The sequence below is a fragment of the Panthera uncia genome, chromosome C2 (assembly GCF_023721935.1).
Source record: "Panthera uncia isolate 11264 chromosome C2, Puncia_PCG_1.0, whole genome shotgun sequence".
In the NCBI taxonomy this organism is placed as follows: Eukaryota; Metazoa; Chordata; class Mammalia; order Carnivora; family Felidae; genus Panthera; species Panthera uncia.
The window spans coordinates 131,940,976-132,013,064 of record NC_064810.1 but is presented as its reverse complement, the minus strand read 5'-3'; positions in this window follow the sequence as shown (position 1 = coordinate 132,013,064).

Sequence of the window (72,089 nt, the reverse complement as noted above, 5' to 3'; positions counted from 1 at the left end):
AAAATAAGATTCCATTTTATACATGAGAAAACCATGGCTCAGAATTTATATAACATAATCCAAGGTCACATCACTAGTAAGTGGCTGAGTGGAAATAAAGCAAATCCGCTTCCCTGGATTATCCCATTATATGCCCTGCCACTGCTCATAAGTGCTCAGAGTGGACAAAGGATTTTTAGAAAGTTGTCTATTATGTCTCCATGTGGGTTATACATCCCTGCTGCATCATACCAGTAAGCACCATGCTTGGGAGCTTAGGCTGCAGAGTGGACCAGTGTTGAATGGAATGCAAGAGAAACTCACTCAGAAGCCTCTAAATGAACCAGAGTCAAAGAGCAATGAAACAAGGAGAGAACAGCTATAGAACAGCTAAGGCAGCCAGTGCAATCCTAAAATCTACTTGGAATTTTCATATTGTCACAAAGAACTTTTTTTTTTATCATGACGATGTTTTTAGCTCCACTTAACAAAACACTCAGCTTTAAATGGTTTAAGCAACGAAGACATTTTACTATTTCACATAACACAAGTGCCAAAGGAAGATGGCTCCAGTGATGGTCCATTCAGAGACTCAGTGAAACTATCAAGGACCAACTTTTTTCTGCCCTACCACCCTTAGCTTATTTCTTTTCCTCAATGGGCTTCCACAAGAAAGTTGGTCATAAGAAAGCTACCACAATTTAGGTTCTGCTTGCACACTGGACAATAACCAGCCAGAAAAGGCCATTTCTTCCTGATGTTTCCTTTTTCAGAGTGAGGAAACATTTTCCCAAATGTCTCTGCACCAAAAGACTTCTCCTCAGATATCAGTAGAGAAAACTGGGTCACCTGCCCACTGCACACCATTAACTGTCTAGGGCAAAGAGAAGACCACACATGGCTTAGAATAATCAGGATTACCCCCCAAGGTGGGGATAATGTCACCTGAAAGGCAATTATATGAACAAAGTTGGAGTTCTGTTAACAAAACAGTAGGGGGGCTTATTTGAGGTAATCAATAGTATTGTTTCCAAGTTACTTGACTTGTTCAGAAAAAGTCTCACCTTTGGGAAAGCAGGAATTCAGTGACATCAGGTTCACTGATGGTGTTCCCAATCAGTTCAATGTGGTAAAAATAAAACAATAAACAGGGGTGCCTGGGTGACTCAGTCAGTTAAGCGTCCAACTTTGGCTCAGAACATGATCTTATGGTTCGTGAGTTGGAGCCCTGCATCAGGCTCTGTGCTGACAGTTCAGAGCCTGGAGCCTGCTTTGGATCCTGTGTCACCCTCTCTATCTGTTCCTCCCCCACTCGCACTCTGTCTCTCTCTCTCAAAATAAATAAAGATTAAAAAATAATAGTAATAAAAAATGGGTAGGAAGAAGACAGTCTAACTTTGCATCCTAGATCTCTTCATGCGAGGGCAAAAGAACAAGACCAAATCCTAGGCGGGGGGCCGGGGCCATCCGTGACAACTGTGAAGAAGTCATCAAACCTGCAATTGTATCCGGTGCCCAAGTTAACCCACCACACATGAGGGTCAACCACACATTCAGGCCAAGGATGGGGTTTAGATGATCCCAAGAGTCCATTATCAATCAGTGGGAAGAAAATCACAGTGCAATTGGCAAGTCTTTCTGCTCCCTTCTCAGGGTACCAGGGAGAGTTATAAACATTAATTAGGAAAAACCTGTGACCTTCCTGAGATGATAGCGGGTCTGGAATCACAACGGCCCATTACAATTAGCCCAGAGGACGAACAGGCAGGCCACCTAGCACCTTTCCTGAGATTCAATGGCAAATGACATTGAAGTTCAACAAACTAGTGGGTAACTCACAAACCACTTTCAGACATTAAAAAAAAAAGTCATATGCATCTGAATTGCAAACAGAACCCCCAGCAAACTTGTAGTCAGGGCTCTTGTGTAATGTCACACCCCCTGTCCTCTGCAGACAACATCTCCACTCAGACTCACTTGATAATTCCTATAGGGTAACTCTGGAGTTTCTGGTAACTATTTATTTTTTTTAGAAAAGCTACTCATCTATAGTATAACATGAAGTAAAAGTAAAAGCAAGGGTTTAGGAGTTAGATATTGGGTAGAATATTGCCTCTACTATTTACTGGCTGTGTGACCTACTCCTCTCCAAGCCTCAATTTCCTCCTCTATACTATGGGAAATCTTTGGATGAGATCGTGAGGACTGAATGAGAGAATAACAATTCAGTGCTGTAGACAGTGTCTGACACGCAGTAAGTATTCAATAACTGCAAGGCCATATAATAGGGGAGGAGTCATGCCATAGATATCATAACAAGGAGCAGGATCAGACAGACACACACATGTGGAAAGAAACAAATTCTCAGAAAATGAGGATCCTAGGATCAGCAGATGACAGAGGTGAAAGAGGCCTCAAGATGACACAGAACTACTTTCTCATACTATGCTCAAAGTATAGTGAAGTCTTCTCATCCCCCAGAAATTAAGAGAGGTTGACATCCCTAGAAAACTTCTATAGGTTCATTCTATGGTTGCAATATTGTAAACAAGCCCTTGAATCCCACGATGTGACATGTCTCACCATTAATCACTCTTTAAGTCTCCATTCATGCACCCATCACACATTTTCTGGATATGTACTATGGGTCAGTAGCCATAGAGGAGATTTTAAGGCCCCATGCTTGGCATTTTAAATACTTAATGGTGACCCTAAAGATTAACTACTACTAACTCCATTTAAATGTGAGACCATCAGAAAGGCTGGTTATATCTCAAAACCACAGCTTATGAGTTTTAGAGATCAGATTTGAACCCCTGTCTATGTATGGCCACAAAAATGTTGCCAACAAACCACCCCAAATATCAGTAGCTTAAATTTACATTCATTTATTCTCAGTGAGTGATCTGTAGGTCAGCTTGGTCTTGATTTGGTCCAGGTTGGGCTTGATTCAGAGTGCCTCTGCTCCCAGTATCTGTCATCTTTCTGGGAACATCAGGCTACCTTGGGTATATTGTTCTTATGAGCATGGCATATACCCAGAAGGGCAACTCCGGGTGTGCAAGCACCTTTCAAACTTGGTTGAATCATCTATGCTAGACTCCACTGGCCAAAGAAAGCTATATGGACAAACACAGGGAAGTCAGAGGAATATACTCTAGCTTTGAGTGAACTGCCAAGTCATATGGCGAAAGGGTGAAGAATTGGGGCCATTCAGGTAATCTACCAGAGCCTGAGTCTGACCTCAAAGCCTGCACACTTTCCTCCATCCTGCCAGCCTCCCAACATAAGTGAATAAATACAATGCCCTGTAAATCTCCAACAGAAATACATCTAAGATGCTGGGAAAGTATGGTGGAAGGGACGTATCACTCAGCTGAGGGAGACAGAGAGGAGGTAAAACAATGACCGCTAAGAGCATGTAATTAGATGTCAATGTCTCCTGGCTAAGACAAGGTGCGGGACAGGCATGAAAATGCCAAGCTCTGGCTTCAGCAAGCCCATCACAAGGGGGGAAACTTGGGAAGTGGAAGAGGCTTTTGATGATTCAGATTAAACCAGGACACAAGCAACAATGGGAACTGAAACTCTCTGTGGTTTGCCTAAGCCCAGGCATCAGTGCCCTGGAGAGATGGACGTTACGATCAGTTACACAATTTCATCAAACTCCACACTGTAACCTTTAGGTAAAACCAGAAATAATAATTCACTGGTAGAAGTTTCACAGCTAGAGGTGGGCCCAAAACTCTGACAGAAGAGTGGCATCCAGTGGCCAAGGGTTAATTTGCAATAAGCCACAGCTGCAACAGACAGATACGGCAGTTGCTGGCTAACCACACCCCCTTGGAGGTTCAGCAGACCACAGCCTGGGGCCTGCAAAGGAGAAGGCTCAGCCAACGACAAAGACAGATAGGGTCACCCTCCTCCTGGAAGATCAGAGGAAAACTTCTGAGTTTCCTTCACTCCTGGTGTTTCAGTTTTTGGTTAGGGAGTTGCATCTAAAGCTTGTGACATAATTAGAGAACAGCAAGACCATTGAGCATTGAATTATGTGACACCGATGCCAGTTGCTGTGATGCATCAGAGCAGTGGTTCTCAGGGTGGACCGGCAGCGTCAGCATCCCCTGGGAACTCATTAGAAATACACACCCTCAGCTCCTACCCCAGGTCTCCTGAATCAGAAGTTCTGAGGGTGGAACCCAACCATCCGTGTTTACACAAGCGTTCCAGGTGATTCTTAGAACCACTGCGTCAGAGCAGTGAGGGGGAGGTTCCCTAGAGGAAGTACAGCTTCTGGTGAATCTTGAAGAAACTGGATAATGGGAAAGATTTTGTGTAAATCAATCCTCTCCTGAGGCAGAGCAGCCACCATGAGAGTGACCCACTTAAGGACCACTTAGCTGACTACCTGAACAAAGGACAGGGTGTTCCGGGTGGTGGAAACAAGATTAACTAGATCGAGTGCAGTGTGGTTTTAGAAAATCTTGAAAACCGGGCACAAAAATGTTTAGACTTCCTGCAATGCAACATTAGAGTAAAAATCCTGGAGTGTGGAAAGGGCAAGAGGATAGGAGAAACAGAGAACAACAACTCAATTGAGCATATCCTCCAAAAGTAGTACCATCTTTTGAACAACATTAAAGGACACAGTATGAAAGCAAGAGCCAGCTGTCCAATAAGCAACTATCTATCAGTGGTTAGACAAGGAAACCCAAAAAGAAGTCAAAGAATGTCACCTTTGTTTAGTGCCCTTCCCCATCTCCTGTCCTACAACACCTCCTCCCCACCATGGTGACAACTGTGAGCAAAAGGATTTAAAGAAAGGTAAGTGAGGCAGCAATACAAAGACCAGACTGAAAGTGTGAGAGGCATTCTGGTTCTGGAAGCAGCTTCTAAACTCCCTTTTTAGAAACTACTGATAATTTTATGGGGATTAGAAATTGAATTTTCTATTTTAATTAATTTAATTATAAATGTAAGTAGACACATGTGGCTAGTGGCTACCATATTGGACAGTATAGTTCTAGATTACTGAAAAATTTTGAAAGCTTCCAAATTCTTTTTTTTTAAGATTAGCCTAGCCTTGGTCCCAAAACCCAACAACGTGAGCACAAAAAACACACATCTCGACCAACTTAAAATTACTTCAGTATTTGCAGAAAAGCTTATTAATGTGATTCATTGCATTAACAGGTTAAAAAGAAAAGATGACCGGGGGGGGGGGGGGGGAAAAAAAAAAAAAGAAAAGATGATCTTGATAAACACCAATAAGATGTCTGATAAAACTCAAAATAAAGTCCTGATTTTTTTAAAGAAAAATCTCTTACTAAATCAGAAATAAAAGGCTATTTCTTTAATACTACAACAAGTAGCTATCAAAAATAAACTATAAGCAACTATAAGCAATTCCTATTGATGAAATACTAGAAGCAGTCCATTAAAGAACAAGAAAAATACATTCCCAATGATTGTCATTGTTTTGACAGTGTTTGCCAATCTTATACAAGAGAAAAATGAAATCATACAAATACATGGAAGAAAGAAATGAAATGATCATTATTTGCAGATGATTTTATTGCTACTCCAAAAACCAAAGAAAATGAACAATTAAAACAAATATGAAATATCAGCAGGTTGTCAAACAGGACACGTTTAATAATATCCCCACTCCCTACCCCCAGTCTTTAGAACCCTGATAACAGAGACCTGTCTACTCTCATTCATCACTTTATTTTTAGCACCTACTAGAGTCTCTAGAATATGGAAGATACAATAAATATTTGTTGAATTGACTGACCGATTGACTAAAAAGTCTGGAAATTCTGAACGTGGGATGTTATTGTTTACCCACAGAACTAGTTTTTGAACTATATTTGGTAGAATCCTAGTAATCTGGACTGTTATGACAGCAATTACAGATGAGGGCCAGTAGAAAAGGCACGAAGGGAGATCTGGATGAAGCCAGCCCCTCTGCTCTCGCCTAATTTTTTTATGTTACGGTACTATGTAAAAATCTATTTGCAAACACTGAGGTTATTATTCTATTTTCTAAAAAATAATTTTAATTACCACAGTATATATAGGACTTTGAATATGATTACAAACAAGTAGTATCTTATATAATAAAATGTAAATTTAGTTACCTCACAATTTGCACCTCTACTCCCGGACCCATTAAATTTCTTAGGTTGCTAATGTGGATTTTATCTCTGATTTCTCAGAATAGTTTGGTCCGTTTTTCCTGTCATTGCTGTAAAACAAAACATACCACCCATACATTAAACCCATAAAAAAAGGACTATTTTGCAAGTGACCAACCATCTCACCCTTCACCATGAGATTTGACTCTGGAAAGGTACAAAGACGGACTTTCTTATCGCTAGGAACCACATCTTGGGTCACAAATCAAACTTCAACTAACTTAAAAGAATTTTTTGAAGTTCATTCATTTCCAGAAAGAGAGAGCATGAACAAGTAGGAGAGGGGCAGAGAAAAAGAGTGAGAGAGAGAGAGAGAGAGAGAGAGAGAGAGAGAGAGAGAAACTCCCAAGTAAGCTCTGACTCAGATCCTGAACTCACAAACCGCAAAATCATGACCTAAGCCGAAGTCGGACACTACTGAGTCACCCAGGCGCTCCTAACTTAAAAGAATTTAAATCATTTTTCTGTGTCTTCTTCAATTTCGTTCATTAGCTTCCTATGGTTTTCAGTGTACAGATTTTTCACCTCTTTGGTTAGATTTATTCCTAGCTATTTTATGGGTTTTGGTGCAATTGTAAATGGGATCGATTCCTTGATTTCTCTTTATGTTGCTTCATTATTGGTGTATAGAAATGCAACCAATTTCTGTGCATTGATTTTTTATCTTGCAACTTTGCTGAATTCATGAATCAATTCTAGCAGTTTTTTGGTGGAATCCTTTGGGTTTTCCATATAGAGTATCATGTCATCTGCAAAGAGTGAAAGTTTGACCTCCTCCTGGCCGATTTGGATGCCTTTTATTTCTTTGTGTTGTCTGATTGCAGAGGCTAAGACTTCCAATACTATGTTGAATAACAGTGCTGAGAGTGGACATCCCTGTCTTATTCCTGACCTTAGGGGGAAAGCTCTCAGTTTTTCCCCATTGAGGATGATATTAGCGGTGGGTCTCTCTTATATGGCTTCTATCATCTTGGCTAAAATTAACAATTCAAGCAACAACAGATGTTGGCAAGGATGCGGAGAAAGGGGAATGCTTTTGCACTGCTGGTGGTAATGCAAACTGGTGCGGCCACTCTGGAAAACAGTATGCAGATTCCTCAAAAAATTAAAAATAAAACTACTCCACAACCCATCAATTGTACTACTACGTATATATTCAAGGGATCTAGGGATATAGGTGTGCTGTTTCAAAGGAGCACATGCACCCCAATGTTTACAGCAGCACTATCAACAATAGCCAAACTATGGAAAGAGCCCAAGTGTCCATCAACAGATGAATGGAAAAAGAAGATGTGGTATATATATACAATGGGGTACTACTCGGCAATCAAAAAGAATGAAATCTTGCCATTTGCAACAATGTGAATAGAACTAGAGGGTATTAAGTGAAATTAGTCAGAGAAAGACAAATATCATATGACTTCACTCATATGTGAAATTTAAGATACAAAATAGATGAACATAGGGGAAGGGAAGCAAAAATTATATAAAAACCGGGAGGGGGACAAAACATAAGAGACTCTTAAATACAGAGAACAAACTAAGTGTTGCTATTGGGGTTGTGCGTGGGGGGATGGGCTAAAAGGGCAAGAGGCATTAAGGAAGACACTTGTTTGGATGAATACTGTGTGTTATACATAGGGGATGAATCACTGAATTCTACTCCTGAAATCGTTATTGCACTATATGCTAACTAACCTGGATATAAATAAAAAAATAAAATTTTTTAATTTAAAAAAAGAATTTAAATCATGCAAAATATATTCTCTGACCGTCATAGAATTAAACTACAAATTAATAACAGAAGAATAATAGGAAAATTTCCAAACACTTAGAAAATGAACACATACTTCTAATCCAAGGGGAAAAGGAAAAGAAATTCCCAATTATAAAATATTTTAAATGTAATAAGATTTTCAGAGAGAAATTCATAGTATTAAATTCTTGTGTCAAAAAAAAAGGAGCATTCTTAGGGGTGCCTGTGTGACTTAGTCGTTAGGCATCTGAATTCAGTTCAGGTCATGCTCTCACACTTCGTGACTTCCAGTCCCACATCCGTGAGCTCGAGCCCCGCTTCATGTGAGCACGAGCCCTGGGTGAGCTACACTTCTATCTCTTTCTCTCTCCCTTTCTCTCTCTCTCTGCCCCTGATGGGATTCTCTCTCTCTCTCTCTCTCTCTCTCTCTCTCTCTCTCTCTCTCTACCCCTCGCTCACTTGTGCCCTCTCTAAAAAAAAAAGAAAAAAAGAAAAGATTCTCAAGTCTCCAAGAAACTAGAAAAGAGCACAATAAGCCTCATTTAAGTTAAAAAAATGAAATAACAAAGATAAGAGCAGAAATCAACAAAATTGAAAGCAGAAAAACAATAGAGAAAATGGATGAAACAAACTAAGATGAAATTAACCACTCTTTGAAAATTGTAAACTACCAAAACTCATGCAAAACAAAATAGATAATCCAAAGAGCCCTAAAAGTATTAAAGAGATTGAATTTGTAGAAAAGAAAAGAAATCTCCAGGCCTACATGGTTTCACTGGCAAATTCCACAAAGGAGAAATGACACCAATCCTACCCATTCTCTTCCAGAAAATAGAAATGGAGAGAACCTGCCCCAACTAATTTTACAAGCCCAGTATTACTCTTATACCAAAACCAGGTGAAGATATTTCAAAAAATAAAATCACACCCCAGTAACTCTCATGAAAATAGGCATAAAATTCCTTAACAAAATATTAGGAAATCCAACAATTTACAAAAAGAATAATACAACACAACCAAGGGGATTTATCCTGGGAAAGTAAGACTGATCTAGTATTCACAAATCAGTATAATTCACTATATTCACAGCCTAAAAAAAAACAAACAACAACAACAACAAAAAAAAAACCCACATGTGGTCATACAATAGATTCAGAAAAAATTTTTCACAAAATATAACATATGTTCATGATATCTTAAAATCTCCCAGTAAACTAGGAATAAGGGAAGTTCCTCAAAATTATTATAAAGGACATACACACACAAAAAAATCTTCAGCTAACATCAAACAATAATGCAAAACTGCATGTTTTCTACCTATAATCAGAGACAAGACAAGGATGTCAGTTCTCACCACTCCTACTCAACATTGTCCCAGAAGTCATAGCCAGTGTAATAAGGGTCAGAAAAAGAAAGAAAAGACATATAGATTGGGAAAGGGGAGATAAAACTGACCCATTCACTAACAACATGATTGTGTATGTAAAAAATTCCAAGGAACCTATTAAGAAAGAGGGCAAGGGAGGGAGGGAAGAAAGGAGGGAGGGAGGCAGGGAGGGAGGAAGAAGGAAAGATAAGTTTCTAGAATTAATGAACTTAGCAGGACTGCACTACAAGATTAACATATAAAAATCTATTGCATTTTTTCTCCCTAAGTCGTAGCTTCCTCATCTGTAAATTGGGAAAACAATAGAATTTGCCTATAAGTTTGTTGTGAGAATTAAACAATTAATATATGCAAGCCATATAACCTTGTACAGTGAAAGCACTTGACAAAAGTTAGCTGTCACTTACTATTATTAGGCATACAAAGGAGAGGCAGATGCATGTGAAGTTGATGTGAAAAGACCTATGGATTTTACAGGCTAAAATCTCAGTAAGGTCAGCAGATCTAGGTGCTAAAAACCACCAAAGCAATCTTGAGACTTTATTCTGAGTTCTGCAAAGTAAGAATATATTAAGCATATATCAGGCCCCAAATTTGAGTTCTCTGTTCAAGTTTTGGGTGCCACATCTTAACAAGTACATTGAAAAAACCCTGTAGCTTTTTAAGGGAGTATGGGCAGAAAGATGAAGATTTGGAAAACTATGCCATGATTGTAGTGGAGGTGGGGAGGTGGTGCGGATGGGGGGGGAAGGCCGGGGGGGGCTCTTACAATGAAAATACAATGGCTTCACAACTGCAAGATAGCTGATCACAAATATGTTATATGGAATGGTAGTAAACATTGTCCAGAGAATAAACCTATGACCAGAAAGTAGACAGTATATACTTATTAAATTTAATATTAGATATAACAATTAAAACTCCTTTTGACTGTAACCAGTTACCTTGCAGAGTACATGGGGATTATAATTTGACCCCATAATATAGATGAAGGAAATTAAGGCTAAAACTAAAGTATTTGAGCAACACCTGGGTGGCTCAGTTGGTTAAGCATCCAACTCATGATTTCAGCTCATGCTGTGATCTCATGGTCATGAGACCGAGCCCCGGCTCAGGCTCCATGCCAGGCATGGAGCCTGCTTGAGATTCCCTCTCTCTCTCCCTCTGTTCCTCCCCTCCTCATGTTCTCTCTCTCTCTCTCTCTCTCAAAAAAAAAAAAAAAATTAAAGTATTTGATCAAAATCTCAAAGCTAGCCAATACAGAGTCATGATTTAAATCTTGGCCTTTTGACTCTACACAGTGATTGTCATGGTCCTTCAGTAAGTTCAGGGATAGGCTAGGACTAGAGCCCACAGTCTTTGGGTCTGCTGTTTGGTCCAGTGGTCTGGGCCTCATGGATATGCCTGGAGTCAAAATGCAACTGTTTTGAAGCAACTTTCTAACTATGTTGGAGTTAGTCCACAGTATAAATCCTGAGCTTAAATTCATAGAGGTGCAGAATCTAACATCCAGCTAACTAGAGCTATCCACCAAATGAATGTGGGGTAGGGTGATGGGGTGTGAGCAGATGCTATTGATGTTTTTTGCAAAGTGTTTGAAAACCCACTGTGAATATTGATGCCAAGAGCTTGTTGCTGGCTCTTAGAAACAAACAGAAGATGTAACAGCCATTTTTTTCCCTCAATACAGGATACTGTTAGCCAAATGCAGAATTTCAGTTTGATTAAGAAACACAAGTCCATCATACATTTGCTCCTATTGTTAAAATGTGGTTGTTGATGCCTTGGGAGTGGACTCTCCTGAAAGGTTATACTAACCCCAGCATACAGAGGCCCAGGCAGCCAAGCCAGATGAGTGACAATGCCGTGTCCTGACAGCCGGATCAGCCAATGAATGGATTTTTAAATGATTATTCAATCCCTTCCAACAGAACCTCATTAGCTGTGACCATTGTCACCCTCTATCCTGCCAGTGAGTTGGGTTTTCAGTTCAGTGGAAGCTTAGAATTTTCTTACTCATGCAGGCAGATTAAAGCTCTCAACTAACTCAGGTGTAACTTATTTAATTCACCACCCAACTAATTACTGCAGATGCAGATAAGCCAGGCTAAGAGGAAAGAATCCACTTTCTAACACAAAACAAAGAGCAAGTAAGCATGTTTCTAAATACCCAGCAAAGGATGTGTCAGATGGCAGACATTTTTAAAAAACAACCAAATGCTCCAAATAACTTCAAAAATCAATGAATTCTAAGAGGTCAAAAATTACAGCATGTTCTCTGTACATTTGGGGTCTACCTGGTTCAACTTTGAATGCCATTTAATAACAAAAGTAGATCAACTGTTTCAATCAAGTAAAATTCAAATTCAACCTGTTCTCACACAATTCCATTCTAAACCAGGTATTTTTTTTCTCCCCAAAATTGGGCTTGATTAGCAGTGAATAAAGTATGGAGACTAGAATCAAGGACATTTTTTAAATGTGAACTCTGTCGTTCAAAGAGGTTAACTTTGAAATATGAACTTATTTGAATGTCCTTTGCTCCAACAAATATTAACTGGATGTATCTTATTGTGGTAAAAAAAAAATTGTTCCAAAGGGAGATAATTTTAAAAATCAGATTTTTTTTTTGGACTGGTTATTTTCTCAAGAGGCATATTCAGGAATAAGTTATTTGAGCATATATTTTGAAAAAATATAAAACCAATCTCAAATACTATTAAAATAATTCATTTTTGGGGGCACCTGGGTGGCTCAGTCGGTTAAGCGGCCGACTTCAGCTCAGGTCATGATTTCGCGCTCCGTGAGTTCGACCCCCGCGTCGGGCTCTGTGTTGACAGCTCAGAGCCTGGAGCCTGTTTCAGATTCTGTGTCTCCCTCTCTCTCTGACCCTCCCCCATTCATGCTCTGTCTCTCTCTGTCTCAAAAATAAATAAACGTTAAAAAAAATTTTTTTTAATAATTCATTTTTTTCATTTTCAAAGGTTATGGACTGAATAAAAGTTTTAATCTTGGCAGAAAATGGTATTCTTACTTAGGGAAGGAAATCTCTCACACAATTTTTTTCTGTTTCATAAGTGACAACTACATGGTAACATTATAGTCATCATATTCCTACAAATTCTCCACTGTGAAATGTTTGGGGAAATATTTCATGGCCCCATTGTACAAGACTACAACCGATCCTGAGAAGTATGGCCAAGGGGAGTAACCCTGACCATTAGAAAAATTACCAGCTCCACCATTCACTGAGTGTGTGACCTTAACAAATCTCTCAGTCTCTGAGCCGCAGTTTCTTCATCTGTAGCATATTATAGCCCTTTCATAACATGTAGCGCAACTAAACAGAGATAAGCCTTAATAAGCCAAAATTCCATTAAAATGACCAGGTCATAGGAAGCTAATCACTAGAATCTTAACTCATAATCACATTATAGAAACCCATTGAGTCTGGATTTCTATGTACTATATGACAGAACACAAGAGATGCTTGAAATTAGTATTTGCAATATCCACAAAGGAATGTGTTCCAAATAACTGAGTTTTGTTTCTGTAGAAAGAACTATAGATGACTTAACACACTCATAATGAACCAGATGCCAGCCTCAGATTCTCCCTCCTCTTTCTCTCTCCCTCCCTTCCTCTCTCCTTCCCCCACCCCTCCCATCTCACCTGAGGGCTCAGTGACTCTGCATTTTCTTGGGGGTGTAAAAGCAGCAGGCTACCCAACCATGGGACAACAGGAGAGGTGTTTTTAAGCTCTCTTTGGTATAAATCTACGTCCAGCTTGGAGAAAGAAACCACCAACAACCCATTGCTCTGAAACATGGGTGCTGTGACCCTTTCTGGAGAACATCATTAAAAATTTCCTCAGCAATCATTACTCAAAATATTTCCCCAAATTTATTCTCCAGAGTCAAATCAAAAAAAAAAAAAATATTACGGGCACCTGAGTGGCTCAGTTGGTTGAGTGGCCGACTTCGGCTCAGGTCATGATCTTGCTGTTTGTGGGTTCGGGTCCCACGTGGGGCTCTATGCTGACGGCTCGGAGCCTAGAGCCTGCTTCGGATTCTGTGTCTGCCTCTCTCTCTGCTCCTCCCCCACTAATGCTCTGTCTCTGTCTCTCAAAAATAAGTAAACATAAAAAAAAATTTTTTTTAATTCATCGAGAAAAAACCAGGTAAGGGAGCTTAGTGACTAAACGCTTGGGAAACCTTACACACTTTACTCCCTTCTTAGAAATTCTTAATTTCTCTTAGTTTAAAGGAACTAATATTTGCAGGAAATAAATCTGTTTGACTTTGCTCAACCAGGTACTTCCCAAACACATTTGACTTTGTCCTCATGCTATTTAGAAATCCTACTTTAATATTCCACCAAACACATTTAGCAAATTCCGATTCAGTCACTTGGTGCCCAGCATCACGTGGACCATCACCAGAGGAACCTTGTTTAAGGCAACAGGAAAATATCAAGAAACTAGAAATTAAAGAACACGCTTCTAAATATTCCCTGGGTTGAAGAGGGGGTCTCAAAGGAAATTTTTCCTTATCCTTGGACTTTAGAAAATTCACCAGACTGGTTTGTCAATAATTACTATTTTCATAATTCCCAGTTTAAAAATGTTGCCTGAATCATAGCAAACTCTTCCAATTCACTGGCCCGAAGTTGTTCTGTTGTGGTTTTAATGTAAGTTTTCTTCTTACATTGTTCCCTGTTACTTTAATTATTGTTCGTCTGCTTTCTTTCCACCAGCTCTTCTCTCCTAGTCAGTTTGACCATATCTTTTCCTCTGTGTTCTTAGTGACTACTGAAGGTTTGTCCTTTAAATCAGTAATTTTGAGCGGGGAAGGAGGTTTGCAACCAGCAATGTGATTCTGTGCAACCAATGAAGATGTATATTACTATCTGCACCTTAGCCAGTTCCCTTTTACTCCCACCCTGCAACATCAGAAGGTGTAGGAAGAACTACATGGGGTGATGCCCTAGCCTGGCATCTAGACATAGCAAACATGCAAGAAGTGGCAGCTATTGTAGTTATTATTCCAACTTATACAAGTAGTTGAGTATCCACAAACGAACTAAAGTAATGCTTTTTCAATAAAAAAGAGGACGCAGAGGCACCTGAGTGGCTCAGTCGGTTAAGCACTGGACTCTTGATCTCAGCTCAGGTCATGATGTCACGGTTCATGCGTGAGTTCGAGCCCTGCGCCCATCTCTGTGCTGACAGTGCAGAGTCTGCTTGGGATCCTCTCTCTCCCTCTCTCTGCCCCTCCCCCACATGCACATGCATGCTCTCTCTCTCGAAATAAATAAATACACTTACAAAAGAAAGAAAGAGTATGCAAAACTAAAGTCACAAGTGAATTCTCCTAGTAGACCAAAAAAAAAAAAAAAAAAGAATGATAGCCATTATGTTTTTTCACATAATTTAGAAAGTAAAAACAATAGGCAGAAAAAAATAGAGGCAGGAGCAAGAATCATCATCCCTCAACATTACTGGCATGTCCACTGTTCAAGAGAGTCCCTGACTTCTTCTCACCCTACCACTCTGTGTTCTTCTGTGAGTTCCAGATAGCAAATAGTAGATTATGGCTCTAGGTTGCTGTTTCTATCAGGAGCAAATAATCAGAGAACTCTAGCTTTAAAAAATACATTTGTCCAAAAAAAAATGAGAGTGAGAAAACGATACCATAAGAAAACTGCTTTTCACGGCCACATAACCCCAGCAATAGAACAGTAATGGCTGTTAAATGGTAGCCTAATCCTACAAGTGAACAAATCATTGAAAATTTCAAAGTGGCAGCTTTGATTTGAAGATTCACCTCATTGACTATCTAATTCATTCCTAATGACATAATCATTGGTGAACAGTAAACGCAATTCAGAGGGTCAGAACTCTCCTATTAGTCATTAGCTTTTATAACCAGAGTGCTGTTTTACTACTGAGCCTTGTATTTTACTATTTAGAAGAAGGAAGTATCCCCATTTCCAAGGTGATGGTTATCGAAGTGCTGCCACAAACTGTACGTGGTTATTACAGCACAAATAGCTGTTTGAGATACACACAAAATACATTCAAATCGATTCCACCAAAAAAAAATTTTTTTTGCAAATAAAACTCAGCTAGAGATAAATTAATTACCTTATTATGTTCCACAAGGAAAACAAGTGTTAGATACCCTGCTGCATTGTTTGTGGTAAGCAATCAATATTTTACTGTCTAACCATATTTAACTTTACGTGTATATCTAAATCCCTTTCTACTAGGAATTCTAATACAATACTCTAAGCATAACTCATGGCCATATTCAGGTAAATTAAAGATTCCCTGAAATACACCACACAAAGGAAGTCATATTTTATCTGCATCTGTTTCTCTTATTCATTACCTAATCCTTCAACCCCCAATTCCCTCCACAGTTCTTTATTAATTTAAACAAAACATGTTCAGTTGGACTTTTCTCGGTTAGGCATAAATCTGTACACTTACCCTATCACAGACCATTAACAAAACCCAAAAAATTTTATATAGTGAGTACTTATAACAAAGTGGGTTTCTAAAATGTAATGTGATTAATTAGGGAATCGCACTTGCTTGTATTAAGCTCCTTTGGAAGGTTTGCTTATAGATTCAACTGCCTGTAGCTCAAATATTGATCTGTTTCCTGGATTCTGAAGATGGATGGTACCAGACTATAATGTTTGGATTTGCAATAGTTAACCTGAAAGCCTTTTTAAAGGTAGCCAGAGAAATTGTTGAGTGATAAATGTCAAGAGCTCTTTAACCATGGGAAATGTGTTCATACTTACTGGTGTGTGTGTGTGCGTGTGTGTGTCTTTGAGTGTTTATTTCAAATTTGTTATCCATGCTTCTATATTTCAAAATCCAATAAATGGACTAATGCTAAAAAATGGATAGTGGTGAAATAGAAAAAATGCATAGCAATGTTGGTTTTAGTTTTAATGTATTAATGTGTATTTATTATGTATTATTAATGTGTATTAATGTGTATTAATGTGATGAATCCTAAGAGAGGGGAGTGAGGGAAACCTATCTTTTGTGTTACCTTGAAGCTACTGGACTTGATTTATTTTATTTTATAACTTGTAAGATTAAAGATCAACGCTCATTTGGCTTTACACTTAATGTTTAAATTTAACAAATACCCTCATCTCCATGCCCGTATTACTGCTATTTCCCTTTCTCAAAATTCTGAAGCTGAGTATTCTGAGAGCATGTTTCTCAGTAAACTATAAAATCTATACTAATATTAGATATTACCAAGGGTTGCCAACAAAGTCTCAGAGAAAACCAATAGGTCAATAGCCTTTACCTCATCCATCCCAACTGTGCATAAAACCCTGTCCTACCTCATCTGCAGAAACACCAAAGAAGGTGTTGATTGGAATTAGTACTCCATTCATTAATCCAGTCACATTAATAAAAACAAACAAATTATTCAATAGGTGGAGAGTATATCTCTGAGCAATGCCATCGTATAATATTAACGATAATATTTTATAACCCTCAGAGGCAAAGAACAGTCCGTCTATCAATGGAAAGCCCTTTTGCAGATTTTTCCACGCACAATAAATTCTTGACCTGGTGCTTTTTCTAAATAAATAAATAAGTAAATAAACTCTTATTGGAGGTGTTAGGGAGAAATGTGGAAGTTTTTGCCAGGGCTAGAAGTTACTACTTCTCCTTTCTCATGCCTTAAAAAAAATACAGTAAAGATTTTGCCAAAAAAAAAAGCCTTCAGGAATAATTCAACCCCAATTATTATAACCTAGGCAACACTCACAAATAACATATTTTATAATGTAAAAATACCAATAACATATTACATGAAACTGAGTTCTGAAACCTCAACTGTCTACAGCTCTTAGGAGGGAAGTGATTCATCAGCACTGTTATCTTCTGGCACTGGAAATTATTTCTCAGTCTCTTATCCTTTATTTCCAATAAATACTTACTTGTTTGGAATCACTTCAGCAATGAAGATCATGGATAAGGGAGAATACATACCTTAAACTGGAGCCTCTCCTTATTCTTTACCAAAAAAAGCCTTGGACAAGTGACCACATTCTGTGGACTTCTCGTAAAAACCACCTGACCTACCATAACTCTCCTTCTCTCTATAGGCTCCCTAGTCTATGTGGAATAGCAGCTCTTAACATTTCTTCATTTTCAATAAATCCAATTAACCTTGACCTTTTTGCTGCCCTGTCTGGTTTAATCACATCTTGCCAATAAGTGAGGTCCAGAGAATCCCTGAAAAGTCATGATGAACCCCAAGAAATTCCAAGATAGGATTTTAACAAACATAATATAAGATGCAAATCATTCTAATCATTTTAATAGGGGTCAATAAAAGAGTGTCATGTCACAGTCAAAATTATATTCGTAGGTTATACCTTCAGTGCTCCATCCAGATTGCCACAGATATTTCAGTATCTTTCTTTTTCTTTCTTTTTTTTTTTTTTTTTTTGAGAACTGCTTTCAAGCCACCAGAATACAGTTTTGTGCATTCTAATGTCTAAGAGGCTCAAAGGTATGAAAGCCTAGCTCCCTCAGCACAGCAGGCTGGGGAAAAGCTGCATTTGTAAACAAGAATTGATTGTCATAAAAAGGAGTCGGCAAAGATAAAAGATTTTGGCAGTTAAAAATATGATTGCCATAACCAATTTGACAGAAAGGGTGAGAAAAAAAGAAGAGTAAGTCTTCCAAAATACTGAGGAGAATTAGAAAGAAAAGGAAAATGCATAAGGAATCAATTAAGAAGTTTCATAACAAAATACAAGAAGAAACTAAGAAAATGAAGAAAAGAAAATAATTGGAGACAAATTTCCTGAGCTGAGAAAAAACAGAAGCCATAAGATTAAAGGCAGCCACAAAGTGCCTAACATGGTAACCTTAAGAAGACTCATACTCAGGGGTACCTGGCTGGCTCAGCCAGTAGAGCATGTGACTCTTGACCTCGGGGTTGTGAGTTTGAGCCCCATGTTGGATACAGAGATTTCTTAAAGAAATAAAAATCTTAAAAAAAGTGCTCACTTGTTTGGATGAACATTGGGTGTTATATGTAAGTGACGAATCACTAAGTTCTACTCCTGAAAGGAAAAAAAAAAAAAAAGACTCATGCTCAGTGATCATGAGATTTCAAGCCACAGAAGATGATATGAAAATCCCAAAAAGGACCACCAAAAAAAGACCTACAATGGAAGGAGAATCGTAGAGGCACCAGACTTCTCATCAGCAACATTTGCTGTAGACAATAAAGTAATTCTTTAAAGTAGTGAGTAGAAATTATTTTGAAACTAGATTTATATTCCATGGCAAAAGAATTCATTTTTAGATGAGAAGTTTATCTCCACTAGTCCTTTGTAAAAAGTAACTTGAGGCTCTAAACAGAAACACAAGAAAGAAGGCATGGAATCTAAGAAATATTATTGCCAGGGCAGGAGTTCAGTGAAAACATATCCCAGGAGGAGAGCTGCGTATTGGAGCTAGAAAACAGCTGTTCCAAAATAGAATGGGAGGTCAGGGGGATCCAAGAAAAACATTTCTAAGAAGAAACTATGTTCCATTCCCTTCATTTTTAAGTTGAGCTTTGCAATTAGATTAAAACATATGTTTATTTTGTCATGGTGGGGGGGGGGGAAGAATGTCAATTAGAAACTCCAAGAAAAATTACTTGCATAAGACGAAAATAATGATTCAAATATAAAAGAAACTGAAATATGACAATATTTTATTTGAGAAATAAGCTGGGTAAGCACATTAAAGTGGGAGGGAAAATATGTGTAGTGGATACTTTCATATGCCTTCTTCAGAGCTAATTCACCAGTCCCCCAGCCTCTGGTAATAGATGCTGACTGATTGCATCTTCATTCTTCATTGAGGGAATTGCCCTCAGCCTCGGGAAATGTCTTGCCAAGGTTATGTCCCTAATAGGATTATTTGAGGCCTTAGTTGCAACCACATTGGGCATCAGCTTTTCCTGAAGCCCAATACTGCCTTTCTCACTTCCTTACAATCTCACTTTCCTCAATTCCTTACAATGTTTCCTTCCTCACTTCGTTGTGAGTGAATCTCCCAAGAGCACTTCCCATGCAATTATCCATCTCAGAATCTGTTTCCAGGGAACCCAATCTAAGACACATGTGTAACATCACAAAGGTCAAAGGGAGCATGGAACACTCAGAAAATTGCACACAGTTCTCTCTCTGTGACTATGGCATTGGACTCATACAAAGAGATGGAGAGGTGGAGAGAGAGGAAATGAACAGATATGTGGAGGTCAGAGAGTAAAGAGACCTGAATGCCACATTATGGAATCTGCATGGAAAGTCTAAGCTGTATGACCCTGATGAATTATCCTCTCTGAACTTCAATGACTTCATGTATAAAATGGATTTTTAAAAAAGTCTCTGGGTTCTTATGAGAAAAATGAAATGCTGTCTATGAAAATGCTCTGTGATGAGATTCACGTGTGTGTTATTAATAGGCTGAAGTCTACTTCAGCCTATCATGTTTGAGCTTGCCTTCAGGTCTGAGAAAGTGGGCTAACTACAAGTCTGTTTGCAACAAGAACTAAGAGGATTTTATCCTGTGAGGAAAGGGAATCAGATATATTAGCCAATCTAATAAAAGTGGTTACTCAAGGAGGGCATAATTCTGAGTTAAGAGGTGGCTTGGATTTGTCCACCTACTCTCACTGCCCTCCACCCCCAATCCCAATGAACTTTTTTTTTTTTTAATTTGTGTTAAGGGTCCTCTGGGTGGTTCAGTCAGTTGAACAGCTGAGTTTTGATTTTAGCTCAGGTCATGATCCCAGGGTCATGGGATGGAGCCCTGCGTTGGGCTCCATACTGAGCCTGGAACTTGCTTAAGATTCTATCTCTTCCTTCTGTCCCTCTCTCCTGCTCATGCTCTTGCTCTCTCTCTCTCTAAAATAAAAAAATATATATAAAAATTAAAAAATAAATAAATTTGTGGTGATAGGTCCTGAGAAGAGAGAATGGAAGAAGAATCAGGGAGGAAGGCTAAGAATAAACACAGGAAGAAGCTCCATAAGACAACACAAACAGTCCTGCTTCATCATGTGACCCCAAATATTTTATCTACTTCTTCCAAGAATATGGTGTGGCTATGGCATCCTGAGGATTCCAGAATGTGTGATGCACAGTTGCCAACTAAGGGGTCCCACATGTCAGCAGCAATGATACATGGTGGAAGAGGTGGAAGCCACTGAGAGCAGCTCAGTCATGGGCCCCTGAGCCAGTGAAGTGCTGAACACTGGAGGCCAAGCAGAAGGAAGCCAGAGCAGCGGACTAAGAAAATGGGGGCCATATGTGGTACCCATCAGACACCCTGTGGGACCCCTGGCACTAACTGCCAGACCCTTTTCCGGAGGTAGAAGTCCTGCAATTATAGCTGAGAGGAGAACCAGAGAAGTATGCACTGTTACTGTAACAGTATCACAGTATCACATCAACAGTATGCACAGTTACTGTAACGCCATCCCATGTCCACCAGGATTTGTATAGCTTGGGGCAGCATAATAATAATTACTGTTATTATTTATCAGATAATGGCAAAGTTTATAAGAAAAATGTCTCTTGTTTGTTACGTATTCAGTCTACAAATAGGTGCTGAATAAATATTGACTAACTAAATGAATGAATCAGTGCATGACTGCATCACTATATCAGGTTTCCCTGCAATTGGAATATAAAAGATATTATGAAGGGTTAAAGATGACAAATCAGGCTCATCATCAAAGGATGCTTAGTGAATGATATCAAAGTCCAAAGAATCTGGAATGTCCAGAAGCACTCAAACTTTCATGGGTGTATCATCTGTAAATATGTCTAAAAACTCCTCTGGAATTGACAATATTTTCCATCTGCAACATCTCCTTGGGGTAGTAAATGTCATATGCTACTACCCCCTGGGTAAGTAGCATATCCTTTCCCTGTGTCTGTCTGTCTAAAACTCTAAGGAGTGTTATTTGTCATCAGGAGTGTCTTTCCACAGGGCATAAACTGGGTACTCAGTGTTTGCTAATCATTCAGAGTGTGTCTTAAGCTGCACCAAAACCTGGACCAGTTTCTCCTACTCAGCTCTGGTGAGTTACAGAGGTGGTATTTTTTTCTTGCTGACATTGCCACTAATAATGTGTGTTGGCCTCAATTATTAAGAATTTAAGACATAACAAGCAAAATCTTACAATCTAACCATATTCCATCCAAAGTCAGAGGTCACACTAAATTTTTTCCCTGTTCTTAATTAAAATCTTTGTCCTGTGGTGTCTGGGTGGCTCAGTGGGTTAAGTGTCTGACGTCGGTTCAGGACACGATCTCACAGCTCGTGAGTTTGAGCCCAGCATCAGGCTCTGTGTTGATGGTTCTGTGTTCTGTCCTGCTTCAGCTTCTGTGTCTCCTCTCTCTGCCCCTCCCCCACTTGCACTCTGTCTTTCTCTCTCTCAAAAATAAACATTAAAAAAAACTTTTTTGGGGGCGCCTGGGTGGCGCAGTCGGTTAAGCGTCCAACTTCAGCTCAGGTCACGATCTCGCCGTCCATGAGTTCGAGCCCCGCGTCGGGCTCTGGGCTGATGGCTCAGGGCCTGGAGCCTGCTTCCTATTCTGTATCTCCTTCTCTCTCTGCCCCTCCCCCCTTCATGCTCTGTCTCTCTCTGTCTCAAAAATAAATAAAAACGTTAAAAAAAAATTAAAAAAAAAAAAACTTTTTTAAGGTAATTAAAAAAAAATCTTTGCCATAAGTAGAACTTCTGCCAACTAGATCTCATTTGTGTCCTTCTCAGCTAGGCCCCAGGACACATTTGGATTTAAGCTCACTTTGTTCAGAAGCCTCAGGCTGAAAATAGATGATAGATAGATAGATAGATAGATGATAGATAGATAGATAGATAGATAAAAAATTTGGAACATTTGGTGGGGGGGGCGGAGTTTTCAAATAATCATATGAGCCAAAAATATTTTTTAAATTTTTTTTTCAACGTTTTTTATTTATTTTTGGGACAGAGAGAGACAGAGCATGAACGGGGGAGGGGCAGAGAGAGAGGGAGACACAGAATCGGAAACATGCTCCAGGCTCCGAGCCATCAGCCCAGAGCCTGACGCGGGGCTCGAACTCACGGACCGCGAGATCGTGACCTGGCTGAAGTCGGATGCTTAACCGACTGCGCCACCCAGGCGCCCCCAAAAATATTTTTTAAATAAAATTTTGTAGGGGCACCTGGGTGGCTCAGTCAGTTAAGTTTCTGACTTCAGCTCAGGTCATGATTTCATGGTCTGTGAGTTCAAGCCCCACATCAGGCTCTGTGCTGACAGCTCAGAGCCTGGAACCTGCTTCAGATTCTGTGTCTCCCTCTCTGTCTGCACCTCCCCTGCTCACACTATGTCTCTCTGTTTCTCAAAAATGAATAAATGTTCAAAAACATTTTTTAAATAAATAAATAAATAAATAAATAAATAAATAAAATTTTCTTTTAACTAGAAAAGGTCCTATATATTCCCTCCCCTTTAACACACCTTGACAGTAATATCCTAACCGATTTCATCCAATAAACATGGTTCAACCCATTTTTCTTATCAGGTTTTTTTTTCTCCTGCAAAGTTTCCTTAAGTGTGGAACAATATTATTGCCCTCAACTGTAACATGATCTATTTCTCTGGTCTGGTTTAAGCTGTTTATCATTTGCTCCACTATTTCAGATGAAATTAATCTTCTAAAAACAGATTACACTCTAGGATGTTTTATGGCTAAAAGCTCCATCAAGACTTTTTCACAATGTGTTAATGGAACAGAAAGCAGCCAGGTAACGTAGTTCCATGTGCTGTAATAAATGCTTACTACTGCATTCGTTGAAGCCATCATGGTTGATTCGCAGACATCGAGGAAGCCTTTTTGTTTCATAAATCATTGAAATATTTCAGGACCTTTTGCATAAGTCAGAGATATTCTTAGAGTGTTTAGCATCAATAACAATGAAAACCAACATGACAACATCTTAAGCAGTCTGAAAATATCGTGCAGTGAGTTCCAGCCTGCTTCCATTGGAGGACTACTAAAAACAAGTACATTTCACCATCCCTACAAACACACACACACACACACACACACACACACACACACACACACCACTTAGGCAAGTTATTACTTCTAGGGTTAACTAAGCCTTTCTCTTCAATAGAGATACCATAACCAAACATAATGCGTAACGGAAAATTTAAATTTAAATCTACTCATACCAAATGGATCTAAAAGATATAAATTAGTTGAACACATTATGCATTATGAGTGAACTCAACTTGAAATTCTTTGCAATGGAGGATCCTGCTCAGTTTCTACCAAAATATCCTGTAGGATATTTTATCAAAATAGTCCTATGTATTTACACAAACCAGTCCTACCAAGAGAAATGAACTTGGCTTTAGTGAGACTCCTTTCTCTTTTCCAGTTGCTCAGACCAAAACTCTGGGAATCATTTTTGATTTCTCTTACTTTCACAGCCCACATCCAACCATTACCAAACACTAACAACTCGAATTTAACATAACCAATATCTAGCATCTCACCACCTCCACAACCACCGCCTGACCCAAAAGTCTCCAAGATGGTTTCCCAGCTTCCTTCTTTACTCCACTATCATCCATTCTCCAAGAGAACGTGGAATGATCCTTTAAAAATGTAAATCACATCGTGTCACTCCTTTGCTTCAAACTCCAATGATGTCCATCTCACTTTGGGTAAAGCCAAAGACCTACCATGGTGGTTTAAAAAGCCCTTCATAGCTTAGCCTCTACTGCCTTTCTGTCTCATCTCTTACTACCCTTGCCCTCAATTATTCCAGTCTAGCCACACTGGCTTCCTTTCTGCTCTCAAAGACACTATGCTCCCACCTTCTGTCTCAAGAAGATCTTTGCACTTGTACTCTCTGCCTAGAATGAATTTCTGCAAGATATCCAGGTTGGCTCCCACACTTGCTTCAGAACTCTGTTCAAATAGTACCTTATCAGGGAGGTCTGGCCACCATATACAAAAGAGCTCATGTACAAGATTGACTTTATGTGCTTCTTTAGATTCATTCTGTTCCACCTGTCTCCAGGCATCATCCATTTGCCCTACTTCCCAGATGGAGTAGCCCCAGCAAACTCAATGCATGTGATCAACGTCCTGGTTATCACCATCATCTGCTCACCTCTTACCTTTGCTGGCTGACTTAGCTTTCCCATTGGGGAGCACTTGAACCCAGGTCCAACACAACTGGACTCATGAAGGGTTCAGGCTTTCCAAGAGCTTCCCTGAAAGGCTAGATAAAACAACCAGAAGTGGAACACCCTGTTAGGTGGACTTTGATCAGTGAGAGACAAGGGATGGAAAGAAATCAACATAAATTGTTCTCTCTTTCTCCCCCCAAATATAAAGCTCCATATGGTCTCTCTGGGAATGTCCTGAATAATCCAGCAACCAGCTGTTTCTTCTGATGCTGCAGCCAGTTCAAAAATGCATACCTTCCCCACCCCCCCGATTTCTCTGCTTCACATTTCATATTCCCTCTCTTTTACTGCCCTGAGATTGTACCTCCTAAAAGTATTAGGATGCAAGCTTTGTCTCAGGCTTGGTGTTCTAAGGTATCTAACTCAGATACATACATACACACACGCGCACACACACAACTATACTCCAAACTCTGATCCTGCCTTATTTCTCTTCATTGCTTGTCATCACTTATCTTTATGTCCGTCTCCCCTTGTGAAATGTAAACTCCATGAGAGCGCTGATTGCTTCTTTTGTTCAATGATGTAGTCCCAAAAGATAGAGCAATGCCTAGCACATATAAGCATTAAATAAATGTGTTTAGACAATAACTAAGTGAGAAGTTTGTTTGCAAGTGTAGAATTAAGCACCATTTTATATTCCAAAAACAGAAACTGGAGAAGTTCAGGTTTTTATGCATGACCTGCCTTTTAATGTCAATGCTCCCACCGGGAATTTTTTCTGTTCTTTCCCCTCTCCTTAGTTTGGCCACCTTTCAATTCCAAATTCAACTCCCAAAACTTCCTTTCCCCAAAGTAAGCTCATGACTGACATAACCACTTCCATCACCACGTGGATCATTTTATTCAATCCCCTTTGATAGCATGCATAGAGTATACTCTATGCATTTTATCCATCCTTCCAGAACTGCATACTATCCTAATAGATTGAGCACTTCTTTCACCCTTCATGCACCACACATCTCCTCATAGATATACATAAGGATGTTCCCTCCCCACAACCAACTACCTCATGCTGATCTTGTCATTAACGATAACTATTCATCGCTGAGCACATATGATGTGCCAGGCATTGTGGTGGACATTAAGTCACCACAACAACCCTGAAAAGTGTGAAAACACCTTGACATTCACTCATACTAAAGTGTTTGGGACTTCCTATACTCACCTCAGAGTTATTTGCCTGGATAAAGCTGACATAATCAAAAGAAATAAATCATTCTGTTACCATTTCGTGCATCAAGGAGCAAGAGATTCCATGGCGAAAGATAGGCTCCTTCCTTCCTCATGCCCCTCAATTTACAGCCCCGTTCAAATCATTGATTCACTACTTTATAACTGTCCTAGAATTGCATCATGAAAATACGTTCTGTCTTTTTATGTAATTTAAAGCTCCTTGAGATCAGACATGCCTTTTACTTCTTGGGTGTTCCTGGAATACCATATTTATCTTTTAACTTGATTCAAGCCTTCTGTCTCTCACCTCTCTGGCCTGTCTGTACTTCCAGCACCAGAGCAGTGGTCTCCAGAGTAGGGGTGCACATGTCCAGGGAATGAGCAAGATGATTTTTTGTGTGTGCAGAAAAAAATATTAGAAATTATATATACATTTATTTATTGTTATCTAAAAAATAAGAAATTGTATATGCTTAATTGTGTTTCATATATGAATCCATGCTGGTATCTTTCCCTGGTCTATACGTAAGAATGCCAAGAGTATATGAGATACCCGAGCTATCCAAACGGAGGAGATGAGCAGGACCCCTTCACCTCTTTTGTGCAGTCAGCACACTACAGCTTAGGTATACACAGGTAAAAGTGGAGTTACAAAGTATATAACTGAGCTTTAACTAAACTAACCCTCACAAAATGGGTACCTGGCTTAGATTCCCCCCAAAGAAACCATGAATAGAAGAAAACACCATTTTTGTAAGCCCAGGTGAACAAGAAAATGGCAGTGGTAACATTTCTACTCCTAGTACAAATTCTTTGTCTAACACGTTGTAAGATCAAATCAGTTACAAAAAATAGGCTTTAAAAATTCAAAATTATCCAGAAGACTATTTAAAATATGGACTTACATTTACTTTCATTAACAACGAAACTCATCCTATGTGTATATTTTATCTCAACATATTGGTTAATGATGATTATATGCATATATAGAATTGTAATAGCTGATGATAATATGAATCAATCACAATTAACAAGACATTTTTAAAGTAAGCATCTAAAACATAGAGGAACCAGCTTAAGGTCACAGGGCTAATAGCATGGTAGAGTCAGAATTGGAATCCAGGCTGTCTGGCTCCAGAGTCGGCACAATTAACCTCTACATTACCGTGCTAACAACAAAATATAACATTACTCCAGGTTCATCCTTAACATTATATCCAAGTCACTAGCCCTTATAACCGCATGAAAAAGCCACAGGCATTAGAATCAATCTTGATGACAATACAAAAACTATGATTTTACTATGTAAGTTCAATTTAAATCTAGATCAAAGAAATCTAAATTACTTGTCATTTGGGTTATAATCTCATATTCCAAAGCTTAAATGCCTATAAGAAAGCTTTATCTAATTTAAGATCACTAGCTCAAATATAAGCACAGAGTTAATACTACTTTTCTCTAAAATAATCAGTACAAAGAGTTCTATTCTTCCCATAGTAAAATGTGTCATAGAACTTGAACTAGTAGGCAATCACTATCTTTTCTTCAGAAGGAAAAAAAGCTTTTGAAATATGTACCATAACCTCTAAAAAAATACAATTATCCTCCTCAAGAATTGAAGCATTTTTTTGACAAAAACGATGAGCAATTGATCTATAGTTCTTTTCTTCCTCAAAAAATGATTGTATATTGTGTAATGATCATTATAATTAAAAATTAAGATGGCTTGCAATAATTCCACCATTATTTGATTCAAAATCTTTATAAAATATTGGCATTTTCCAACATTTATTTTTCCTGTCTATGTTCCATTTAAGGCCAAATTTTCAAACCCAGCTGCCAAATTACACATATAATTACTGCATTTGCGCACAAAAATGTGATAATTGCTTACACAATTTCAGAGGCCAGCTTGAGGCTCCTTTCCAAATTTGTTTTACATGTACAGTGCGGTGTATGTAGTTTTATATGAAAATGGGGGAAAGTAGAATTCATGGTTTGTCTGAGTGATGTGTGAAAATGGGTACAAAATAAAGCCTTTCTGTAAATGTTTGGGCCTGTCTTCATATTTTCTCCCCATAGATCTTTGTAAAAGAAGAGTTATTGAGCAGCTCAAACTTCAGGGGCATTGGAGTTAGGGCAATGGAAGGAGATAGTGTCCAGTATAATGCCATAAGTAGGGCAGGTGTCCATTTTCTCAGTGGTTGATATGTTGTCATGGAACATTCTTCTGTCTGTGACCTATTTCTATCCACCTGGATAAGAAGAGATAAAGGTGATATAAGGTCCACAATTGTACAGTCAGCTATGACATCACCAACCTCTGTAGGGCAAAGTGGTTGAGCACTGGGTGCCTGAAGATTTAGCCTTCTGATTTTACCTGAAGGCTGATACACTGTTTGGCAAATATCCACAGTGGGTATTCCTAACTGAAAGGTTTGGTTCAAGAAAAGACAAATAAAAAGGATCTACCTGGTCATATACATTAGTGAGATGATTTCAGATACTTTTGTCTCTGCACAAGTTGGTTAGAAAATTATGCCTAGTTCCACATAGCCTGACACCGAGGCTCAAAAACTCTGCTTTTCAAACTCAAGGACTATGAATCTGATCTCTAACTATGGCCATATATCTGACAATGGAACTAATCACTAGTAATTAAGCCAGAAGGAAGTTGTCAAAGAAACCCTCAGAAAGATCATGCTCCCCAATGCCCACCTGAAATAACCGTAACACTTCCTGAGCACTTGATACATGTTAACTAACATTCTAAGCATTTTGCAGATACCCATTCCCTCTTTACACGCTTACTGATCCTAAGAGGAAGTACTATTAATATCCCCATACATCTGAGGAGACTGATGCACAAAGAGTTTAAGAAATTTGCCCACATTCTTAACAATTAGAAAGTAGAAAAGACAGTTATTGGAATGCAGACACTCTTACTGCACAGCTTTTGCTCTTAAATAACATACTGCCAAGGAAAATAGTGAACAAATGATAGACTCCCAAAGAGAAGACCTTCGACAGCCAGCATGACTATATGAAGAATTCCCTACTGGAATGTAGTCCTCACCATCTCTGCCCAGCAGGAATGATAATGGCATGGACTAAGGACTATTATGTGTTGTTTCCCTTTTCTTCCCTTTTCCAAATGGTAATTTTTTATTGCAGTTATTTTGCTCTTTCTTCATCATTTTATATGGGTTATGTTATAGGTGGAAAACATATTACCAAAAATCCCCAGACTGTGAGGAGTTTCACTCAGACATGATAGACAAGACCCCCACATGATCCAGAGAATCAAAACTTGGAGCTAAAGCACTAGTCTTTCAGTTGTCTCTGGTGAGGAAACATGTTTCTAAGAGGATGAGTGGAAAGAAGGGTATGGTAAGGGTTCTGGGTAAGCAGTGGACACTTACTGGTATCTTATCCAGTATCCACTTCTCCCTTCTTCTGATTCATGGGCTCCTCTTCATACAGCAAGGTGATTGACCACTCTCGTAGCAGTGACGATTGAGCAAGGAGGAAATTCCTGAAGAAGTGACAGTGCTCAAGCTATCCTGTCTTGAGTTTTTTTTGTATTCTCCCCAGTGTTCCCAGACCTGAACTTTGGAGCCCTTACAGACTTCTTGAAGGATTTTGTCAATCTTGTTACCAATCCAAACTTTACCTTGTCAGTATGTGACTGGATTTTGCAAACTCAAAAGAATTACTTCTCAGCCTCCACGTATGATCTTTACTTGCTGTTAAGCCACTTCTCTGACATGGGAATACGGAACATGCATCAGAATCCACTCAAAATGCAAAAACTGACACCAGTTGTCTTAACAGAGAAATTATTTTTATTTATTTATTTATTTTAAAAAAATTTTTTTAAGGTTTAAGAGAGAGACAGAGTGCAAGCAGGGGAGGGGCAGAAAGAGAGGGGGACACAGAATCCGAAGCAGGCTCCAGGCTCTGAGCTGTCAGCACAGAGCCCAATGTGGGGCTCAAACCCACGGACCTTGAGATCATGACTTGAGCTAAAGTTGGACGCTTAACCCACTGAGCCACCCAGGTGCCCCAATTTTTTATTTATTTATTTTTATTTAAATCCAAGTTAGTCAATACATAGTGTAATAATGGTTTCTGGAGTATAATTTAGTGATTCATCACTTTATATATAACACCCAGTGCTCTTCCCAACAAGTGCCCTCCTTAATGCCCATCACCCATTTAGTCCATCCCTCTATCCAACACCCCTCCAGCAACCCTCAAGTTGTTTTCTGTATTTAAGAGTCTTTATGGTTTGCCTCCCTCTCTGTTTTTATCTTATTTTTCCTTCCCTTCCTCTATGTTCATCTGTTTTGTTTCTTAAATTCCACATATGAGTAATATCATGACATTTGTCTTTTTCCGACAGACTTATTTCACGTAGCAGAAAACATTCTAGTTCCATTCATGTTGTTGCAAATGGCAAGATTTCATTCTTTTTGATCACTAAGTAATACTCCATTGTATATATATATACGACATCTTCTTTATCCATCCATCAGTCTATGGACTTTTGGGCTCTTTCCATACTTAGCTATTGTTGATCATGCTGCTATAAAACATTGGGGTGCAAGTGCCCCTTCAAATCAGCATCTTTGTATCCTTTGGATAAATACCTAGTACTAAAATTGCTGGGTCATAGGGTAGTACTATTTTTAATATTTTCAGGATCCTTCATACTGTTTTCTGGAGTGGTTACACCAGATTACATTCCCACCAACAGTGTAAAAGTGTTCCCCTTTCTCCACATCTTCACCAACATCTGTTGTTTCCTGAGTTCTTCATGTTAGTCATTCTGACAGGCGCAATGTGGTGTCTCATTGTGGTTTTGATTTGTATTTCCCTGATGATAAGTGATGTTGAGCATCTTTTCATGTGTCTGTTAACCATCTGGATGTCTTCTTTGGAAAAGTGTCTGTCCATATCTTCTGCCCATTTCTTCACTGGATTATTTGTTTTTTGGGTATTGAGTTTGATAAGTTTTTTTTATAGATTTTGGATAATAACCCTTTATCCAATATGTCATTGGCAAATTTCTTTTTCCATTCTGTTGGTTGCCTTTTAATTTTGTTGAGTGTTTCCTTCTCTCAAAATCTTTTGCTTTTTATCTTGGTGAGGTCCCAATAGTTCATGTTTGCTTTTGTTTCCCTTGCCTCCAGAGACATGTCTAGTAAGAAGGTGCTGTGGCTGAGGTCAAAGAGGTTGCCGCCTATTTTCTCCTTTAGAACTTTGATGGTTTCCTGTCTCACATTTGGGTCTTTCATCCATTTTGAATTTATTTTTGTGTATGGTGTAAGAAAGTGGTTCAGTTTCTTTCTTCTGCATGTCTCTTTCCAGTTTTCCCAGCACCATTTACTGAAGAGATTATCTTTTTTCCATTGGATATTCTTTCCTGCTTTGTCAAAGATTAGTTGGCCATACATTTGTGGGTCCACTTCTGTGTTCTCTATTCTGTTCCATTGACCTATGTGCCTGTTTTTGTGCCAGTACCATACTGTCTTGACGATTACAGGTTTATAATACAGCTTGGAATCTGGAATTGTGATGCCTTCGGCTTTGACTTTCTTTTTCAACATTACTTTGGCTATTCAGGGTCTTTTCTGGTTCTACACAAATTTTAGAATTGTTTGTTCTAACTCTGTATTAACAGAGAAATTTCAATATAAAAATTAGTTGGGCAAATAAAAGGATAAAAAGAGAACCCTAAGGCATCTTGGAGGTAACAACTTCAGCAAACAGCCACCACCCCCAGGTCTGAGAGAATAAATAGGCTGGAATTATTAAAACTTGCTTAGAAAAGGGACTTCTTTTCTAATTGTAATTGTAATTGAAACCTAGACGTCTGAGTGGGGGGCACTGCTCACCTAGTGTTGGTGTCCCTGAGTTCATAGGAGGGTCCTGGCCACAGGACTTCTGAGGAGGGGATTCACCTAACACCTAACTGGTGCTGGCATCTGAAAGGGGAGCAGTGAAAGCTCTACAAGTGCTGGAGGAACTGCAAACCAGACTCTGATGCTACCATAGAGAGGAACTGCCCCTACCTGGGTGAGAAAGCATGGCTGGGCTTATAGCCACAGAAACAGGAAGCAAAACTAGAACAGGAAGGAGCAGGTCCCTCTTTCCTCCTCCAATCATGCAGTTTCCCTCTAGTGCCCCTTACTGGCACTACATGGAATCAGCTTGTAAAGCGGTAATGTGGTTTGCAGAATCCCAGGTCCAGGATCACAAAGCAAAGGGTGAGTTTGGAGCTTAGAGATAATAACTTAATTAGCACGGAGCAGCTCATTTTTATTGTATGGAGGAGGAAATCATAATCCTACTCTCATAAAGGATAAAAACACCCAGTTTCTACAAGAAATCCCCCATGATTCCTATATGACTATCAATGATGGTATTATTGAAAGAAAAGTACTGGTTATTATTTCTTCTGGAAGACAGATTTGGGGGTGCCTTGGTGACTCAGTTGGCTAAGCATCTGACTCTTGGCTCTAGGCTCAGGGTCATGAGTTCTAGCCCCAAGTCTGGCTCCATACGGGGCATGGAGCTTCCTTAAGATTCTCTCTCTCCCTCTCCCTTTGCCCCTCCCCTACTTGCAATTGCACTCTCTCATTAATAAATAAAGAAGTAAATACATAAATAAATTTTAAAAATTTTAAAAAGATATATTTGTATAGGCAATCTCTAACAGTGTGGATATTAAACATGTGAGTGGCCATATTTATATATGTACTATTAACTTCCAGAAACATAGTGTTTCTGTTCCTACAGAATCATGAGGATGCTTTTTCCCCAGGAAAAATCTTAGACATTGTGATTATTCTCCACAGATATTTATGGCACCATCATTTGAATATCTCTATTTTCTCAGGGTGCTGAAGGAGAAAATATTGATTATGGAATCTTCTGAAAGTCACTCAGTGTGTATAAAGCTAATAAAAAAGTATATTGTGGTCATGGTAGAATTTTCAAAGAGGTAATGATCATGGCTTCACTATACCTATCTGTTTGGCAGTTATTCCTTTGTATAAAATGTCTATTCATTATATTGTCCACATTGTTGTTGACTGAGATTAGCCAGATTTAACAAGACAGGAAAATCTATATTCTTATACCAATTTTGACAGCCCTAATAGACATAAAAATCTTTCTGATGTCTTTTCTAGGGCAGTTAAATGTAGTGGTCAACCACAGCATTCAGAGCCTTCCTTTAATTGCTAGATTGGAAGGTTGGCCTCAGACTGGTATTCCTAAATGAGGCCTAAGGGTTACATATAATTTGAGCACAGTTTGTTCTGAAGAAATTTCTTCAGGATAAATGGGCTTGGGGAAGAGCAGAGAAGGAGGGTGTCCATCCCCTTAGGCTTTCAAAGGCTTGAAAGTTCCATAAAAGGTAGACAAAGAGACAAGATATAATGCTTAATCTATACCTCTCCCTGAATGGAGAGACAAGGTAATGTGGTAAAAGGCAACTTAGTCACCAACAGTCATTTCATGTCCATTCCGTTTCCCACATATGATAGTCCATAGAATGGAAATACAGAATAAGTAACTGAGAATATAAGATGCTCTCATCATAGCCACTCCTAAATATCCCAATGAGTTGAGAGGTCACAAAAGATAATGTAATATTTTAAACTGTGGCCTCTGGAATCATGTTGCCTGAATGCAAAACAAGGTATCTCTTATTCATTAGCTACGCAATCATAGGCAAGTTACTTAACTGCCCGTGCCTCAGTCTCTCATTTGTAAAATGAGAAGAATAATATACCTACCTAAAATTAATTGGGGTAAATAAAGTGTCACAAAAAATATAGTGGCTTAAAGGTTATAGCAGTTTCTTCCTCTCATGTAGCAGCTCCCAGTTTGTGATCCAGTGAGTTGAGCATTTCTGCTCTATTCGTTCATTCACAGACCCCACTTCCCCTCATCTTGTTACCCTACTTTCTCCTAGGTAATTGTTGTCATTTGCTTTGTCAAAGTTGGTTCCGGGGCATACCTGCGAACTAGCTTACAGGAATGGAAACAGAACCGTGATCTGGGGCAAAAAGATTATCTTCTTTGGAGATGACCCATAAGTTGCACTTTTTTCCACTCACATATTGACCCATACATATTCACCTGCTTCAAAGAAAGCTGGGAAATACAGTGTCTAGCTGGAAGCCCATGTATTCAGCTCCATTTTTTTAGAAGAAAGGGAAAATGGATTTTATTGGCCAAGGGGAGTCTGTCATCCAACTTTATAGGGCTACTGTGGGTCAATGAGGTAATGTACTTAGAAAAATGTCTGACATTTAGTGTTCTATAATGGCTAACTATTGATATTGCCAGGTTACAGGCTCTTCACAAATATTATTTTTCTTCCTCTTTTGGGCACATTATAGGACTAAAATTCCCTGCCATTTTTTTAAAATTTATTTTAATCTTTTAAATATCCCCTTCCTTTTTCATACCTTTGATTTGTCAGAGAAACTGAGTCATTTTTTCCTATAGGAATTCCCACATTCTGGATTTAACTGCTTCTTATAGAACCCTTTTAGTTCAGTACCTGAATTTGTTCACTTACTCTAGTATTTCTTTTCTACTCAATTTCAATTCTACTCCCAGAATTTTTTTAAAGGTTTTATTTTTTTTTAAGTTTGTTTATTTATTCAGAGAGAGAGAGAGAGAGAGAGAGAGAGCCCGAGGGGCAGAGAGAGAGAGGGAGAGAGAATCCTAAGCAGGCTCAGCACCGTCAGCTGCAGAGCCCAATGCGGGGCTGGAATTCACAAACTGTGAGATCATGACCTGAGGGGAAAACAAGAGTCAGTCACTTAACTGACTGAGCCACCCAGGTGCCCCAACTCTCAGTATTTTTTTAATGGAAAAAATGGAAAAAATTAAAAACTGCCTCTGGCAGTTTGTAAGGAAGATTCTTGAGTTATGTCTGAGCCTCTAGAGTAGCACCATCTAGTAGGCATATGTGAGTCCACTTGACACATTATAAAAGCTAAAAAGAAATTAGGTGAAATTAATTTTTAACAATAAATTTTATGTGACCCAGTCTATCATAAATAATATCATTTCCATTTATAATTGAAATAAAAAGCCATTGAGATATAGTTTTTCATTTTGACACTAAGTTTCCCAAAACTGGTGTATGGCTAATACTTTCAGTAAATTACAATCCAGACTACCTTAATAGCCGTTTTAGTGGCTAGTGGTTACCTGTTCTGAAGGCACAGCTCTTCAGAGATTAACCACCCCAGGACCCTCTGATCATGCTGGAAGTTAGTGGGACTTTGTGAATGTTTTTAAGCTCTCAGTCACAAATAAAAGCTTGTAATTTTATTTCCTTGTTTCTCTCAATTTCCTCAACATGTGGCAGGAATATTTGCTGACATTTTCTGGATTATGAGACTTCTAGAACTATTAGAACTTCCTTTTTCTCCTCTCATCTACTTTTGCACAGTTGTTAAACCCAAGAGGGGTCTGTGAGCATCTTGCTGTTGTGTTTTGGGAATTTTGGGGGTAACTTGTAAGTTAGCTTTGTTGAGGATGTTGCTTGAGTGTTTTCTTCGCCATTCCAGGCACTTTTTCTGTTTTTATGTTAGGTGTTGTAAAACAAACCCAGCATCATTATTTTGTCCCATTCAAAAGCCTACCACATTAGATTTACCTACATTTTCTACCTATTTATTTGTTTACCATATCAAACCTTCTTTCTGATATTATTTTTTTAACCTTTTGATCCTCTTCATCCATTTCACACATTCCCCAACTCCCCACCTCTGGCAACCACCAATCTGTTCTCTATTATCTATGAAGTCAGTTGTATTTTTATTGTTGTTGCGGTTGTTGTTTAGATTCCACATATAAAAGAGATCATACAGTATTTTTCTTTCTGTATCTGACTTATTTCACATAGTACAATGCCCTCGAGGTCCATCCATGTTGTCACAAGTGGCAAGGTTTTATTTTTTTTATGGCTGAATAACATTCCATTGTGTGTGTGTGTGTGTGTGTGTGTGTGTGTGTGTGTGTGTGTGTATTTATGGTATATATTTACTACATCTTCTTTATCTATTCATCTATTGTAGACATTTGAGTTGTTTTCGTATCTAGGCTATTGTAAATAATGCTGCAATGAATGTGGGGTACATATATCTTTTCAAGTTAGTGTTTTTGTTTTCTTCTGATAAATATTCCAAAGTGGAATTACTGGATCATATGTTAGTTCTTTTTTTAGTTTTTTGAGGAATCTCCATACCGGCTTTCATAGTGCCTAAACCAATCGACATTCCCACCAACAGTACACATGGTTCCCTTTCCTTCACATCCTTGCTAACATGTGTTATTTCTTGTGTTTTTGATAACAGCTATTCTAAGAGGTATAAGGTGATATCTCATTGTGGTTTTGATTTGTATTTCCCTCATGGCTGAAGATGTTGAGTATCTTTTCAGGTACTTCATGGTCATCTGTATATCTTCTTCAGAAAAATGTCTATTCAGATTTTCTGCCCATTTTTGAACTGGATTATTTGTTTTTTTGCTATTGAGTTGTATGAGTTCTTTATGTAGTTTAGATAGCCCATTATAAGATATATAATTTGCAGATATTTTCTCCTATTCCATAGGTGACCTTTTTATTGTGTTGATGACTTCCTTTGCTGTGAAGAAGCTATTTAGTATGATGTAGTACCACTTATTTATTTTGTTTTGTTGCTGTTGCTTTTACTTTTGGTGTCAGTTGGAAATAGTCATCTAAATTACAGATTCATAGAACTATTGACCCAGCATATTTTCATCTAGGTATTTATCCTACAGATATACTGGCATCCAGGAAAATGACATATGTACAAAGTAACTCACTTCAGCCTCAATTCTAACAAGAGATTGGAAACAAAATAAATGTCCATCAATAAAGGGCTAGGTAAATAAATTATTTCACTTCTCAAACATTTTTATAGATCTTTGAAATGCTCATAGTCCATGAACACTCACCTATGACTACCAATGATTAAATTGGCCCCAGTAAGTGCCAGTAAGTGCCGATCTTCATCTCATTTTACCATAATGCCTTATCATATGCCAGGTCAGTTTGCTGCCTAGGAGGGTCATTGGGTAAAGAAATTGCTAGTAGACATGATGGTGCATTGTTTTAACTTATTCATTCAATTCATTCATCATCCATCAAATATTCACAGCACCTACTCTGTGCCAAGCACCCTAATAGGTATTTTTGAAACCTGGGATCTAATATGTATGTATACAGACCACAGGGGTTCCTTACTGATAAGCGATGAGTTGGAAAATTTATGGTCAGTGTACAACCACTGGGCATGATATTTAGATGTAAGTCATGCAAAGGTAGAGGTTTAGGTCAAACCTTTAGTGAGTTTGATAATGTAATACAAGTGGAATTTAATCAGGACAGTTTTTATATAATTAATGTTTTTTATTTCAATTATTATGTAGTCCAATGTCATTATTATGACATTTAGAAGATATGATGGTGGAGATTGTCAAAAGTTAAGACCCTACTGTTCTACTGGCTCATGGGTCCTAATAAAAGTCCAAGCGCTATGGAACTCAGCCAACATGGCAGACAAGTAGGGGGATCCGTACTTTCCACGTGTCTCAAACAAAGAAGGGCTGAAGCCAAAGGACTTTGAACCCCAACAGTCTGGGAGGAAAAGAGACTGAGTCTACCAGCAAGAAACTGGTAAAAGTCCAAGCAATATTTGGCAGGAGGTGATTAAATGGAATGTCCAAATCTACCACTTCCCAAGGGACATTTGATGATGTTACAAAAGTATCACCGTGCTTTTCAAATGGAAAGGATTTGTATTCAGTTTATACTCCAATCAGGAAGCATCTGTTCCTGCACTGAAAAATGATATTATTACAGAGAGAATATAACCACCAAAGAAGCCAAAAGCACAGTTTGTAGAGAAAATATCTAGGTATCTCTTTAAGCACCTAGGTGAGGTTTTGACAGTATTTTGGTGATATTATCACTTCCACCCAGGAATTCATTCATTCAGTAAACATTCACTGAGTTCACATAGTATGTGCAGATACTGTACTTGGTACTGAGTTACACTGGGGTTACCAAAACAAACATGGTCCCTGCCTTCAAGAATCTTAGAATCTAATAGCCTGAGTCCTTCCATGCCAGGTGTTCCTACTATTCTGCAATAAACTTGCATCAGCTACACAAAGAATCAGTATATTATTAGCACCTTATTGGTGCATTATACCTTAATGCAGAACCTATAAATGTGAGTTAGACTGCTCATACTAGGCCAGATATTGGCACTGTGTCTTACTTCCAATATATCTAAGCATTTTATGATAATATATAATCAAATAATACTAATCAAAAATATCCACCACCACAAACACCATAATCAAAAATTACAACCTGTGATAAACCAAAAACAATAGGCCCATTGTATTAGTTAACCATTGCTGCATAACAAATTACCCCAAAACTTAGCAGCTTAAGACAATGAACATTTATTATCTCACATAGTTTCTTAGGTCAGAAATCCAGAAGTAGTTTAGGTGAGTAGTTTTGGGTCAGGGTCTTTCATGAGGTTGCAGTTAAAATGTCAGTCAGGGCTGCAATTATCAAAAGGCTGAAAGATCTGTTATCAAGGGACTCACTCACATGCCTGACAAGGTAGTGCTGGTTGTTGGTAGGAGGTCTCAGTTTCTCACCACATGGGCCTTCCCATAGGGCTGCTTGAGTGTCCCTGTGACATGACAGCTGGCTTCCCCTGGAGAAAGTGATCCAAGAACAAGCAAGGTGGAGACTGCAATGCCTTTAATGACCTAAACTCAAAAGCCACACACCATCTCTTCTACCACATTACGTTATTTAGAAGCAATTCATGAAGTCTGGTCCACCATCAAGTAAAGAGGAATTAGAGGAATCCACCATAGTTTCAAAGAATTTGTAGACATATTTTAAAATGACCATGATCATCTTATATGCTTCTAGTCCCCCAAATCAAAACCACACTGAGATACTACCTCACACCATTCAGAGTGGCTAAAATTAACAACTCAGGAAATAACTGATGCGGGCAAGGATGTGGAGAAACGGGAACCCTCTTGCACCGTTGGTGGGAATGCAAACTGGTGCAGCCACTCCGGAAAACAGTTTGGAGGTTACTCAAAAAAATTAAAAATAGAACTACCCTATGACCCAGCAACAGCCCTACTAAGAATCTATCCAAAGGATACAGGAGTGCTGATTCATAGAGGCATATGTTTATAGTACCCCAATGTTTATAGCAGCGCTTTCAACAATAGCCAAATTATGAAAAGATGTCCATCAACTTCTGAATGGATAAAGAAGATGTGGTTTAAATATACAATGGAATACTATTTGGCAATAAGAAAGAATGAAATCTGGCCATTTGCAGCAACGTGGATGGAACTGGAAGGTACTATGCTGAGTGAAATAAGTCAGTCAGAGAATGACAGATATCATATGTTTTCACTCATATGTGGAACTTGAGAAACTTAACAGAAGACCATGGGGGAAGGGAAGGGGAAACAAACAGTTACAAACAGAGAGGGAGGGAGGCAAACCATAAGAGACTCTTAAATACAGAGAACAAGGGTTCTCTGAGGGTTGATGGGGCTGGGGGTAGGGGAGGGGGGAAAATGGTGATGGGCATTGAGGAGGGCACTTGTTGGGATGAGCACTGGGTGTTGTATGTAAGCACTGAATCATGGGAATCTACCCCCAAAACCAAGAGCATGCTGTATACACTGTATGTTAGTCAACTTGACAGTCAATATATTTTTTTAAAAATCCTTTAATATTTCCTGTAAACCTGAAATTCTCTAACAAAAAACAATTTTATCCCCAACTTTTGCTAAGCTGGTATCTGAAAATACATCATGACTTTTGTGGATATGATAATCACGTAAGCAAGTTGCTGTTTTCACCATGAATAGATTAATATATTCTTGACAACTGATAATTTTGCAGTTTTTCCTTAAATACTGGTTATGTTCTTAACAGGTTAGCCAGTCTTTCTTTTTTTTTTTTAATTTGTTTTTCAATGTTTATTTTTGAGAGACAGAGAGAGACAGAGTGTGAGTAGGGAAGGGGCAGAGAAAGAGGGAGACACAGAATTCAAGGCAGGCTCCAGGCTCTGAGCTGTCAGCACAGAGCCCAACACAGGGCTCGAACCCACAAACCGTGAGATCATGACCTGGGCTGAAGTCGGACGCCCAACCAACTGAGCCACCCAGGTGTCCCTAGCCAGTCTTTCTGAAGTCTGACTTCCTTGCACTGTACAAGTGAATTTTTTCTTTCCTTTTCTAAATACTTTGATCTCTGAGCATTCCTTTGACAATGTCTGAGTGGGACCTCCCACCTTACTCTCTAGTTCTTTTAACTAGCCTCACAGAGAAAGGAAGTTGTAGAGAAATGGGAAACCAGATGGCCCAAGCAAGACCAGAGAACAGCAGGAGTTTAAAAGGGTAAATTGTTGTATATTTCTACTTGACATTTTACACATCTGTCATTGCTGTAAGAAGACATTTCCCCAGGTAGCTGCTGCTCCTTCAGCCCGGGCTCCAGAATGAATATACAGTGAACAGAGCTGACCCAGGTATCTGCAGGCCTGTAGCATGAAGCAGAGCCACCCCAGCTGACCCTCAGACTCATGAACAAGAATGAATATTCTTTTAAGCCATCAAACTTTGGTGTAATTTGTTTGACAGCATAAGCTAACGGATACACCCAGTTTTATTTATATGACCACTCCCACATCTGTAATTTGTGACCAGAACACATGACTGTGACAGACAACTACATCTCCTGCACATACTACATTTTTGGAAAAGAAGGGGGAAATGATTCTCAGAAAAAGGTTGTGGCAGGGAGTGAGGAGCATACTGGGCACACAAATCAATAGGGATACACCAGGGTCTAGAATTCCCTAACTTTTATTCAATAAAACACTTCATCCAATGAATTAATTTTTTAAATATTTATATTTGAGAAAGGGGCGGGGAGGGGAAGAGAGGGAGACACAGGATCTGAAGCAGGCTCCAGGCTCTGAGCTGTCAGCCCAGAGCCTGATGTGGGGCTCAAACTCACAAACTGTGAGATCATGCCCTGAACTGAAGTCAGACACTTAACCGAATGAGCCACCCAAGCGCCCCAAATTAATTTTTTCTTTCACCCAAAACTCTCCTACTACAATTTAATAAAAGTGTTTTTTTTGGAGTTGGTGAGATTCAAAGAAGACTTTGAGAAAGAGGGAGACCACATGGTCTCAAGCCAATGGCTCAGTAGTATGAGTGAGAAACTGGAATGCAGGCCCAGGGTCATGTTGGAGAGGACAGAAAGCAAAGAGCTGGGGTGGAATGATGACCTGTACACAAACATTTGACCTGACAGGGCACACATGAGACTGGTCTAATCTTTCTCACTTTTGCTGCATTCTGTGGAATACAACAGGAAGAGTTCTTTGAGAAAAAATCTTGAAGAACCCATTGCCATCGATGCCAAGAGAAAGCCAGAGGTCTGGGGAGCATAAAAATGGCAGTCATAACTGGCATTTATCCTTTTTCTTATAAACCATTTTTCTGTCTTCTTTCCTTTCTCTCTCCACACATCACCATCCACATAACTAAATAAATGGAAGATACAAAAGGAGTATTTGGAGCCTACATATATACTATCCCTCAATTACTATAATAGCCTGTTCTTTAATCCAGAACGTTTCTGTAACATACCACTAATCATTTGGGGGTTTGATTCCTCTATTTGAAGTGTGCCACATGTCCTGTCAAAATAACTTCTTCTAGCTGCATAACAATTGTGGGTGGCCCGTGATCACCTTGTCAGAGTGTCTTTTACACCCAGAGCTGGTTGCCAGATTCCACGTTACTTACTTCCTGGCCCCCCTCCTGATAACTTATGCTCCATATATCATCTCCTTCCGCTTTTTTTGCTGGCAATTGGTGGGGACTAACAGCAATTTCAGATATTTATGCAGCTTAAACCCTATTGTCAACATCCTTATCCTCAACACACAACCATTACAGCGGTGTGAGCTGAGTTTTTCAGGAATAACGGGTAAGTAGGGGAGGGAAATGGGCTGAGGTTAACAGAAGCAAGCCTTCCTGGGGTCCTCAGCCAAAGCACACATCGTTGCTGAGCTGATTTTTTCCTTCTTGCCTCTATTTGGGGTGGATTTTCATTTGGAATTAAAAACAGATCACAGCTTGCTGTTTGTTTGCTATTGTCAGGTCAAACCAAGCACTCAGGAAGAGGGTGGTATCACTATGTGCACAGAATTTTCTTGGCAGTTTAATAAGGATGATGGAATTTGCCTGCATTTGCATGGCACCTTCTCTCCTGGGCTCTCAAATTCCTCCCAAAACAAAATATAATCCTCCCAGAAGTCAGGTGTGGCATGGGACTTTGTTCACCCTCACTCCCTCAAGCCCATTTTAGAGGGCCTAGTTCAGGGAAAACAGGTGAAAGTAAATAGGAGTGGGGAGGTCAAGGCTGATGCTTTCCTAGAGAACCACAATTGCAGCCCTTGTGCTACTTACAAAAAAATATCCCCTCTGTTTGGATTAATTTCATTACCCTCTGGACTGACAGCTTCATGCCAGGGCACACAGCTTGGTTTGTGGAATATGGACTAGATTTAGGCACCCACTCATCCCCTCATCCAGGCATTTTTTGACATGGCACAAACATACAGCTCAACCCTGAGTTCTTACATCCAACAAAGTGAACTAGGTCCTTGTACTTAGGGTCAAATTTTTGTCAAAGGGGCTCATTATATCTCCAGTACACAGTTGACCAATTGAAGAGACCATCAATACCCAAACATCTAAGTCAAAAACTAGTTTAGAGATCTCTAGGGGCACCTAGGTGGCTCAGTCTATTAAGTGTCTGACTCTTGATTTCAGCTCAGGTCATGATTACACGGTTTGTGGGTTCAAGCCCCACATCATGCAGTGTGCTGAGAGTGCAGAGCCTGCGTTGGATTCTCTCTCTCCCTCTCTCTTTGCCCCTCCCCTACTCGTATTCTCTCTTTCTCTCAAAATAAATAAACTTAAAAAAAAAATAGAGACCTCTAAAAGTCTTTGCAAACATCATCTCATTTATTCAATAAATAATTTATTAAGTACTTATGTGGAAAGCACTAGCCCCCTCCAGGAGCCTAAAGCCTTTTGGGAAGACAACAAAAATTGTAATAAATAACTGTAGCTGTGGTAGGCAGCTTCTGACATGGTCCCCAACGATCCTCACCTCCTGGTATTAATGCTGTTGTGTAATGATCCCCTTGAATGTAGGCCAAGTCTAGTGACAAAAGAGTTCTAACACATTCTAACAAATAGAATACAACAAAAGTGATGGCATATCACTTCCATGGTAAGATACAAAAGACTGTGCTTCCATCTTGCTGCTCTCTTTCTCTTGCTGGTGCTCTCTCTTGCTCTCTCACTTGCTCACTCTGATATAGCATTCAGCCACATTGCGAGATGCCCTATGGAGAGGCCCATATGGCAAAAAACCAAGAGAGGCATCCGGCTAACAGCTTTTGAGGAGCTGAGGCCTCAATACAACAGCCCATGAGGAACTGAATTCTGCCAACAACTACATGAGTGAGCTAGGAAGTGGATTCTTCCCACTAAAGCCTTGATAATTCCTCTTCTACTATTCAAGATTTCTCTCAGTCTAACCCAAAGTACCTTACCAGAAATACTTCCTACTACACTCCAGCCAAACAGGTATACTCATTGTCTTTAGATCACGGCCAGTCGATCTCCTTTTCCATGGCTTTGTTCATATTGTTTCCCCTGGTTAGAATATTCTCCCCTTTCTATCAGAATCCACCCCCAAATTTTGTGACTCAGCTAAAGCCCTATCTCCTTCTGGAAGCTTTAAAACTTATTGTGGAGTCCCTTGGACATAGCTGGTAAAGTAACATATTAACCTAGTTTGATTAGCCTGGGTCTAGATCGCCTCTTTCTCCTCCTGATTCTTGAACCACCCCTCCTTCTGATTCACTGAACCTCTAGAGTGACACATCATAGACTTCTGTTAGTTTGCAATTCCAGGAGAAAATAATAAAATATGCATATTAATGGAAGTATTAAACAAGTTAAGATTAAAGATCCAAGTTGAGATGTCTAGTTTGGGAAGAGTAGATTCTACCATCAACCTTGACCACAGTCAAGGTATATTCCAGAGCTGTCCTATCAACTTTCCTGGGATTGTATTGCTTATCATCCTGTCTTTAGTAATTCATCATTATTAGTTCGAAGAAAGTATTGCAGCTTATATTCATAAGCATGAAATTCTCAGAGTTCTTCAGACATTATTTCTTACCTTAATGAATAATGTAGTAAAAAGAGCACTTCTTTTGAAGTTTATGAAAGGGGAGGAGCAAGCAAGATCCCTCATGACTCTTTGAGACTCAAGGATATATGAATAGTCATGCATACAGACATGTGTGTGGGTAGAGTTATGGCATACAAAAAAGGTGCTGACGACCTAAAGGTGATAATCGAAGAACGAAATAAGAACTCGAGGAGCACCTGGGTGGCTCAGTCAGTTGAGCATCCTGATTTTAGCTCAGGTCATGATCTCACGGTTCGTGGGTTTGAGCCCCATGTTTGAGCTCCATGCTATCTGTGCAGAGCCTGCTTGGGATTCTCTCCTTCTCTGTGCTACCCCCACCGTCACTTGTGCCGCCTCTGTCTCTCTCAAAATAAATAAATAAACTCTTAAAAAATAAAATAAGAACATGAGAAAATGGGAAATATTTTTGATAAATTGAAGTGGTAATTGATTAGGGAAATGTAAGAAGGCTAAAATTTCATTCACATACTACCAATTATTCACTAATAATTAGTGATCACCTACTAGCTACCCTAGATTACATTATCCTCTCTAATTATCATAACAACCCATTTTACAAAAGAGAAAATGAAAGCCCAAACATATTAAGTAATTTGCCAGCAGTAAATTACTTCTGGTGACTGGCAAGACCAAGATTCTAACACCAGCATGGCTGATTCCAAATCACATGCAACTCCCTTTTGGACACCACAACTGGCCTCATGCATGTTTAAGAGGCATCATATTATTTTGCTTAGTTATCACTGGATGAAAGGCAACTTGTATCATTCTTCCTGAAATGATTCCATTATCTTTAAACAGTATTACCTATCCAATCTGTGTCTGTAGGAAAGCCATCCTTCTCTATGTCTCTAAATGAAAGAAAGAGCAGACTAGCCAACTCACTAAGAAAATTTCATTATAGAGAGGGAGAGATAGTGGAATTTGATGGAATCAGTTTATCCCACACCAGGTCTTCTGATGTCACATCCTTAGTACCCATGGAAAAAAGCCTTCAAATAGGTTCTTTATTTCAGACACAAGGTGTCTTCTGCCCCTGAAAGAGCTTTTATGAAGAGATATCAGCATGCTATATTTTAAAAAATGTTTCCTGGAAATGCAAGAGGATATAAGGTACAGCCTTGTCCCAGAGATATGTCCCAGAGATAATTAACTGCTTAATTGGTAGTCTTTCCTGACTTTCTAAAGTCTTCCATTCAAAGAATGTCAAATAATAGTGTCTAATTAATATACTATATTGACATTAGTCAACCGTCTGGCAAACCTGAGGGTACAGAAAGACTCAGGGAGATGCCGAAACTGGATTTATCAAGGTCTGGGAAGCGTGGGCCTGGGAACCATGAATGAGGCCTGTGAACAGAGGGGGGCAGCAGAGAGCTGCTAGAAAGGTACACTCAGGGAGCTTCCAAGGGGACAGCTGGTTCTGGTCATCATGGGAACATTGGCTGGGAGACATTGCCCAAGGGGGTGTAACTCAGCTGAAAGATTTAGCCCTGCTGATATCCTTGTCTGGGATCCACAAATAGGACCTCCATTCCCCAAAAGGTGGCCAGAGACCCTCATAAATCATGTCATCCTCTTGCTAAACAGTCACTTTCACCAATGGCTCCCCATTGCTTCGAGCACTGGTTCTTAGGCTTTAGTGTGAATCAGCATCACTTGGAGGAATTGGTAAAACACAGATCACTGGACCCACTTCTGGAATTTCTGATAGATTAGTTTTGGAGCAGAGCCCAAGAATTTGCTTTTCTGTCAAGGTCCCAAGTGATGCTGATACTGTTGGATTCTGTTGGCCCAGGGACCACATCTGGTGAAGCACTGGCTTAGACAGTGCTTGAGCTGCCCACCTACCCCCAGTCCAGCTTCTCTTCTAACTACTCAGTCCCACCTGCATCCCCCACATCCTCACACTATGCTCTGCCTGGGAACTTCCTTCAGTCTCACAAGGGAGCCATGTTCTCCCACACCTCTTAGCTTATTCACATTTGCCCACTCTTGTTCCTTCTCTTCACCTGGCTAATGCTTCCTTACATTAGATCCCAAGTTAGAAGCCTCCCTCCCGTGAACTCCCATAATGCCCTGCACTGCACTTTCCACATTATGTTGTAGATAACTGTTTGCATGTTTGTGTCCCAACTAATCTATCAGGCTTGTGGGAGCAGAAGATCACAAACAGTCACACCATTATAAATCCTCGGTCATCAGTCTCATCTGGAGTCTCACAATAATCATGCCACATTTCTTTGATCACCTCCCTCTTCCGTTCTCAATGATTATTTCAAACAGTCTTCACTTTCCTCAAATCCCTAACCTTCACACCTTCTCTATCACACTCAACAGATGGCCTTGCCTACTCCTTCACAGAGAAAATAGAAGCCACCAAACAGAAACCTCTCAACTTCCCACCACCAAACCTACAAACCCACCAGCATGTACACTCACTACATCCCCCTGACCTTCTGTTACAATAGAGGAGACGCCTGTACTTTCTAAGGCTGCATAAAGCCAATCGCTCCATCTCTACTGCAGTTTTTTCCTTCCTGCTTCCTCAAAACCCCCACCATCAACATGCCCACTTCACGTATCTTCAACTTCTTACACTCCCTGATTTTCTTCCTGCCATTTTTAAAATGTATTCAACCCTCTCCTCTATATATAACCATCCTCCTTTGGCTACATGTCACCCTGAAATTGTCATCTTATTTCTATTTGCTCTTGCTCAGCCAAATATGTCTAACTTTGTGATTTCCATTTCCTCATTTCCCATTCATCCCATAAGACATTTTTCCTCAAAAAATGCTCTTACTAAGGTTGCCAAGGACCTTTGTTTAGCTTACTCCCATGGATACTTTTCAGTTCCCATCATACTTGGCCCAGTTGACTTCCTCCTCCATTGTGAAGCCTTCTCTTCCCTTAGCTTCTGTGACATCCCAGCCTGCTTTTCTCCCTGTCTGGCCTCCTTTAAGGTCTGGTCCTCCTCTGCTTCACCTGTAAATACCAGTGTTTTGCTGCAATCCATCCTAGAACATCCTAAAGTCTTCCTGGATAAGTTTATCCATTCCCATCGATTCACTTACTCTACATGTACCAACCACACCCTTTACTGGACAGGTCTCCAACTCTCTGATGTCATATAACCAACTGCCTACTATATGTTCTTTCTTTGATGCTCTACAGGCTCCTCATACTCCCCTGAACTTATGATCTTCCAGAAAACCTGTTTCTTCTTTGTGCTTCTTATTGCAGAAATTGAATGTCAATAGCCTTGAGGACACATACTTGACATCTCCCTCTGTCTCCCATTCCATATCTCACCAAGTCCACAATTCCCAAATTCGACTAGCCTTTCTTCATTTCTTCCAACAAGTCACTATCCCCTCTCTCCTGGATTACAACTATAGCTTCCAGTTTCCTTGTAACATCACAGGAGCCCTCCCACTTTTCCCACTTTGCTAGAAGATTCTAAAAACAAATGTCACTTCCTTGTTTAGATCCCTTAATAGCTATCCATCACCACTGGGATAATTAAACCTTGTTTTGCCCCATACCTCAGCCACACTGGCCTTCTTCAGCTCCTCTCCACCTCAGAGTCTTCATACATGCTCTTCTCTCTCCCTGGAATGCTGGCCCTCACACCCTTCTTTGCCTAGAAAATTCCCACTCATCCTTCAGGGCTCAGCTTCAGACTGTCTATGGGAAGTTTCACTGAACCTCCACTGTCACTCACCACACACTGCTTCAAGCTTACCAGTTAAACACAATCATAGCATGCTATTCTCTTCCTTCATAGCACTCTTCACAATTGTGGTTAATTAATTACTTGTGAAATTATTTCAATACTTCTCTCTCCTTGTAAGCATCATACAAGCAGAGATCAAATCTTTCTTATTCTCTACCATATCTCTACCACCATTCACAATGCCTGGCTTGTACTGAGCTGTATTTTTTCTTTGTTGAAAAAATAATGAATGATTACAGAAAATATATGCCACAATCTGAGATTCCACACTTCATGGGCTGGTTGGTTTGCTAATTGTCTACATTTTGCAATGTCCTCTATGTTTATTAGATGACAAAATAATAACTCATATTTCTTCAAAGTTTTCTGTTTGGCTGGCACTGTCCTAAGTGTATTCCATTCTCACAAATTTCCCATGAGCTAAATACTATTATTGTCTCCATTCTACAGGAAGAAACTGAGGCACAGAGACATTAGGTATCTTGCCCCAAAACACAGAACTAATAAGTAATGATCTGAGATATAAATCCAGATAGTCTGATCTAGGCCCCACGTTCTTAAGGTAGTTATATACAGGGAGACCTCCGTGAGTGTAGGGATTTGTGCTTTATTAAGGCTGATATTATAGAGAAAGGAAGACAAAAATTTGATATGCCAGTGGTTCTCAAAATTTAATGTACATTACAATCACCTACAGAGATTGTTGAGATACAGATTACAGGATTCCATTACCAGATTCAGTAGGTGTGAGGGGTAAGACCCAAGAATTTGCATTTCTAACAAGTTTCCAGGTGGTGCTGATAAACTGGTCAAGGGTCACACTATGAGAATTACTGCAGTCCATAAAGGATTTTCACAAGATTTCTCCATTTAAAAAAGTACATAGTCCCCTTCTGCAATATGCCCTTCCATAATATATAAATAAATAAGAGAGAAAAGCTGTCCAAGAGACAATTTTTAAATGCAAACAAAATAGAGCAAGGGTAAAGTGGTGTTTCACATTCCTCATCCACTAGACTCTCCTCTCTTTCCTTCAATCTCACTGCATCAGTTGTGGTGCACCTCCTTTTGAAGAAACACAAGTATTTGCATCTAACAAAGATGAGAGTGTTACCTAGCTTATCTTCTTAATTCTCGCAACAACTCCATGAGAGCCCTATTATTATCCTCATATTGGAGGTGAAGAAACTGAGAAGTTAAAGATCACAAGATCCAAGATCACAAATCAATTGAGTACTGACTCAAATTCGGGTTGGTATGACTCCAAACTCCTTATCCTTTCCATTAATTTGGCACTGTCCTTCATATTTCCATTGGCCTTTTTAATTCTCCTAAATGCACAAAAAAGCAGAAAGTAATTTCTCCCACACTCATAGAAAATGTCAACTGAAAAAACACAAATCTAAATCCATCTCTCCCTGCAAAATATGCTTTTGACTTATTTCACTTAGCATAACACTCTCCAGTTCTATCCACGTTGAAGAAAAAAAAAAAGGTTAGAGAGGGAGCAAGCCAAAGCATAAGAGACTCTTAAAAACTGAGAACAAACTGAGGGTTGATGCGGGGGTGGAGGGGGGGGTGGGTGATGGGTATTGAGGAGGGCACCTTTTGGGATGAGCACTGGGTGTTGTATAGAAACCAATTTGACAATAAATTTCATATTAAAAAAATATATGCTTTTGATGTTTCCTTGGATTACTTCTTTGAAATTGGTTGCTATTCATTTCAAATATGTAGTGAAAAAAATCAAAATCTTAAATTATAGAATTATTATAAAGTTTCTCTTTGTTTTATTTTTATTTGAGAGAGAGAGAGAGAGCATGTGGGAGAAAGGGGCAGAAAAAGATAGAATCCCAAGCAGACTCCATGCCCAGCAAGGAACCCGATATGAGACTCGATTCTACAACCTTGGGATCATGACCTGAGCTGAAATCAAGAGTCAGATGCTCAACCAACTGAGCTACCCAGGTGCCCCTATTAGAATCTCTCTAAGAAGTATATAGCACCCCAAAATAACAATGGCCTGGTTTGTCTTTCTAGAACTACCAGAAAATACTGAATTCTATCACCTTCCTGGTGTGGCTGAAGAAGGCTTTTAGAATTCCACTGCAGTGCTGTGAGGCCATACATCCCCCAGGATTAATCACAAATATTTTATAAAGATGAAGTTTCGTTATATCTTTGTTCTTTGTATCTTGGCTTTTGTTGGCGCATTTTAATTAGGATCTGGTATCTGCAATAAACAGTAAACATAAAGAGCTTTGCAAAAATGTATTAGACTGTTTGTTTTCACACTCTAATGCATATTTGCACAATTTTACCATGAAAAAAGGAAAACATGCTAAGCTCTTGGGCTCTATCCCAAATGTCCTGGAATAGAATCCGGAAATTACTAAAAATGCAACCAAACCTCATCATATTCCAGCAATTAACCTAAGAAACGAGGGTCCATTCTCTGTATGAAAAAAACATTTTCAAGGGGAGAAGTCTGTGGAGGAGAATGCTTCTCGATAACACACGTATCGCGTTCTCCAAGCCTGTTTTGAAATTTGGACTTTTTCCCTTTCATGCTAAAAGAGCTTAATAAACAAATTAGGTTGGGTAATGTTTTATTTTTCTCTTTCAGAGTGTTAAGAAAGCTTCTGTTACTAAACGAAGACAGGAAGAACTGTTAAGCATAAAACAAGGGATAAAATAATCACATGTTGCCTCATTTTTAAAAGTAGCTGGGGATTAATAATCTCCCTGCTAAAGAGTTATACACTAGAATGAATTATTATTAAAACAGCAGAATCACAGCAAGTGCTGATGACAAAGGACAGGTTGGCTGTGGGGGGGTGGGGGGGGGGGGGGAGGCATTTGAACATATCCTAATCAAAAAGTAGTGAAAACTTTTAAAAGTCCCCAAATGTGGCTCCTGTGTACAATTGTTATTGATAGGACAACTTGATAGTGTTTGAATGCTATGCAAAATGATAAAAGTGTGAGCAATTCAGAGGCATAAAGTGATTTTTCCTTCTGTATCTATCCCTTAATATGTTTCCAAATAAAACACAGGATTAAGTAATTTATTTTGTGGCATGATTTATTTAAGGGTTGAAACACAGTAAACAGCAGATAAAAGGCATAGTCCCAGGCATCAACTTAAAAGATAAAAATCACTATATTTTATTAGAGGGAGATATATAAAAATGCCAATGGGAACTGGAAAGAATGGAAAAGTACTAGCTCATAGGTCCCAAGTCTGAGTTAGACTTAGTGTCTCTAACTCCCCTTTAGGGGAATGATATGCCTGAATTTAATTAGAAATCTGCTTTTTTAAGATTAAAGTTGTGAAAAAGTTAAAAGGTTGGATCATGCAAAAATAAAAATGACTCTGAGGATCTTAGGGAATTTGAACTGGTAAACTTAGATTTTATTTCCTGCCAACTGTTTGCACGAGGATTAAGAGATGTACAGGAATTATTAGTTTTAGATAAAAGCCAGCGTTTTATAAAGCAATTAATTTTTCATTAGTTCCACATAATTTTGGCAAAAAAATAGTTTTGTTCCAATAAAGCTATTACATTTCAAGAGGTTACTCTAAAATATAGCCATTAACTTTGCATTAATTTAACCAGATTTATAATAGGTTAAACTACAGGCAGGAAAGCAGTAATAGTTTTTTACAGAACATACTAGAATTAAAAGGAAAAAATTAAGATGAAAAATATTTTAAAAACAGGTCATAAAACTTCTAAATTTCTAAGCATGGTTATGCATTTATTTAAAAGACATTTTCCTATAATGTTTGTTAAGCAGATAAAATGAATTATATGAAGTCCACCTTAAGTTTTTGCATGGAGTTATCTTGGAACTATCAGAAATAGTTATTTTTATTATAATACATTTATTTTATGTTACAATAAATAAAGTATACTTTAAAGATTGAGAAAACAAAACTTGTTAGCACTGAGAACTTTAGCCAAAGAGCCATAAACTCCCCTTCCCAATGCTTGAACTACCTTTAATGCACTCACAAAATTCCACTCAGACTGCCCATTCACCCAGATTGCTGAATGTTTTCACCTCCAGTTTGAGCTCTTTAATTCTCACTGGACTGACAAAGAAGTGTAGGTGAGTCGGGATAACAGACCTCAAAGTCCTGACTTGGAGAATGTTTCTTGTGTGTTTACCTCCAAATAGGCTTCAATGATTATCACTCCTTCTCTACCACCATCCACCAGCCCCAGCCCAGAACCACCTCTCCAGCTCACTGCGAAGTTCTCCTAGTAACTCCCTCAAATCCCATACTTGTTCCCAACCCCACTCAGGTTCCATACTGTAAACAGAATATTTTTGTTAAAAATGTAATTCAGGTCATGTCACCCCTAAGTTGAAAAGCCGCTGGTTGCCCCTGCATCTTGAGAAAAATCTCATTCCTTGCCTTGGCCTACAGAGCCCATGACTTTAGTTTCTTTCCTCTGAATATCATATTCTCTTGCCGTCAGTTCAGGAACCCCATGAGGTTCCTTCAAGTGCTCTGCAAGCACTCCCACCCCCAGTCATGCACCAAGCACTAGGTGAATGCTGAATCCCTATGTTACCATCACTTTGGTTCTAAGACATTTGTTCCAACATGTTCTTGATGAGACTTTCTGTAGATCTAGTTTTCAGATTTGTTTCCTGTTTTCGTACCTCTCTTTGTCCTTTAGATTCGGCACCCAATACACTTATTCATGTAAGATCTTAACTCCCCCTCAAACACCACATACCCTCTCTGGTTCAGGGTAGGCCCAGAATCTTCTACATAAGCATCGCTCAGATGGGAAGTACACCTGCTGTTCATACCAGCCATGGTGGGCCCAGGGAAATACCACATTCTAACATTAAACTATCCTCTAACGATTGTACCTGTACTTACATTGTCTGTCCCTATAGATCATTAGGTCTTTGAGGGTAAGTAATATACTTACTTATTTAGGTCATGTTAGTAGTAGTATGCTGAGGACTTATCAGATGTCATATCCAACATGGACTGTGCTCAGGACATGGTGAGACCCTGTGATGAGCTGGTTCAGAGAGGGACATTAAGGCAGGACTGAGGAAACCAAACTAGGAGGAGGGCAGATCATTCATTCATTCAGTTACCATCCACACAGCAACTTCCATGTCCTGATAGCCATACTAAGGGATGCAGAATGAAATGAATAAAACATAGCCACTTGCTTTTTATTTCTTTTCAAATTCTTGGCATCCTAGCATAATGAACATGATGCATGCACGCACACACACACGCACACACACACACACACATTTTTGTTTCTCTGTTCAGTATCATTAAGTTCACTTTAAAAAGGAAAGCAAATCATTGTGTATGTATATAGAAACCCCAAAAGATAAAATGGAAAACAATGATGAAAACTAATAATAGAACCCACTTAAGTGGTACATTACTGGAGAAATGTACAAAAATCAATAAATTCCTATACACAAATAATAAGTAAAAAATAACCAAGTAGAAATTATTCCCACTTACAATACTAATAAAAAGTATAAGATAGATTATAATAAACCTAATAAAAAATAGGTATAAAGAAAACTCTAAATTTTTGAGGCACATAAAAGTCTCGTGTAATTTAAATGGAATATAATGATCTTATATCAGAAAAGCTCAAATAAGAGGCACCTGGGTGGATCAGTCAGTTGAGTATCAGACCTCGGCTTGGGTCACGATCTCACAGTTCGTGAGTTCGAGCCCCACATTGGGCTCACTTCTGTTAGCACAGAGCCTGCTTCGGATCTTCTGTCTGTTCTCTCTCTGCCCCTCCTTTGCGTGCTCGCTCTCTCTCTCTCTCTCGCACGAAAAGAAACATACATTTAAAAGAAAAAGAAAAGTTATCAATTGGTCCCAAAATGATTTAGAAATGTGAGGCAATACCAATTAAAACCTTCTAAAAGTTTTTGGAATAAGTCGTGAAAGGATAAATGGAGAAGAATACCGCCCCCCACCCCCCGCAAAATTAAAGAATAGTTGTGTTAGTTATTGTTGCATTAAAAAATCACCTCAAAATTTAGCAGCTTAAAACAGACTTTTTATTCTTTATTTCTTTTTTTTCTTTTAAAGTTTATTTATTATTTATTTTGAGAGAGAGAGAGAGAGAGAGAGAGAGAGCGAGCACAAACAGGGGAGAGGCAGAGGGAGGGAAAGAGAGAAAGAGAAAGAGAGGGAATCTCAAGCAGGCTCCGTGCTGTCAGCACAAAGCATGACACGGGGCTCAATCTCACGAACCACGACCTGAGCCAAAATCAAGAGTCAGACACTTAAACTGCTTGACTGAGCCACCCAGATGCCCCCAAAATTTTTATTATTTCAACTTCTATGAATCAGAAATCCAAGCTTGGTTTAGCTAGATGCCTCTGGCTGAAGTTCTCTCACAAGGCTGAAATCAAGGTATTAGCTGGGGCTGTGATCTCATAGAAGGATCAACGGAGGTGGGATCCACTTGGAAGCTCACACGTGTTTGTTGGCACGATTCATTTCCTCCTGAGCTGTTACAATGAGGGCCTAAATTCCTCACTGGCTGTTGTCAGGAGACTTCCCTCAGTTCCTGGTTTCATGGCCCTCTCCAAAAAGCAGATTACAAGACAGCTAGCTTCAAAATAAGTTAGAGAACAAGAAAGAGTGTATATATACATATATATATAGGATCTTTACCTCACTCCATGACCCAAATAAGTCCCAGATGTTTAACTAGTTAAATATATACATTCGAGGAGGGTTATAAATTGATCTTCAATTCTATTAGTAGCAATTTTATTCCTTAAGCTGGGTTGGGATACACGGATATACCTTATACAATACCAAAGACTTCAGCTCACCACACATCAGGCATGGTTATAAGCACTACACCTACATTAATTTACTTAAACTTCAAAACTACCTTAAAACGAGAGTTCTGTTATTTTCCCTCATTTTAAAATACGGAAACTAAGACAATCTCACAGCTTGAAGATTCACGGCCATTGTATTAGTCATCTATCGCTACAGAGCAAACTACCCCCAAACTTAGCAGTCTTAACCAACAAACAATTCTTATCTCACACAGATTCTGAGTCAGGAATCCAGAAGCAGCTTAGGTGGCTGGTTCTGTCTCATGGTCTGTCATGATATTGCACCAACATGTCAGCTGGGGCTGCGGACATCTGACGCTTGATGGGGCTGGATGATCCACTTCCAACCTGACTCATGTGGCTGTTGGCTTAATTAAAGCCTCCATTGGCTTCCCCACTGGCTGCTGGGAAAAGGCCTCAGTTCCTCATCACATGGAGTTGATTGAGTGTACTCATGGCATGGCAGTTAGCTTCCCACAAAGGGGGAAATCCAAGAGAAGGAGAGAGAGAAAAAAGCTTCAATGTCTTTTATGACCTGGTATCAGAAGACACACTCCATCATTTCCACAATATCTACTCATTAGAAGCAGGTGACTAAGTTTAGCCCATACCCAAGGGAAGGGGAATTAGGCTCCAGTTTATGATGAGAAGTGTCAAAGAATTTGTGGACTTATTTTAAAACCACCACACTCATGAAATCAAGCTCAGAAATTTGTGCTCTCAACCACTGCCTATACCGCCTCTCTTATATTATTCTTTATGCCAGTTTGTATGTGTAAAATATTTCAGAATAGTTTAAAGTTTAAATATAAAAAATTAAAACCATTAAATCAATCATAGGCAAGTATTTTTAAATGTTAGGATGGGTAAAAATCTTTCCAAGCATGACATCTAAAGTAGAAGGCAAAAAAGAGAAAAAAAGAAAAAGATAGAAGGAGATAACTACATTAAAAATAAAGATATATACATACCAAAAATCACCATACAAAAATTAAAAGTCAAATAGAAAACTTGGGGGAAAAAATTGCACCATTATATGATAGATGAAGAGTTCCTGTCCTCAATTTCAAAGGATGCTTTAAAATCACTAAGAAAAAGATACATACATTAGTAGAATATGAAATTGACATAAATATGCAATTAAAAAAAGAAATAGAAAATACCAATAAACACATTAAGAAAATATTCAATTTATTTGATCTTTGGTAATCAAAAAACAGCAATTAAAAATGAGATCTGTATGTTCTTTCAAGTTGGTAAAGATTGGGAAAATTACAGCATTGTCAAGACTTGGAGGGAAAGGGAATGTCATATGTCTGCAGGGTATATACATTGGTATCTGCAAAGAAGTTTTCAAAATGTACCAAAAACCTTAAAGAGTTGTGTTCCCTTTCACATAACAACTTTACTTCTAGCAATTTATCTTAAGAATTAATTGGACAAAGATAGAGAGAGACATGCTTATCACAGCATTTTTTATTATACCAAAAAAATTTTTAAACAACTTAAATGTCCAAAAACTGAAGATTTTGTTAAATAAATGGTGGTACAGCAGTGAATGATGGAATATGATGCCATTAATAACTGACATGGAGGAAACTCATGAGGTTAAATGAATAACATATTTTAAATGGCATATATAACATGATACAACTTTTAGAAGAAAAAATTTTAACCTGTATTGCATACAGCATATGTTAATAGGTTAAAATGTTATATAGAGCAAAATGTTAATAGTGTTATCTTTAGATGATATAATTTCGGATGGCTTTTTATTTTCATCTGTTTATTCTTGTTTTTAAAATCCCGCCTGTGAGATAAACCCAAATTATAAATCCAAAGTTATTTCTTCACTGACCTCTCTGTCTTTCTACTTGCTCCCCCACTAACTGAATAAATGATAGAAAAGGCTGGAACCGGGCGCCTGGGTGGCTCAGTTGGTTAAGTGTCCGACTTCAGCTCAGGTCATGATCTCATGGTTCCTGGGTTCGAGCCGCATGGGGCTCTGTGCTGACAGCTCAGAGCCTGGAGCCTGCTTCTTTGGATTCTGTCTCCCTCTCTCTCTGCCCCTCCCCCACTCATGCTCTCTCAAAAATTAATAAACATTAAAAAAAAAAAAAAGGAAAGGCTGGAACCTGATATTATCAGTTAATAATCATTAACCCCCTCACCCCAGCACAGCCTCTGTAATTTGCATAATAAAGAAATGAGTTTGAAATCCCCTGCCCAGAGATCTACATCTGCTTTCATGAACCTACTAGTGTTCTGCTTTTTAAACTAGAACGTTAGGTAACATATCCAAAATGATGACATGTTCACATTTAAAGCAAGTGATCAAAAACATGAATGTGAGTCTGTCTTACACATCTAAAGAGCTCGTGGTAGCCTTTATCAATGCAGACTATCATCTCTTAAAACTGCACTGTCGTTTGCTTCTGTGGTTTTGGAGGTGGCTGAAAGTTTAATTTTGAATATGAAAAACTTTAGATTGCATACACAGGCCTACAATTAACAACCAATCATTCACATTGAAAGGGAGCCAGGGCCAAATATATGATCCACGTATCACTCTTATGTTCTAATGGATTAATGTTTTTAATTAAATTAGCCAAATTCTGGCCAACTTTCTATCAAGGAAAACAAGTCCAAGAAAACAGATAAGCATTTTTTGACACAACAAGAGAAGTCTTACTGACTTCAATGTTTTAAAAAAGTCAAAAACAACTACAGAAATTTCATAATAATAGAACACATTTCAAAAGGCTGTTGCCAACATAAAGTCATCATTCACTTTTTTTTAAGTAGAGTATTTCTATATTCAAAACAGCAAGAAAGAATTTTCAATACTTTGTAACTTTTAAGAGGAAGAAATTGTAAATTGTTAATTGCTAAGGAAGAATAAGTGATTTTTATCTTCTTTCCTTCCTTAACTAATAAAATTCCATAAACTCCTTCATTCCTACAAGGCATCACATACCAGATCAAACCAATATAAACTTACAAAGACTTTTTGAAGTTGTATGATTCATTGACTCATTTGGGAAGATTTGGATAAATGACTTGCTAACATTTTCCTATATTGTCATTGATTATCTTTGGAAGAGAAGTATTGGCTGGTGGTACTTGTCCTTTCAGAACATTGCAAGGAAGGCTTTATCCTTTTAGAGCTATCAATTCCCACTGAGAACCAACCCCCTTGATGGTATTAAATAAATAATAAGGATAAAGCTATAACATCCAATATCTGATTCAACACACGGCTTAATGAGTTTTAAGGTACTGTTAAGTGCTTTGAAATCTTCAGAGAGTGGAAAGGACAATATACCATATCACCCATCTGGAACATAACATCATCTTAGTAGAGATTAATATTTCAATTCTTCACTTTGTTTCGATATTTTCACTTTGATCTCTTTTGCATTGCCTACCTACATTTCATGGAGACAGCTAGCGTTTAAGATAATAGAGAAATAAGCACAAATTCTTAGGGGGCTGAGAAATATTTGGGGGTGGTGCTTTCTATCACTGGCATTTAATAAATGCTTATTGCATTACACTGAAGAGCATAGAACTAATACTCACAAGAAACATCTGTTACACAGTAGAAACAAGCTAAGCATCAGGAGATTAGGGTTCTTATTTCAGCTTTCTTTTCAATACCTGTGACCAACTAGCTGATCATGCACCCAGTCTGGGTCTTCTGAGTCTTGTCCTCAAAACGTGATAGCTAATTGGGGCTCCTGGGTGGCTCTGTTGGTTAAGCGTCAGACTTCAGCTCAGGTCATGATCTCACAGTGCGTGAGTTCAAGCCCTGCATCTGGCTCTCTGTTCTCATCACAGAGTCCACCTCAGATCCTCTGTCCCCCTCTCTCTCTGCCCCTTGGCCACTCATGCTCACTCTCTCTCTCTCTCTCAAAAATAAACATTAAAAACATTTTTTTAAAGTGATAGCTAATGAGACGATCTCCAGCTGCAACATTCTTTGAGCACATGATATCCAAGTTGAGAAAAGACCTGTATCTGCAAATGTCTAAGTAGGGTTGCTACAATGTAGAGGTACTTCCTTAGAAATCTCCACCTAAGAATGCTCAATCCATGAGAACTCCAAGCTCATACATTGAGAAAACCAAGTTCCCTTCCAAGGAAGGTAAAACAATCACCTACCAATATCAATTCACCTTGACTGATGGCATAATTTGTTCAAAATGCTGTTACAATCAGACCAGTAATTCAGAGCTTACCCATCCGGAACCAAGGAAATTTATTTTTTATAAGTGAACATATCAAAGGTTGTCATCTGCCAGCTACACCTAAATTCTTTAAGGGTTAAGACATGTTAAAAATAAAAAAAATTTAAAAAAAAGGTTTTCAGTAATTATTTGGCCTAACAGCTTCTTTCCTTTTCAATATTGTCAAGAATTAATTTCACAAAACTAAGCTGGAGAGTTTTTAAAATTCTATTATGATTTTACTCCTGGTAGGTCCTACTCCCCTAAGATGAAAATGTTGATTTTTTTTTTTTTGAGACTTTGGTACCAGACAAAGCTTTGCCTCCCCTGAGAGATGAGTACACCTCTTCCTTTCTAGTGGCTGATTTGTAATTTATCATGCCTCCCTCTTCTCAGCCTGCCAAGAAGCTTAGGTATAAGGGTTGAAACTCAATCACAGCAACCACAGCTAAGTTATAGTTACCATATTTCCCTTGTCCTTTTTTCTATATCCTGCTTTTCTGTTTTATTAGCCTTGTTGCTAAGTCATTTTTTATTGCAAACTCTTGGAAAGAGGTGAAGTATAAATAAATATAAATGTAAAATGAGCATAACATATAAAAATTATAGTCTACATCCAAAGAACAACATCTTTCACCTCCATACAAGGATATTAAAATTAAAAGTGAACTTATTTGGAAGTGAACTGCATGATATCAGCAAAATTTAGACAAGTAAGTAATTTGTTTATTAGATGTTTGTCAAGTGTTTCAATCCATTTTGCTTTATTAATCTCTTGGGGAAAATTGAGACCTCTCAACACATAGAGTGTTCAATTAAATATTTTGTAAAAATACGTACAACTAATTTTTAAGTGAGTGTCTACCTTTTTTTTTTTTTTTCAAGTTTATTTACTTATTTTGAGAGGAGAATGATCAGGGGACAGGCAGAGAGAGGGAGGGACAGAGAATCCCAAGCAGGAGCCCAACTCAGGGCTTGGTCTCACAAACCATGGGATCATGACCTGAGCCAAAATCAAGAGTTGGATGCTTAACCAACTGAACTACCCAGGCTCCCCATGAGTGTCTACCTTTAAAGTGAAAACAAAACCCTTTAGAATGAGAGGCTCTGTTTTATTTAGGGGAGTATTTGCTGCTCTAAAAAACCCAAAATGTGTAAAAACTAAAACACATTTGAAGTTTATTTTTTGCTCCTCTAAGAGACTGAGGGAGTTTTTCCTAGTTAGCAGGCAGATCTCTACGTAGAGCTTTAGGGACCTGGACTCCCTCCATCTTTGGCTTGGCCATCCCCTAGGGCATCCAGCTAGCAAAAAAGAAAGAGAGCATAAAGCATTGGCCTGTGTCTCACTCTCACTCCTATTCCATTGGTGAAGACTGGTCAGGTAACCACATCTAGATATAAAGCAAGGGAAGGTGCAAGGTGGGGGGGAAGTTAGGGAATTAGGACTAGGAAAGTTCAGGGCTACATGGTCACTTTCCAGTAATGACTCTATACAATGGAAAGGGAGCACATAAATTTTTGCAGGCAGCTTGCCCTGCCTGCTACAGGTTCATGCCTTTCCATTCTTTGTGTTTCCTTTTTCCACAGTCTCTATAGTCTGTGCAAAGAAAAACACTCAAACATAGAGTGGCAGTTTGGCAACATAGTTTGCTGCTTGTCAGACTAGGGTGCTGACAGAGAAGAACTGCTGGGAAAAGGTAGTTGAACAGAACTAGGAAATCACACCAAATGCTGAAAAGACAAGTAGATCATGAATGGACACCTTCCTTCTAGGTTGTTGAGTCCATGAGAACCAAATAAACTAGATATTCCAGGACAGATCCAGTCTCATTTTCTTCTCATCAGTGGAGGTTCTTTGTTTAATGTGTTACAAAATACGATACCTCTGAAAGATTCCTCTTGTTAATAAATTTACAAATCACAAAATTGCCTTTGTCGAGCCATATATCCTGAGGTTTATTCAGGAAATACGATTATCACCTGGGTTATGGGTGTAGCTCAGCCAATAAATAGCTGTGTAACTTCAGACAATCCTCTTTACCTCTATGCTCTCAGATTCTTCCCTAAAAAACAAATCAAGGGATTGAACCAAATGGTCATTTATATCCAATCAAGATCTAAGTGAAAAACTCTGCAATCTGAGTGGCACTATAAAGCTAATTCAACTTGAACATATTTTAACTTAATATATTCTAGCATCAATGATAAATGAAGCTATTGTAATAAATACATCCATTGACTGGATTTTGAACAAGTAATGGTTTGTTAAATCTAAAAATTTCCTATGATGGGGTGACTGGGTGGCTCAGTCGGTTAAGTGTCCGACTTCAGCTTAGGTCATGATCTCCTGGTTCATGAGTTCGAGCCCTGCATCAGGCTCTGTGCTGACAACTTAGATTCTGTGTCTCCCTCTCTCTCTGCCCCTCCCCCACTTGTGCTCTGTCTCTATCTCTCAAAAATAAATAAACATTAAAAAAATGTTTTAATTGCCTATGGTGGAGGCTATTCTTTTCATATATCAGACTGCATTTAACCAAAGGCCTAACTTACTGCTATAAAATAAGTAGAGTCTACATAGGTCTTTACCTCTTTACAACTATGACATTACATTTAAATAAATCACATGAAACTTCCTGCACAACTTCTTAACCTAATTATCTAAAAAGAGAATACATGAAATTAATAAAAATGTGTTATAAAAGTAAATACCAGGGGTGCCTGGATGGCTCACTTGGTTAAGCATCCAACTTTGGCTCAGGCCATGATCTCATGGCTAGTGAGTTTGAGCCCCATGTTGGGCTCTGTGCTGACAGCTCAGAGCCTGGAACCAGCTTCAGGTTCTGTCTCCCTCTCTCTCTGCCCCTCCCACACTCAATCAATCTCTCTCTCTCTCTCTCTCTCTCTCTCTCTCTCTCTCACACACACACACACACACACACACACACACACACACAAATAAACATTAAAAACATTTTTTTTTTAGTAAATACCAGTCTTCCCCCACTGGGTATTTTTTGGGCCAGTTAGAACGTCATTTAAATGGTAAACAACAAAATGCCTAGCTTAGTGAACTAAAAATCATAATCTAGTTACCCAATTGGGTAACTCTGCCTTCCTTAAGCAGTGCCCTGGGCCAGGTTGCTCCTGCAGCAGGAATGTATGCCCTTTCCACCCTTTCTCCCTTGGAAAAGTCCAAGGTTGAGGACCTGTCCAACTCTCTTCTCCATGGTCTTCTGAGAACTTCATCAGAGTTCAATATTCATTGTGCCTTCCCTACAAGTAGCTTCAAAAAGTATCACTCAACATCTAACTCTCTGCTTGAAAACCAAATAGCAAATCTTTGGCTTTGGCTTAATTTGGGTTTTTTTTGTTTTTGTTTTTTTTTATATTAAATATAATTTATTGTCAAATTGGTTTCCATACAACACCTAGTGCTCCTTCCAACAGGTGCCCTCCTCAATGCCCATTACTCACTTTCCCCTCTCTCCCACACCCCATCAACCCTCAGTTTGTTCTCAGTATTTAAAAGTCTCTTATGGTTTGCCTCCTTCCCTCTCTATAACTTTTTTTCTCACTTCCACTCCCCCCTGGGCTTCTGTTAAGTTTTTCAGGATCCACATATGAGTGAAAACATATGGTATCTGTCTTTCTCTGCCTGACTTATTTCACATAAATGCCCTCCAGTTCCATCCATGTTGCTACAAATGGCCAGATTTCATTCTTTCTCATGGGGCCTTGGCTTAATTTGATTTCCAAACTCGCTAAAGACACTTGATGCAGTCCCAGAAACTGGTAGGCATCATGAAAGAGGGAAGAGTCAACTCTACCTGGGTAGAGGATCAAGGGAGGAAGGTTTAGAAAAGGTTTTATAGATAAAATAGCACTTGAGAAGGCTCTTTAAAGACATGAGGGGCAAGGAGATAGACAAGGAGATGCATAGGCTAGAGAAATAAACCAGGACCAGATCATGAAGGACCAGGTACAGGAGGCTAAAAAGTTTGAACTCCATCCTGTAGATAATGGAAAATCCCCCCCCCCTGAAGGTTTTAAGCATCAGTAATATGATAAAATTTTTCATTTTACCAAGATTGTTATTTTGGCAACAGTGTGGAGGATAAATTATGGGCCAGAATGGAAATAGGGAGCCAGTCAGGAGACAATTGTGGTAGTTATTACAATGCCAGTTTAGCACACACACTATGACAAACTTCCTAGCCAGAAATCACCACCCCCCACACACACACACCCCAACCCTTAGGCAGGTTCACAAGCAACAGGAAATTTCACACAGACAAATGCTCCTAATCTGTACATAGATGCTTCCAGGCAGTAATGTTAGCTCAAGTTGTATTTATGAAATGCGTAGAGCTAGATGAGAATGCTTTCCTTTTTATTGATTACTCTCAATTACACATTACCTGTGATAGTCCTTTGCCAGATATGCTTTATGATTTAGATCAGCACTTCACTATCTGTGGGAAAGGACCAGGTTTTGTGTTTTCTTTTTCCAATTTGTTGCAGACTGACACTTTTGTCAAATACGATAATGGGAAATTACTAGGAAAATGAAATGAAAAAGCAAAGAACACAAAATGCAAGCCCTTTTTCTAATTATATTGAACAAACATAAAATAATTCTGTCAAATTGCTATCAGAGTTTCTAAACGTTTACTCCCAGTTTCTGCCACAGACCAGTAGGAGTTTGCAGACTGGCACAAGTCCACAGACCACGCTATAAGTAGCCCTGGTCCAGATGGGCATAGCAAGAGGTATGGAAGCACAGGAAAATTGATAACCTCCAAGAGCATCACAGACCCCCTCTTGTTTAACCTCCCTGAAGAGACTGAATAATGAGAGCACTAAAACTATCAGACAGAAGTGGTCAGACACAAAGTCCACATTTGTATCATGAAACAATTTAAACAAAGTAGCATTTTTATTAGATTTGGGTCGTTGGGGGTGTTTCCCTCCTACTCAACTTTGCTTTAAGCAACCACTGAGACCAATATTTAAACATGTTAGCGCTGATGAGCAATGCCAGAAAAAATATAATCAAACAAAGTGACTAAATTAATAATTTATACACTAACAACTATGTGAAAATATAAGGCATGAGGAATTCAATTAGAAAAAAATGTAATCCAAATTAGAGTGCGTCTCAATTAAATTAGATTCCCCAACAGTGCTGTAAGTTTAGTTAAAGCCCATAGCACTACAATGACCTTAACATCACTAATGGCAACTTGACTTAGAGCGTATGTGGTATATTTGAACCACTTTATAAATACTTATGTGGATGCTTTGCTTCAGCTTAAGTGGTAATAAGACTCTTCTCAGACTTCTCTTTATAGTGTAATAATAATAGTTATTTATTGAACATGGTTATGCTTCAGAGACATTATCTCTTTAAATATACCCCAATAACCCTGTAAGATAAGTATTATATTCTCTCATTTTAAAGATGAGAAAATTGAGGTTCAGAGCGGTAAGTACCTTATGAAAGGTATACAGTTGTTAAGAGCGGAGGCCAAGTTGAAACCATATCTCCCTGATGCCAAAGCCTATCCTTCTAGCCTTCTAGCTACACTCTGCCTGGATCATCAGCTTCAGTGGTGACCCAGAGGCTGTAGACTGCCTGGATGGAGTTGTTTTATCAGCTTTGAAAGGGAGGGAGATATGCTAGTCCTTGACCCTCACTAAGTAGTAAAAACCCTAACAAGGTACCACCATCCAGGGCAGCCCTATCTGTGAAACTGACAGTCTTTCTTTTAACTTTTTATTTTGTAATAACTGTACACTGATTAAAAAGTTTCAAAAGCAGTACTGAGGATTCCTATATGTCCTTTATCCATTTCCCCTAATGCTAACATCTTACATAACCAAAGTACCATTAATAAATCAGGAAATTGGGGCACCTGGGTGGCTCAGTTGGTTGAGCCTCCAACTCTTGATTTCTTGCACTGACAGTGCAAAGCCTGCTTGGGATTCTCTCTCTCCCTCTCTCTCTACTCCTCCCCAACTCATACATGCTCGCTCTCTCTCTCTCTCTCAAAATAAATATAAAATAAAATAATAAAATCAGGAAATTAATATTGTTATGGTAGTCTTAATTAAGCTACAGACCTCATTTGAATTTTGGAAGCTTTCCCATCAGTGCCATGTTTCCTGTCCCAGATCCTTGCATTTAGTTTTTCTCTCTCCTTAGTGTCTCTCAACCTATGACACTCCATCAGTCTTTCTTAGTCTTTTATAACCTTGACATTTTTGAAGAATATTGTCAGTTATCCTATAGAATATCCCTCCATTTAGATTTGCTGGATGTTTTGTCATGATTAACTTAAAGTTATGGATTTGGAGGAAGAACACCACAGGGGTTATATGCCCTTCCCAGTGTATTGTGTCAGAGGATGCATGTGGTCCGTAGGTCTTATTATTAGTGTTATTAACCTTTATCACTCCATTAAGGTGTTATCTATCAGGTGTCTCTACTGTAAAGTTACTATTTTTTCACTTTGCAATTAATAAATATTTATTTGGGGGGAAATGTTTTGAGATCATCCTGCCAGGCTTTTTAATGTCGACATGATAGGTTGCTTGTTAATTTTGGCATTTATGACACTGACTTCAGAGTCACTCTTTTATGTGACTGTTGAGAAGAAGAAGGCTGGGGTGGATGATAAGAGCACAACCTACTCATTACTGAGAAGGAAAACAGCCTCTAGGGGCCTGGATGAGGAGTAGAGAGGCAAAGTGAGAATGGTTAACAGAGAAAAATAAAGCCCTAGAAAACCCTAAGGAGAGACTACAAATTGTCTTGCACCCCATTTTTCAATATCCCCTTATTCAGTAGTAATTTAATCTCCACTCATGCTCAAGTTTTAGGAAGACTAGTGGTCTTCCAGCTTGACACTATATTTTCCAGCTAGATGTGGCCCTGGGACTAAGTTCTCAACAATGCCATGTGAGCCGAAAAGTGCTAGATGCACATCATCTAAGACATTTCTTGCCTTCTTTCCTCCTTCTATGACCCTAGAACAGGACCTCCTGCTCATTTTGTATCACAGACCAGTTGGGCATGCTGGTGAATCCCCTGAGACCTTAATAGAATGATGTTTTAAATGCATAAAGATACAAAGGGTTATAAAGGAAACCAATCATAATGAAATACAGTTGTAAAATATTTTTACTGTTTCGTTATTTTTTTTTAATTTTGGAGAGGGAGCACATGCAAGAGGGGGAGAGGGACCGAGGGAGAGAGAGAGAACCTTAAGCAGGCTCCATGATCAGCACGGAGCCTGATGCAGGGCTAGATCCCACAACCCTGGGATCATGACCTGAGCTGAAATCAAGAGTCAGACGCTCAACCAACTGAGCCACCCAGGTGCCCCTGTAAAATATTTTTTTTTAATTTTTTTCTCAACGTTTTTTATTTATTTTTGGGACAGAGAGAGACAGAGCATGAACGGGGGAGGGGCAGAGAGAGAGGGAGACACAGAATCGGAAACAGGCTCCAGGCTCCGAGCCATCAGCCCAGAGCCCGACGCGGGGCTCGAACTCACGGACCGCAAGATCGTGACCTGGCTGAAGTCGGACGCTTAACCGACTGCGCCACCCAGGCGCCCCTGTAAAATATTTTTAAATAAATGTATGATATATTACTCTATGTACTTCTTTATTGACATATTACATAAAAATATTTAACAAGGGGTCTAATGACTAACCTAGTTTCCAAGTGGTAAATATAAATGGTAGTTTGAGAGAACTGTAGTAACTATAAGGTGATATGAAAATACCTGTGACTTCTATTGGTGACAGAGTCACTAGGCCTGCTAACAGTACTATGGTTTATTGCCTATAATTGTTAGATATGCTACATTTCTATTAGAGATTTTCCTACTCAAGTTCATAAACATCCTGAATCCCATCCATAGTCCTCAGAATAGAGAATATTGGAGCAACAAGATAGAAAAAATCTTAGAACCACCTGTTTCCCCTAGACTCCCTCCTTATTGACCTCTGGACTATTACTCAAAAAGAGAGAAATTTCTCTATTGTTTGAACCACTTTGTCATGCCTTTCCTATCTAAGTCTCCTAGTTACAATAGTTAAGCTGTACTCCAACTCAGCGGTTCTCAACCTTTTTAATCTTTAGACCCCATTACAATCTTGAAAATTATTGACAACCTCAAACATCTTTTATATGGATTATTTATATCAATATTTACCACATTAGAAATTAAAACTGAGAACTTTTTATTTTTATTCATTAAAAAATAACAATAATAAACCCATTACGTGTTAACATAAATAACACTTTTATGAAAACTAATTGTATTTCCCCCCCAAACAAAAATTAGGGAAAAGAATAGGCATTGTTTTACATTTGTGAAAATCTCTTTAGTGTTTGGCTTAATGGAAGACATCTGGGTTTTCATATCCTCTTCTGCATTCACTATGTTTTGTTTTGTTACTTTGGTTGAAGTAAATGAAGAAAATCAATCCTCACATAGATATGGAAAAGGGAGTATTTTAAATAGCCATTTCAGATAACTGTGGGTCTCCTTTTTTGATATTATTCAAAAACTTGACAAGTAGTGCTTACGTTTGTTGCACTAACGTGGAATCTGAAACCACATCACTGAACTTTTACACTGTCACATTAAAATCCTTTAGTCTATAGTTTATATGGCTCTCTTACCCTCGCAAGATTTTGTAACACCATGGGAGCACCTGAGTGGCTCAGCTGGTTAAGCATCCGACTCCTGGTTTCGGCTCAGGTAATGATCTCACGGTTTCGTGAGTTCAAGCCCCACATCAGGCTCTGCACTGGCAGCATGGAGTCTGCTTGGGATGCTCTGTCTCCTTCTCTCTCTCCCCACCCCACCCCCCACTCACTCTGTCTCTCTCAATATAAGTAAACTTCAAATTTAGAGATTTTGTAACATCACGAATTGGTCATTTTGAATACATTGGTTTGCTGAGTTCTGCAGCTCTTCTAAATGTTGACACGTTTCATTATACAATATCAAAAAATCACATTGGTTAACATTACCATGGATCTCATCAAAAAAAAAGTTTTTAAGAATTGAGAAGCTGTCGAGCTCGTGGTGGTGGATACAAGTCTTCCAAAATTATAATTTTCACTTGAAAGCTCAAATGTCATCATTGGCAACACATACTGTCAGTTGTTTTCCTTGAAGTGACAGGCTTACTTTCTTCATTTTTGAGGAAATGTCTGCCAAACACCATAGCTTGTCTATCAGTTGTTCTCTCAAGTAAAAATGGTTTTCTGCGAAAAAGGGGCTAATTCATCTCACGGCTCAAACAACCACACACGCCCTTTTCCTTGAGACAACCACACACAGCAGCCGTGCCTTATGTACACTTCTCATTCCGTCACCCAGAGTGTTGCAAAAACATACCCATGGGTCAAAATCTGATAAAATTTGATTTAACGTTGTTAATAAATCTAATAAAACTTCTATTTCCTTATCAAGGAAATTCTCAAATGAAACTTTTTTTATATATGTGATGCAAGTGTATGGCCGTGAAGAATACCATCACTGCTGATATTTTGGTATCACGGCTTTGATTTGTGCTGAGACGCCAGCAATTTTGCCTGTCTTCGCTTTTGCACCATCGGTGGGATTGTCAATACAAGCCGGTGAAAAGGCCACATAAAATCTTAGTGTTATTACGAAGATAGTCTGACCCGTGGAATGCCTGAAAGAGTCTGGGGCCCACGAGGACAAAGGAACCTGACTTTGAGAATCGTTCTAACTAATACAACTTCCAGGCTCTAAAGCAGGCAATAGATTGGATGGGGGTTGCTCCAGGAAAAGGGACATAGAGCAACAAGAAATGAGTCAGTGTGAAGTTTAATGCTCTAAACCGTGACCCTAGCCAGGCCAGTCCCTAGGAAACTAGGGACCTTGATTCTGCAGGCTGCCCCTGGGTCTCATTAACTTCCCTGACTACTCCCGTCAAGGTTTTACCTAGACAGTAATGGCTCTCAGAGTCATAGTATGGAGATATGGCCCTCATTTTTCTTTTGTTTTATCCATGTAGCATTACCCCTACACTCCACTTATTTTCTAACTATCTGTTTCCTGAAACTGCTCTCAACTCCACCTCTGTCCAGTTGTTTTGTAGTGGGATGAGTAAGGTTATAGTACGACCCAGCTCTCAGGGCACAGCTAATCAGGGCAGGGGAGGGCCTGACACCAGGTGTGCCCATAGGCCTTTGCTGAAATTTTTAACCTTGGGATTGCAAATTGGGCATTCTTTCTCCAGATGGCTGAAGCAGTGAGATAGAAACCAGGGATTCTCAAATTTGGCATACAATAGAATCCTGTAAACCAGACTGCTGGGCCCCACCCTCACCCCAGGTCTAGCTCTAAGGGATCTGGCTGATAGTTTCACTAGGAGATAGTTCAGGCCTCCAAGCCATCATGGTTGTAATTCTATCAAAGACTGAGAGTCTTCAAGGGACTGTCTTGGCCCCAATCATCTGGGCAAGATTTCCAAGGCAAAACAAGGCCTGAGAAGGTGGATTTTAGCAAGCTGGTAACAAGAGTCAGCTTACCTGTGCTGAGATACCAAGATAATGGAAGTAAGACAAGGGGGGGAAGAATTCAGATCCTAGATTCAGGTGTTATTGTGGCTTCTTATGCAAAGTCCATGCCTCCAGGTACAGGCATCTGGGATCAGGTAAAGAATCTGATAAGGGGTAGACCTCACTCCTGTCAGCGATAACACCAACAGTGCCAAACTTTGAAAATCAATCATGGTCTTCCATTTCTTGTATTTTTTAGCTTGGTCGGCCCTGTGTCCTAAAAACCCCAGGACAGCTGCCTACTACAGGGCCAACCTCTATAGGAAGCCAACCCTGACTTTCTAAGAAGGGACAATGCAGAAAAACTGTTAACACAAATTCTATACCCTGTGAATACTTTCATCCATTTCTCTCCTCTTTTTTCACTCTCAGAAATTCTCTCTCATACCCTTATATGCTTCTATGGCCCTGTTCTTCTTCCCCCAGTTCATCTGGCTTTCCCTACTACCTTGGTAGGCAATATCTCTATGACACATGTTTAGTGTTTTAAGCCACTAATTGAGGTAATTCACTATGCAACATGACACTGAGGTAGGCACTACCCCAGTGGTCAAGATGAGAGACGGTATCTCTTGCCCTCAAGAAACTTACAGACTACGTATGCCCTAGTCTTTCCTTCACAATCATCAAAACATTGGCACCTGATCACTGTCTACTATTCCAAACTAAATCTTACATTTTCCAATAAATATCTATGGGGAGTATCATTCAATACCCCTGCCTCACAGCTCCTGAACCTCTTCAGACCCTATAATCTGCATCTTCTCTATTTCAGCAACTCCACTCCTGTGATCATGCTGTGATCTTGTCTTCACCTATATCCGGACCAACTGTAAAAAGTTTAACTCTAATATACAACTTTTTTTTTTCCCCACAATGACTAGTTTTCCTCTCTTGGTTATTTCTCTACTCTTAGACCTGCTCTGACCTCCTTAAGAGATCCAGGTCCAAGGAGCTCTCCTGTTCCTTCCCAATCTATCAACCCCTTCCTAATTTTATTCCCTTCTTTACCCAGGTTAGATCCCATAGTCTATCACATAAACGCCTTTTCTGCCATGTAACCTTTCCTTTTTTGTCCCCAGACTTGGACATTTTCCACATCTATTGGTGCCCCACTCACCCTCCTCAGCATTCACCTGTATCTCCCCAAAGATTGCCTACAATGAATACCTGCACCTCCATCTCTGAAGACTTTTTCCTGGCTATGGAGAGACTCAGCCAGAGTATACAGGGCAAGTCAGAAGTGCTAAAGAGTTAATGACTCTGGAAGCAGCTCTCAACTAATGGTGGGTGAGGAGATACAGAAACACCATGTTTGGCAGCCACAGCTGATCCTTACCATTGACCAGATGACCTACTTGTGATGGTCATCTTTGCCTCTCATTTCTGTGGCCAGCCCAAGGAATGTCCTCACTCACCCTCAGTGCATCTTTTTCTGCTTGACAGATGAAGTGGGGAAAATCTCGGAGGAATGTCATTAAATTCCTTTCCCATGCTCCTCCCCTGCCTTAAAAAAAAGAGAGAGAGAGAGAGAAGAAAAAGTCTCCCTTGCTTCTTTCTCTCACTCATTTCCAGGAAAATTTGTCCCTTCTATCTGCAGCTAATCTTTCACCAGGACTCTGGATCCCACCACCCCCTGCCTTCATTACTAAAGGTCTCAAATCGTCCCTGAACTGACACATGTGATGAAAACATCTCAACTGTCATTGTAATTTACCTCCTGGCAGCACCTGCTGTGGTTGACCGCTTCTGAAACTATTTCTTCCTAAATGTCTGTGACATTACTGTCTTGCAGTTTTCATTCTGCATCTCTGATCACCCCCTGTGTTCCTACTAATCAGACACCTCTTAAATGTCTCTCCACCTACTTCCATCCTCATGGCCAGTACCATCATCTCAAACCAAGGTCACTAGGTGATTCTTCTACTGGCCTCCTCTGCCCCACCTCACTCTCCAGCCCAAATCTATTCTCTAGACCATAGCCAGGGTATTCTCTCTTTTATCAGGTCATTGCCCAGTTTAAAATCTATCAGTGACTCCTCATCAGTTGGGCCTGATGGATGTCAAGATTAGCAGAAGAGATAGGAGTTGTTAAAGCTGGTACCCTCCCTCCCCCCTGCTCTGCCTTGAACACGTGTGAGGCTTTTCCACTGGGGAACTGCTATATCTCTCTTGGAAAAATCTCACCACAGTTGTGCTTGAATACCAGGACTTTTAAACAAGCCCATCTGACTTTCTAACCCAGCAACAAGTGTGGAACACTGCATATGTTGAATCATCCTTTAGTCTTGATCTCTCGCTCACTTTTAAGCCCTAAGCCCTGCACATCAGCTGCAACTTTCTGAAACCACTACCCGCAGATTGATATTGATTGACAACAATTGATACTA